Raw genomic sequence first — 71,871 nt, 5'->3', positions numbered from 1 at the left:
ATTGGAGGTGCCTTATGGCACCAGCTCTGGTGAACAGTTGCATGCTCCCTCAAAACTTGAGACATCTGTGGCATTGTTTTGTGTGACAAAACTGCACATATTAGTGACCTTTTCTTTTCCTCAGCACCAGGTGCATCTGTGTAATGATAATGCTGTTTAATCAGCTTCTTGATATTTCACCCCTGTCAGGTAGATGGATTATCTTGGCAAAGGAGAAATGCTCACTAACAGGGATGTTAAAACTTGTTAAGGATAGGGGGCAGTATTTCCCCTTTGGATGAATTACGTGCCCATATTGAACTGCATCAAAATCTGTCCTAAATTGCTAATATATGCATATTATTATTACACTCTGAAGCTTCTAAAACCGTTTGAATTATGAACTCACAGGGCAGGCAATCTTCCAAACTAGTTTTGGAATCCTGAAAGTTGGGGCAACTTTGACGTCATCGCCCCCTCCCTTCCCAACAAGTTATGGATCTGGAAACACTTCCTATGTCTTCCACTAGATGTCCTCATTCAGTAGAAAGTGTAATGGAGCATTTGCTGTGAACTTTGACCTAATGGGGAGGAAAGTGCGACAGTGTCGCAAAAGATTCATGTGCTTGAAGGCGCGTATGCGTTTGGAGTGCTTCATCTGTTCCAATCAGCCCGAGATGAACTAGGATTGCCCGGTTGGAATGCTATTCGTTTTGTACGTTTATAACATCCTGAAGATTGATTCTGCACTTAGTTTGACCAGTTTCGTCGACCTGTAATATGTAATTTGGAAGTTTTGATGCAAAATTATCCTGGACCAGAAGTCATTTTTTGGGCATTTGAGCTGAAAGTGGTAGCAGATGCAGCTACATGGACACTAGAATTGAACATTATGAAACAAAACGATTTATTGTTGAAGTAGGACTCCTTGCACTACATTCTGATCGAAGACCATCAAAGGTAAGGGAATATTTATGTTGTAATTTTGTATTTCTGTTGACTCCAACATAGCGGAGAAATATTGTTACGCCTGAGCGCCGTCTCAGATTATTGCATGGTAGGCTTTTTCCGTAACGTTAAAAAAAAATGTGACACAGCGGTTGCATTAAGAACCAGTGTATCTTTTTAATTATATGTAGAACATGCATCTTCAGTCAAAGTTTATGATGAGTATTTCTGTTATCTGGCGTAGCTTTCTATAATTCCCCCGGACATTTTGGAGAATTTTCTGAACATGGCGTCAATGTAAACCGAGATTTATGGATATAAAATGCATATTATTGAACAAAACAAATGTACTGTGTAACATGTCATATGACTCATCTGATGAAGATTTTCAAGAGGTTAGTGAATGATTTTTTTTTTTAAATCCTGCTTTTTGTCATTTTATCTTTTGTGTTACAAAATGGCTATGTTTTGTCTTTGTTTTGGTGGTGGTCTAACATAAATATGTGCTGTGTTTTCGCCGTAAAACATTTTAAAAATCTGACACGCTGGGTAGATGAACAAGGTGTTTATCTTTCATTTGAGGTATTGGACTTGTTAATGTGTGGAGGTTAAATATTTCTAAGAATATTTTTGCATTCCCTGCGCCACCGTTTCAGCTGAACGGGGGGGGGTGTAGTTCCTTAGGGGAACCCATAGGCTCAACAGGTAACAAATTTGTGCACAAAATTTGAGACAAATAATATTTTTGTGCGTATGGAATATTTCTGGGATCTTTTATTTCAGCTCATGAAACATGGGACCAACACTTTACATGTTGAGTTTATATTTTTGTTTAGTGTAATTTGGATATAGTGGTCGTGCTTGTGATTGTTATGTAAAATGTTTCTTGAATTAATTCCTGTATTTGTCTTTCCCTCATTCATTCAGCTCCATAGTAGCTCTCCTGCCTGTACATTCTCTCCTTCTCTTTGTGAACTCTCTAACCCCTGTGTGTGTGATCTCTGGTCTATCCAGTGAACAGCTATGGGGGTGATGATTAGTCCAGCTCGTCAGACAGTGATGAGGTGATTGTGAGGCAATTTGAGATCTCTGTCTCTCTCTCTCTCTCAGAGCTTCCACTCTACAGGGACCACTGAGATTGTAGCCCAGGCTACATTGGAAAAATGCTGCACGTTCACCCGCCTACTTTCTGACCAGGAGGAAGTCAGCACAGAGCCCTCAGACTGTGAAGGTACACACACACACACACACACATACATACATACATACATACATACATACATTCATTCTAAACATCTAATCCAGCAGCATGTAAATCAATCAACCCACTGCTCCAGTTCCCAAAAATAACATTTCATCACAGATTACTGTCTGTAAAGAGATCAGGCTAAGCTTGATTGGACCAATCTGTTGGGATCAATGCGGAGATAGTCAGATAGCGCTCTGTGTCCTTAGATTAATTAATTACTTGTTTGGACTCAAATGGTGGCAGGTGTCTTAGACACGCTATAAGAAGGATCTGTGTAAGTGGTCACAGCAGACTCTGGCATTATACAGATGTCATGGCCCTGCAAGATAAGGGGGGATTTTCCCGACCCAACCCCCTCTTTCACCACTAGTTATTGGTACAAAAAGAATACAGATAAAGCCTAAGTGGACATCAGAGCCCCTGTTAGATGCATTGGAGGCCCTTAGCATAATGAATCCCTGACTATGTCTCATTTTGTCAATGAATTCAATTGTTTTATTGAACAAAGAGGTTCACAACATAGAAGTAAAATGAATTGAACGGACGTCCCTATTCAAGTCAATGATGTCATAATGGGTGGACTGGCAGCCATTTTGAGTGTACCCATGCCAGGAAGTAAAATCAGGAAGTGTTCCCTTCAATCTGTGCTGTGATTTGTTGAGTAAATTTAACTGACATTACCACAGTTAGAATCATTTGAATGAACTTTCTATATTACCATGGCAATCCAGCATAAATTGATAGAACATTCCAAATGACCATGGAAATTATTGCATATTATTATACTATTATTGCATATAGTACATACTACCTCAATAAGCCTAACTAACAGGTGTCTGTATAAAGCCTTGCTACTCTTTTTTCAAATGTCTTTTTACTGTTTTATTTCTTTACTTACCTACACACACATACTTTTTTTTCTTTCGCACCATTGGTTAGAGCAAGTAAGCATTTCACTGTAAGGTTTACACCTGTTGTACTCGACGCTCGTGACAAATAAACTTTGATTTGATATTAATACCAGGTGGTCATTGCGAGTGTACCCATGAGTTTACCAGTCAAATTGCCAAGGTTAGAGCTTCCAATCCCGTTCTATTCATTATATTTATATGGTTCACAATGCCTCAGTGACCTTAATGACTACCTGGTTTCCTTTAGCACGTTTCCTTGTTCCAGCCAGCATGTGACTGGTGGGGTTATGATATAACTAGTGATCTGATCGAACCTGGAAACACACAATACACACTGATGAGTCATACTGTGGAGTTAATTGCCGTTGATCAGCTTATGGTACCGTCTGTACAAACTACCTTCATTCAAGGAATAGGTTTCTGACAAGTTATGTCATTTCAGTTCAAATAGGAATCTTGGGATTGCTTATGTTTTTAACATGCATTCAATGACTTTGTCATACACATAGTCATGGATGGCTTGTATCTTATATCCCAAGGATGTGTTTCATGATAATGTTTTATTATAGAACATAAGTCTGTCATGTTCTGTCGGATATTTTTTATTAAGTCTGTCCTGTTGCAGACTGCATACCACACAAAATATCTCAGTGTGAGTGTGTGTGGTGTGTTTCCATGTGATATTGTGTCTTCATGAGGCGCTGCTATGATCCTCCGCAGACGTGGATGGAGACATGAGCAGGCTGAGTTACCAGCACCCCCTGTCGTATGGGGATGAGAAGCGGGGCTCTCTGGAGTCCGAGGAAACGGCTGAGGGTCTGGACGGTCCACCATAGGAGGATTCGCTGGACATGGGGCAGCTCATGAGCCACCAGGCCACTGAGGAGAGTCTGGAGATTGCCGTGGACAACCAAGGTTATGACAACAACGACCCCATAGACAGCTCCTCCCCATGGAACCCAGAGGTACTGCAGCCAACGAGCTCCCGCTGTCACCTTGGGCCTGGTGAACCAATATTAAAGGCCCAGAGGTTTCCTGATCAGGTTATGGAAACACTCCTAGCCCTACCAATAGCATACAGTATCTTTGCTATACAGAGAATCAGAGTTTCTTATCAAGGGAAATGTTGGTTGACAGTAAGAGGCAGCAATGTCCATCATGCCATGGTACCAATACTGATGGGAAATCTGACAAGGAGAAGATGTTTTGCATTTGTCCCACAGTGTTTTCCTGTCAGATGAATTTGGGGGATACCAAAACAAGGCTGGCATGAGGCCCAGGAGCACATTGGCAGAAGTAAATAACTCCTTCCCTATGCCTCATAAATGTTCATTAAATATGTGGCACGACCTGTTGCTGTAAAGCGTTACTAAGTGTTGCTAATGGATACACGCGTGTTAGTGTGTTACTTTGCTAAACACTAATGTGTCATGATTGATTATGGCCTCAGTTGGGGTGAGGTGATAGCGAGTGATGCTGGCTATCAGTGCAGGCTTTCAGCCCATTTCACTGTCTGCCAAGACCCAGGCCCAGATGGACTTTTGCAAAAGCTTGTCGCTGTGTGTGTATGCGTGTCTGTCATGAATGTGCCTCTTAGCAACCAAATCATGCAGTGAAATGGGGAGCAATCTGTGCATGAGTATCCTACTCACCTCTTTCTCCTTTTATCCCACTCACTTTCTCACATAGAACATGGTATGTGGATGGTAGTGGGTTGTTACACTAATTCGGAGCCTTTTGAGAAGTGTAACTTTCTGTCATAGAGACCACATGTTCAACTTAATAAAAAAACTTGTTTTCCTGTCTCGAGGTTAAATTTAAAAAGTACTATAGTCATTGCCTATTAAGTGCCAAATAGATTAACAGGGTTGACCGTAACAGGGTTGACGATTTTATCCACAAATCCCCTCGTGACAGTGGGAAGGGAAGCTTGTGCGCAACAGGGAGTGGCAATTGAATGAAAGCTTCACACCAATAATTTGTTTTGCTGAAACATTTCTTGCTCGTCTATCTATGGGTAACAGTATTGATGTGTTATGCTCCACCTGCTCAGTTTTCCACCACAAAACATCAGAAAATGTTTTTAAAAATATTTTAAAAAAATAGTAGAACCAGCTCACCTGCTTTTACACTATGATTTGACTATTAGATGTTCAATGTTTCTTTCGTAAAAAACAAATATATAGTTTTGGCCTCCCAAGTGGTGCAGTGGTCTAAGGCACCGCATCACAGTGCTTGAGGCGTCTCTACAGACCCGGATTCGATCCCAGGTTGTGTCGCAGCCGGCCGCGATCTGGACACCCATGAGGCAGCGCACAATTGGCCCAGTGTCGTCCAGGTTAGGGGAGGGTTTGGTTGGCCGGGATGTCCTTGTCCTGTCGCGCTCTAGCGACTCCTTGTGGTGAGTTTGGTGCATGACTTCGGTCGCCAGTTGTACTGTGTTTCCTCTGACACATTGGTGCGGCTGGCTTCCGGGTTAAGTGAGCAATGTGTCAAGAAGCAGTGTGTCTAATGTAGCTAACTTATTTTTCCGGTTGTGCAGTCCCTCTACCACCATCTCTATGATGGTCAACACCTTCTCCTCCAGCTGGTCCACATGTATGGTCTCTCAGCTCCCTTCTTCTTAGCAGCCGGCTTGATGTAGGACCACTTCGTTTTTACGGTGTCACTGTCCCTTGCCATACACCTGACGGCAGAGACCGACTCGGCCACTCTCCCCTGTGGTAGAGGACAGAGTAGCCAGACTCGGCCACTCTCGCCCATCCTCTCTCTTTGGTCTCTGCAGTGAACCTGCAGTTATCAAGTCTCCCCAACAGCAACCTTTTTTTGGCTGCTATTTCCTCCACCATCACTTCAATCTCTTTTCTTGGTTATCAATTTTAGATTTTGATATAGCTAGTCTGATGGCCATAATGTGTGAAAAATAACCAAATCACACAGGCTTATTTACTGGTTTCAAGCACGTCACTAATGTCAATGCCACATAAGAAGATATTTACGAAGCTCCTAAGAACATTTTGAGGAATTGCATTTACGAACTATCTTATGAACTTCCATTTTTTTTTCCTTAAACGTTTCTTCATAAGTAATGTTTTGTGAATCCGGGCCCAGGTATGTTGGCTGTTCCACTAATTGTGCACACCTGATCTTAATGAGTGCTTGTTTCCTTTTTTTTATAGTATCTGTTTGAAAAGGCTAAAATGAACAGCTTTGTATAAGTAAAAAAAAAAAAGCCTAAGCAAATGCATTTCTATCTATGCGTGGAGTTCAAAAAAGTTAAACTAAGCTAGCAGTGTTGTTAAAAGTCTTATTGAAACATTCAGTGAATGTTTTAAGGAAGTTATTCAAAAATGTCAAAATAACCTTTACATTTTGTGTTCTTGGAACGTTATTTAATTATCTTCAAATAACCTATAATTTCCATTCTCGAAACATTAATAAAACCTCACAGGAAGACTTTCATGGAAACCATAAAACCTCCCTGCAACCTAAAAATGAACATTCCCAGAACATGCGATATTTTCACTTCCGTTATTAGAACATTAAAAAAACGTTCAGTTTTACTGGTTGGGAAACGTATGGCTTTGTTCCATTTGTGAATAGAACAGCACATGCAGATACACATGAACGGAAGGAAATTGTTAGCATAATTGTATATTGTTTTGGATCATTTGAGCTGTGGTTAACCTTGTGAGTCAGGTTGTCATGTCAGTGAATGTAGTGAGTATGGGGGAAGGACATGTCGTATGATCTGTGCAGTATATTGTAGCCGCCACTACAATGATCTTATCTGTGATCCGTGATTGTCGTGTCAACACCAATATTCAACCTGCTCTGTCAACATGGTGACACAATTGATGCTGTGCTTACTGACTGTTTGAAGCGCTGCTTGGCTGGGGTCAATTCTACCATTGCCTGATACACAGCAAAATACAGTATATTAATTTAAGTAATTTGAATTTTGACATTTGAGATCCCAAATTAATACACCCACTAGCATCAAAGAAACGTGTTTACGCAATGTGGCTGATGCAACAGATCAGAATGTTTAGCTTAAAATGTTGATAAACTATTAGGCTATTTCTTCACATTATAAGCGCAGCAATGCACACATAAGCGTAAATGTTCCATTGGCGAAAATACCATCGTCAAAAGTACATGCATAATTGCATTTGCGGTAAATGTTTTATTATAAAGGTGCATTTTTATAGGGAAAATTATCTTCCCCAAACTTCAAACTCACGCGCTGCTTACGTATACCAGTTAGGCTGGTATAGGCTCTTCACAGCTTGTAAATCGGATTAAGCTGCTTAATCGTTTGCAGTTATTTGGCCGCTTTAGTTGTGATACAAACCTTATCAAAACGTATAGGCCTATGGGCTAGGCTACATGAGGTGTGTGTGTCACGATCGTCCTAATGAGTGGACCAAGGCGCAGCGTGATTAAAGTTCCACATCTTTATTACCGTGAAACTTTAAACAAAAACAATAAAACGATAACGAAACGTGAAAGTAATGGTGCACATGCAAAAACATAAACCAATATCCCAACAACACAGGTGGAAAAATGGCTACCTAAATATGATCCCCAATTAGAGGTATCTCAGATTTGGCCACACTCCTGTGCTTTTCACATACAACAGTGTCTAGGGTTTACAGAGACTGGTGCGGCAAACCAAAAACATCCAGTCAGCGGCAGTCCTTTGAGGGCAAAAACAGCTTGTTGATGATAGAGGCGGACAGAGAATGGCAAGAATTGTGCAAGCTAACAGGTGGGCCACAAGCAGACAAATAACGGCTTAGTACAACAGTGTTGTGCAGAACGCACAACTCGTAGACCCTTGTCACGGATGGGCTATTGCAGCAGATGACCACACCCGGTTCCACTCTTATCAGCTAAAAACGGCTCCAGTTGGCACGCGATCACCTACACTAGACCATTGAGGAGTGGAAAAACATTGCCTGGAACATGACAGTGAGTTCAGTTTCTTTGAGTGGCCTGTACAGGCCCCAGACCTCAACACAATAGAGCATCTTTGGGATGAGATGGAACGGGCTGATCGCATCATGAATATACCGAAATAGGCGCAATAGGCGCCCTTATTATTTTCGGTTCCAACAGGTCTGGTTTGTGACTACGTCACACATTTTCATATCTGAGCGAGGGGCCCATCCTGCAGACAGGCTCATCCCCTCAAACCCCAGAGGCAAGAGACAGTCCTCTGACATGGGAGTCCAAATACCAAAGTACTTTCCCTCTTTGGTTTACTTTAATATCGTTCTTGATTTTTCGTTCATTTTTAGGTTCATGATAAGAAGGCAGACATGGTGCACAGGTTGAAGGGGAGTGGCAATCTTGATCCCAAATTCAGTTAATTTTGAGTTTATGTCAGAAATAAAAGACAAGTGGGTAGATTTATACTTGTTAAATGTAAAGTGGATAACAAGGAAGTTACCTTATTTAATGTATATGCACCCCCAGGGAGTGACATGATCTTCTGCGGGAAGGTGTTTGATTTATTTGCCACAGAAACCTCTGGCACTCTTATCTGTGGAGGGTATTTTAACACGATTTTAAATTCAAAATTGGACAGCACAAATCAAAATAGGAAAATGAGTCTAGTTGCTAAAAAGATCAATGGGATACTGCAGGATCTAGGACTGGTCGATGTATGGCGTGACACCCACATGACAGATAAGGAATATACTTTTTACTCAGCCCGCCACACTGAATACTCCAGGTTAGACTGCTTTTTACTCAGCCCGCCACACTGAATACTCCAGGTTAGACTACTTTTTACTCAGCCCGCCACACTGAATACTCCAGGTTAGACTACTTTTTACTCAGCCCGCCACACTGAATACTCCAGGTTAGACTACTTTTTACTCAGCCCGCCACACTGAATACTCCAGGTTAGACTACTTTTTACTCAGCCCGCCACACTGAATACTCCAGGTTAGACTACTTTTTACTCAGCCCGCCACACTGAATACTCCAGGTTAGACTACTTTTTACTCAGCCCGCCACACTGAATACTCCAGGTTAGACTACTTTTTACTCAGCCCGCCACACTGAATACTCCAGGTTAGACTACTTTTTACTCAGCCCGCCACACTGAATACTCCAGGTTAGACTACTTTTTCATATACAATGCAGATAGACACAGGCTTAAAGATCGTAGGATCGGGCAGAACAACTTATCAGACCATAATGAACTTGACCTTACTCTACACCTTGATAGCAAACCAAGAAATACTATATGGAGACTTAATACAAGCATGCTGAATGGTCCAGCATTCAAGGAATCAAAAAAGACAGAATTGAACATATATCTGGAGAATAATGGAGACCAAAAATGATAGACTTACTTTAGAAATATCCACCGAAGAAATTAATAAACAATATCTCAACTAAAAGTAAACAAGTCTCCAGGCACTGATGGCTTCCCAACAGAATGGTTCAAGACCTTCAGAGAACAACTAACACCTCCACTTAAGGCCCTGATGGCTTCCCTTCAGAATGGTTCAAGACCTTCAGAGAACAACTAACACCTCTACTTAAGGCCTGTTTTAACTGGACTCTGCGGGAGGGGTGTCTCCCACCATCGAGAGAGGCCATCGTATATGTAATCCCAAAAGAGGGTAAAGAAAAGAAGGAATGCAGTTCATATAGACCTATCGCAATTCTTAACACAGATTATAAACTATATGCATCAATAATAGCCAAAAGAATGGAGAACATAATCCCAGAATTGATTGATGGAGATCAAACTGGTTTCATACAAAATAGGCAGACACAGGACAATATAAGGAGAACACTACATGTCATGGACCTCAGAATAAGTGCAATATAAATAAGTCTAGATGAAGAAAAAGCATTTGATTCAGTGGGATGGGATTACCTATTTCAAGTTATGGAAAGATTTGGTTTCAACAAAGAAGTGATACAGTGCATCAAATCACTGTATTCATATCTGACTGCTAGAATAAAGATAAATGGACATTTGTCACAAACAATAAAATTAGAGCGAGGGACAAGACAAGGCTGTAGTCTTTCACCTACACTCTTCTCCTTGCACCTCCAACCATTAGCACAGGCAATGAGACAGGACCCAACTTTAGAGGGAATAACAATAAGAGGCAGTGAAAAAAAGACATGCATGTATGCTGATGACGTGCTGTTGTTCCTTAAAGACCCAGGCTCAAGTGTACCTAGATTGATGGATGTTTTACAAACATTTGGAACATATTCAGGTTATGTGCTTAACATACACAAGACCCAAGCCCTAGTATATACCCCACAGAAAGAACTGATGAGTAGGTAAAACTTCTACTGCATCTCTTCATCCATTAAATATCTTGGTGTAAATCTACCAAAAGATACAACCAAACATTATTGCATGAATCACGATCACATCAACAAGAAAATATATGATGACCTAGACAGGTGGAATTCACTTCTCTTAGATCTTAGTAGTATATTTGAAACAATTAAAATGAACATCCTGCCGAGGCTACTGTATTTGTTTCAATCACTGCCCATAGAAATCCAACCTAAACAGTTTAGGGATAAATGGATATCAAGGTTTATCTGGAACAGGAAGAGACCAACAATTAGATATACAACATTACAATTACCAAACAACTGTGGGGGTGTGGCCTCACCAAACCTAAAAGATTATTATGTGTCAGCCCAATTGAGACCTCTGGTGTGTTGGTGCAATTCAGAATATGAATCCAAATGGAAAGACATGGAGACTATTTTGACAGAGATACCCATACAGTCAGTTTTGGGAAATAAAGACATGGTAATATACATATGCAATAGATAAAATCTGTGGATTAATTTTTCTCTAAAGACATGGTTAAAGGTAGTTAAGCTAAATCATTTAGACAGAGAGATCAAACTGCTGAGTTGGCCCGCATACAACCCCAGCTTCATCCCTGCATTTCAGGATAGCAGATTTAAACAATGGACGCAGAAAGGCATCACATCATTCAGTACAATTATAAGGAATAACTAGATAACTTCCAGGACCTAAGTTAAAAACATGGCTTGGAAAAGCAAGATTTTTACAGATACCTACAAGTTCAACACTATTTCTTAAGGGAGATTAAAGTGATTTGACCCTCGAGCACCTCAAAAATTATTCCAAGTATTCACTTGGGGTAACAAAAAAACGATTTCAAATCTTTACTTGGGTATTCAACCTCAAAGAAACAAACTATATTAAAAAGAAATGGGAGGAGGAACTTAACATTGAAATGACTTATGAAACATGGTTGAACATATTAGAGACTCAACAAAGCTCCACCAACTCAAGGTCATGGAGAGAATTCTGTTGGAAGAATGTTATACGTTTCTTCATAACACCTAGACTGAAATCAAAACAGACTGGTTCACTACACCCTTGTTGGAGAGAATGCGGTCTATTGAGGGTGGATCACTCTCATATCTTTTGGACCTGCCCCACAATCTAAACTTACTGGGGAGAAATACGATCTAACATTGGAAAATAATGGGATTTGACATAGAACAAACATGAATTTCTTTGTACTTGGGTGAAATACCTGATAACTTACACAATAGAGACAAGTACCTGTTGAAGGTCCTACTGGCAGCCAGTAAAAAGGCTATCACTAGGACATGGCTACAAAAAGACCCTCCCACAGTGACACAATGGATAGATATTGTAGAAGAAATACACCACATGGAGCGTATGACCTTTGCTTTAAGAACTCAAGAGGAGAGAGGTCAGGAATACTGGGAAAAATGGGTTTCGTGTTTGAAAATGGTCTAATTCAAAGATGTCAATGTAACTAATATGATGAAGGTATGATAGGTTCTAATTGTTCAGAGTAAATAACTCACGGACACTAGAGAAGCTTAACCAAGTTGAATTCTTCCCAAAGGGTTGACACAGCTGTATTCAGACAAAAAAAAACATTTCACACAAGCACTGATATTTAACCATTTCTCCTAGGTTGAGTCTCCTCCTCTGCAACAGAACAGCCAATGCATCTCTGCTGCTAGACAGAACCTTAGTGATATCTGTTCTTCCTCACTTCGTCTAACCTGAACTCTACCCCAAAGTGCTCACTCCTCCCCAACTCAAGGCTGTCATGGTTATTGATACCAGATTGTCTCTCTTCCAGAGTATCCCTGATGGCCAACAATAACATATCCTGACATAATGTAAACGTTATACATTACCCTCTCTCCCTCAGTGACATTAGTTTTCAAGAACTCCACCCATCTCCCCTTCTCAATGCCTGCCGCATGTAATCGCTTCCCTGCACTCAACACATTCCAAGCTTAGTTGCACATACTATATACCTTCCTCCTATAACCCTTAACTTCTAGTGTAGACCCTCAACCTTAGCACTCCATCAGTGACATGAATAAGTATATTTTCATATTCTCCACATGGAGCGTATGACCTTTGCTTTAAGAACTCAAGAGGAGAGAGGTCAGGAATACTGGAAAAAATGGGTTTCGTGTTTGAAAATGGTCTAATTCAAAGATGTCAATGTAACTAATATGATGAAGGTATGATGTGCACTGTAACTGGCAGATCTTTTTTGTTGTTCTTTTACTTTACTTTATTTGTACTTTCTTTGTGTTCCTCAATAAAAACAAAGTATATAAAAAAAGAAGAGGTTATTGAGTGTTGGCGTCACATATATTTACTTTGTGTTACCACAGACAGCTAGATGAAGTTTGGTTGGTCATTTCTGTATATAGGCTATGTAGATGTCAGGAAATGTCTGAGAACACTTTCTCATTTACAGCAACGACCTGGGGAATAGTTACAGGGGAGAGGAGAGGGATGAATGAGCCAATTGTAAACTGGGGATTATTAGGTGACCGTGATGGTTTGAGGGCCAGATTGGGAATATAGCCAGGACACCAGGGTTAACACCCCTACGATAAATGCCATGGGATCTTTAATGACCTTAGAGAGTCAGGACACCCTTTTAACGTCCCATCCGAAAGACGGCACCCTTACACAGGGCAGTGTCCCCAATCACTGCCCTGGGGAATTGGGATATTTTTTTAGACCAGAGGAAAAAGTGCCTGCTACTGGCCCTCCAACACCACTTCCAGCAGCATCTGGTCTCCCATCCAGGAATTGACCAGGACCAACCCTGCGTAGCTTCAGAAGCAAGCCAGCAGTGGTATGCTGCTGGCATATGGTAGTTACAGTCCTTGGACTGTAAAGCGTGATGATGATAATGATGATGCTCATGCTCATGGCCAAGTCTGTCTTAACTTCATTGAATCCAATGGAAGTTGCTGCTTTTGGGTGATTACATTTTATTATTTAGCCAGTCGACCTACAACCCCTTAGGTAAAGTGCTTCTCACACCAAGGAGGATGGAAAATAATGTTTTATTTTCACTTTAGAGCAACTGTATTCCTACTTAGTGTAGCACACGGGGATGTGTGAAACTTACTCCTCAGCCTGAAGTGTCCCCACTTACGCCACCGACTAGCTAGCTTTTCGCATGGCGCCGACTGGTAAGATGCTTCAGGAGGGCGGTCACGTCTAATAGCAAGGCATAGCCGAATCAGGAGGAAGTGGTACTCGATGTACTTTACATTTGCATCTTTTGCAAAGCATCTCATCTCTTCTAGATAGCAGTTTACTGGCCTTCTGGTCCCCTGGTTTTCAATCTTACTGTACCTAGTTCCTCTCAGTCAGTATTTGTCTAGTAGAATCCTATGGGGCCTATGTCTGATGAACTCTTAGGAGACATTGATTGTTCAATTAAGTATTGAGGTGGAATGTAAATAAGCACTATGCTCTGCCCTCTGAGTTAATCATCCATGGCCAGTGGGATGTTTAGGAGTATTGAATCTGCAACCTTCACAACCACTCTGTTTTCCTGGATGGACAACAGGCTTAATTACTGTAGGTCCCTTTGTTTGCACAAGGGATGACAGAAGGAACCGACTCACTTAGAGAGCTGTGCTACAAATGAACATGTCCATTTCCTCCAAACTAATCACCCCTACATCACATTATGGAATTCTATCAATGAGTGCATAGATGGGACATTAGATTACATGGCTTTTCTTGGAACTGAATTGCTGTCTTGGAAATTCCCATGTTGGTTAAACGTTTGCATTTGTATCAAAGGTTAAAACCACTTTTTCCACTTATAGTGATAACATTGACTTAGTAAGTAATTGATTCAGGGAAGTGTACGGCACTGCGTTTGATGATGATAGGTTCTAATTGTTCAGAGTAAATAACTCACGGACACTAGAGAAGCTTAACCAAGTTGAATTCTTCCCAAAGGGTCGACACAGCTGTATTCAGACAAAAAAAAAACATTTCACACAAGCACTGATATTTAACCATTTCTCCTAGGTTGAGTCTCCTCCTCTGCAACAGAACAGCCAATGCATCTCTGTTGCTAGACAGAACCTTAGTGATATCTGTTCTTCCTCACTTCGTCTAACCTGAACTCTACCCCAAAGTGCTCACTCCTCCCCAACTCAAGGCTGTCATGGTTATTGATACCAGACTGTGTCTCTTCTCCCAGAGTATCCCTGATGGCCAACAATAACATATCCTGACATAATGTAAACGTTATACATTACCCTCTCTCCCTCAGTGACATTAGTTTTCAAGAACTCCACCCATCTCCCCTTCTCAATGCCTGCCACATGTAATTGCAACCCTGCGCTCAACACATTCCAAGCTTAGTTGCACACACTATATACCTTCCTCCTATAACCCTTAACTTCTAGTGTAGACCCTCAACCTTAGCACTCCATCAGTGACATGAATAAGTATATTTTCATATTCTCAGAACCCAACAATGATGAGCTTTTCATCACTAGATGACAAACTGTATGAATGAATGCCACAGTTGGAGAGATTGTCCTCTGCTCTGTGGATGAACTCTAACCTAATCTGATATGACAGGTATAGTTAATGTCATGTTTATAACACAGGTTTGTATTGTTAATGACTTGACCAATGATTCAGTTCACATGTATCCCCATAATTAGTATTTAATGGATAAGATGTGTTATTTACGGTACACGCTGCACCAATTACAATGTATTTTATGCATGTCAAGAGTTGCTGTACATAATCTCTCTTAGAAATGTTTAATGTTCGAGATGTCCTCTATGAAAAAAAAAATGAAAATGGATGCACTCACTGTAAGTCGCTCTGGATAAGATCTTCTGCTAAATGACTAAAATGTCAAGTGTAAATGTCCTCTGAAGTATATACAGTATGTTACAGCATGCTTGTTTTCAGCTTCCAAACAGTGAGATTCTTATAAAGTGCCTGTAGCGTAAAGGTAAAAGTTCATGCTTGTATGGGAAAAATGTATTATAATAATCAATGCATAATTTGAGCATGAGTGTATAGTCAACCATGTTTGACGTTCCTGTGAGATGAAGCTGTATGCATGGGCTGTTGATTTGTTCTCGTGCCTATACAGTGCCTGCACCATTCATGCAACGAATGACAATGACATAGAGTACTTCTGTACATATTATTTTTTGTTCTTGTTAAAGTAAAACTTGCTGCCATCTGGCTCTTGAGTGATATTTCTGAGCTGCGTGTTTGTTAAGACGCCTTAATTCTGAGAAGGACTGTGTCATAGTGTGAAAGGTTTTCCGTTGTTTGCCTTATACCTCCTTACCCAGAACACTACGGAAATCATCAAGCTCACAGAGGCAGGATTAGACAAGATTAAGAATATAATATTGTGGTTTTTGGATGAGATCAATGAAATCCAGCGGATGCTTGATTTAGTTAATTCCAGGGTTTAGGGGGGGGGGGAAGAGATCTATGTTTGGTACATAAGCCAAGTTTAATAGGCCACTACTGTTTATGTCTCATATCTGGGCTATAATAGCAGCCATAGGCTACAATAGAAAGGTTAGGCCTACTTTTAAATCAAACATCAAATAATTACTCATCCAGTCAATAGGTTGCCCATACACCCAGGGAGAGAGAGAGTGAGAAACCAAGAAGCACAATGCGAGAGTAATGGAGCCTGATGATGAAGCGTCATCATTGTCTAGTGAATCTCCTAGCAACAGAAACATCTGCTTTTGTGAGGACCAATGAGGTTGCAGAGGGTATGGTGTTGTTGCTTGTTTCACAGAAAATTATATTTTAAGATCCCAAGTGTTGGGTACTCTGAAGGGAGTATTAAAATGAAGCTACAGTGACTGCGTGTGAAGTGCAAACTTCAGGCAAAGCTTGTAGCTGGGATAATTGGGACAGACAGTAAATGTCGCAGCAACGGATGATCACACATTGGACAGATTCAGAAGAACTGATTACTTCATAGGCTGCCTACATCTGAAAGGACTGTGGATTTGCTGAAGTGCTTTATGAACTGTTGAAGATTCACATCATAAGGTAATTTTATAAATGAATGTAGGTTATATTTGATCAAATGTGTGGGTTATTCTCACAAATAGCTGAGATTCCAATAAGATAAACTGAATAAAATAATTAACATTAAAGACATGCATTATCAGTATCATCATCAGATCAGTCAGTCAAAAACACGTTTTTTGTCTCACATCCAATCAGGTGAATGCATTATTTGTGTTACAGATATATATATTTTGATATCTTGAATAGGAATACAATGTATTTTATAGCAGGTGTCATTCAGCTGAAAATTCACAAATTAGTGCAATATCCGAAACTCTCTCTGTTCTCTATCTCTCTTTGTCACACACACATACCACACACGCGCACACTGACTCCCTAAGCACATACTCAACCCAATTTCTTCATAAATAGCCTTGTGTGGGTTGATGGCAATGGCAATAAAAAATTCAGCTCTGCCTACAAAGCACATGCTGAAAAAAGTAATATTTTTAATCTGGCCATTACAAATAACCTATGCAGTGAAAATAAATATAAGAAAAGATAGCCCACATTTTAAAATGTTGCAGCTTATCTAGTCCATGTTTTACAGTTATGGAATACAGATACAAATAAATGTTCTGTGTGTGACTTTTTAATAAAACAGGTGTCTCTCTCCGGTCTCTATTCCTACCTCTCTCTCTAATTATCTCCTTATCTATCATTCTCCTCCACTAGAGGCCCCTGAAAGCAATGTGTGTGGCTCAGAGAGCAGCCCAAGCAATCAGGAGGATTTGTGGCTCTGGGCTGTTACTATCAGGTAATGTACCGTGGATATGACCACTCCTGCTGGGGCTGTTATATAATTCTGTGTCACTCCACTAACCACATAATCTGTCCTTGCCAATGTGTTGAAAGGTAGAGATGTATCAAGGTTGTAATTGCAATTTTCCTTATTGTGCTTCAAGCAGTCGATTCCCTCTAAGAGAGATTCAACTATTCAACAACGTCGAAAGTTGCCTACTTCAAAAGGAAATATGCGGAAGAGGAGGATTTACATGGAGACCTACATGGTTGTTTATCAAAAGTAGGAACTGCTTTGTTTGTGTTTACATGTTCAGACATCAATTTGTTGTCCTATGACGTGACACTTTAAATGTGACTTAGATTTCTGTCTCATAACCATGACCTCTGTTTCCTTAGCACCTGATACGTCAGGAGGACCGCAGCTGCATCCTCCAACTCTCATTGGAGAAGCTGAGATTCTTAGAGGACCCTGAAGCCTACCTGCGACGCTCAGTGCTCATCAACAACCTGCTGAGAAAGATCCACCATGAGGAGGAGGAGGGTGAGACGGGGGAGGAAGAAGAAGATGAAGAGAGGCAGGGGACCTGTGATAGGGGCCCAGGCAGCCAGCGGCTGCTCTACCCAGACAGGAAGCATGTGAAGGTGGTGGTGGCAGACTGCTGCTCTCAGTCCTTTGGACTGAAGGAGATACCCCACTACCACCTGGTGGCCTACCCCTCCTCCACATGCCTCTATGGACTGGGCACATGTCCCAGCATCTCCCCTTGCCACAGGGCACAAGTCCTGCTCTATAAACTGGATGATAATGGGTGACTCAGTGAATTGCTGCCAAAGTACGGGTAGAACTTGAGATGAACTATGCACATCAAAGTAATTGGCAGGGAGTAGTTTGGTGACAGAACCCCCTATTCAGTCAGAGCTGCATTCTGCATCTTGCTCTCTGATGCTATCTACATGCAAAATGGGAGACTACAGCTTCTTATGTGTGATTTCTGACAGGGTCAACGGAGCAAGAGTCCAAATCAGTGTCTGTGACAGCATGGGCAGCGCCATTTAGGCAATCTCCATTTTGAACAGTGGAGGTTGGAGGAGGACTGTTATAGGAGGACTGTCTCATTGTAATGGCTGGAATGGAATATGGAACAGAGTCAAACGTGGTTTCCATACGTTTGATGTGCTTGATATAGTTCCGTTTATTCCATTCCGGGCATTACAATGAACCTGTCCTTCTCTCAACCAGCTTCTTCTCTCATGCCGACAAAGGGTGGCTACTTTGAAGAATCTCAAATATCATATATTTTGATTTGTTTTTGGTTACTACAGTACATGATTTCCTATGTGTTATTTCATAGTGTTGATGTCTTTACTACTATTCTACAATGTAGAACATAGTAAAAATAAAGAAAAACCCTTGAATGAGTAGGTGTGTCTAAACTTTTGACTGTTACTATATATATATATATATATATATATATATATATATATATATATATACACAGTGGGGCAAAAAAGTATTTAGTCAGCCACCAATTGTGCAAGTTCTCCCACTTAAAAAGATGAGGCCTGTAATTTTCATCATAGGTACACTTCAACTATGACAGACAAAATGAGGAAAAATAATCCAGAAAATCACATTGTAGGATTTTTAATGAATTTATTTGCAAATTATGGTGGAAAATAACACCCCCACCCTGAAAATAAAGCACCATTCTGCACTAACTGTAATTTTTATTCAGACATTTGGAATAACACAAATAAATTATCATAACATTTAAAAATATGTAAATATAAAAATATAAACAAAAATAAGACTCAAAAATATAAAAAATAAGTAACAAAGACAAAAAATGTCAAATGTGTGTCGATTTGGCACCCGAGCATCAATACATTACCAATCCCACAACACTGTCAACCAAGAATCAAGACTAAACCAATTCACCTTGGTGGTGTGCAGACTGGTTTTATATTATTCTTATGATTTCGCACAAACCAGAAAAAATGCAACAATATGTCTGTGAAACTATATATTCACAGTATTATGAATGAATTATGGTTTATTTGGAAGCATTTAGTAGTGTGACTGATTTTACTAATTGCATTAGTACTGTACAAAGTTAGAGATGCGCTATTTGATAGATTCCCCCACTCCCCCTACCTCGGGCTTCCAGTGGGGAGACCTGAGGTCAACCTATCCCCGCCCCCTCCCCATCTCATACTTCTGAGTGGGAGACCTTCCCAGAGAGTAGCCTGCCTAGTTCACAAACTAGAATCAGGGCGCCCACTCCGACAAGGTTAATTGACCCACAGTTCCACACGGTGACATGATATCATTGACGTGACGTGCAAATGAGCAATAGAAAACCGATCACGCAAATGTCACCATTCCATTTTTTTTGCTGCGGGCACCCCGTGCCACCCCAGCGAGATGCCGCCCTGGGCGGCTGCACATGTCGCCTATACCTAAATCCGCCACTGCCTCTATATATTTCAGGCACGGCCATACCCTTCTCACTGTTCCTGTTGACCTACAGCTGTTGGGAGGTAACATTAAGTGTTTTTCAGACGACCAGCGGAATATCGCAGAGTATCTCGCCAAGTACACCACTTGTCCCTCTAGAACGTATGAAACATAAATTATTAATGATTTGGGCTCCCTAGTGGCGCAACGGTCTAAGGCACTGCATCTCAGTGCCAGAGGCATCACTACAGACACTACAGAAAACAATTATTTTTATTGTTAAAAGTGACTGTAAACCACAGGAGGTTGTTAACACCTTAATTGGGGAGGACCAGCTAGTGGTAATGGCTGGAGGGAATTAGTGGTGTAACGGTTTTCTTCCGTCAAAGGAGAGGAGGACCAAAATGCAGCGTGGTTAGAGTTCATGGTTTTTAATATGAGAAACTAAACATGAACACAATTACAAAACAACAAACGTGGCAAAACCCGAAACAGTCCTATCTGGTGCAGAGAACACAAAGACAGGAAACAACCACCCACAAACCCCAACACAAAACAAGCAACCTAAATATGGTTCCCAATCAGAGACAATGACTAACACCTGCCTCTGATTGAGAACCATATCAGGCCATACATAGAAACGGACAAATTAGACACACAACATAGAATGCCCACCAGCTCACGTCCTGACCAACACTAAAACAAGGAAAACACAAAAGAACTATGGTCAGAACGTGACAGTACCCCCACCCCCCCAAGGTGCGGACTCCGACCGCACAACCTAAACCTATAGGGGAGGGTCTGGGTGGGCATCTGTCCACGGTGGCGACTCTGGCGCTGGACGTGGACCCCACTCCACCATTGTCTTTGTCCACCTCCTTAGCTTCCTTTGAGTGGCGACCCTCGCCGCCGACCTTGGCCTAGGAACCCTAACAAAGGGTCCCACTGGACTGAGGAGCGCCTCTGGACTGAGGGGTACCTCATGACTGAGGAAACTCCTCCGGACTGAGGGACAGCTCCGGACTGAAGGGCAGCTCATGACTGAGAGGTAGCTCATGACCGAGGGGTAGCTCATGACCGAGGGGTAGCTCAGGACCAAGGGGTAGCTCAGGACCAAGGGGTAGCTCAGGACCGAGAGGTAGCTCAGGACTGAGAGATAGCTCAGGCTGGTTGATGGCTCTGGCAGCTTCTGGCTGACTGACGGCTCTGGCCGACTGACGGCTCTGGCGGATCCTGGCCGAGTCTAAAGGCCAGTTGTATTGGTTCAAAAATCAGTACAACAGTTTTCAGCTGTGCTAACATAATTGCAAAAGGGTTTTTTATTGATCCAAAGGCAATACATACGAGACACTGAGAAACACAAGGGGAACAGAGACAAAGATAGAGAGGAGAGAGAGAGAGAGAGAGAGAGAGGAAAGAAGAAAGAAAAAGAGAGAGAAAGAGAGAAGCTACTTTATGAGTGTAGATTAGACACAAAGTCAGGCCACACACATTCACATACAGTAGTAGCCTGCTGGCCTACTGCCTGGCACCCTAAACTGTCCTGAGGTCAGTGTGTCTGTTGGAGCAGAGAGCAACCACTAGTCTTGCGGTGGAAGAAAGCCCTCTCTGGCCTGCCATGTGTCAACACATGGACTTGAGATATCCTAGAGAGCTATGTAAGTGAGAGGTTCTTCGTAGCATGCAGCCAAGAGAAGGGAATTATAATTATTATATTCAGCCCAAGGGCACAACTGCCACTGGCCATTATAAAAGGCATGGATTTTTTAGGGGCATTATGGCCACACAAAGGGGATGCCTAAGGGAAATTTGAATTCAAATTGTGAATGAGAGACTGATGAAGTGTGTGCAGGCGGCGCAAAAAAACAAAGCAGAGCTTATGCCTTTCATGCAACTTTTTGAGTCGCATCATTCTGCCTTAAAATGTATAAAAAATTGTGTGGAAGGTGTGGAAGCCAGGAGATGCTAAATGTGCTAATGTTAATTAACGGTCAATTACCGTTAGATCTGCAGTTATTGTCTTGACAATCACCGGCTGACAAAATGTAATGACCGCCACACCCCTAGTGACTACCACGAACTTACTATGAAACTTCATGTTGACACCATTGTCCTCAACAGCTGCCAGTTCCATAAAAACACTGCCAAGTAGGGAAGCACTTTGATACTTCCTCATCCTAATTGAAAAAGCAAACAGCAACATGTGATTTACTGCCAGCCAATAACGCGGTATATAGGCGCTGTTCAGACAGAATTTGGCGGACTAGGTAGCCCCCTCATTTTCAAAGAAGCCTAGGCAGGGGTGCAAGATTTTCATTTTTACATTTTAGTCATTTAGCACAGGCTCTCATCCAGAGCGATTTAAAGTTAGCGCATGCATCTTAAGATAGCTATGTGGGTCAACCACATATCACAGTCATAGTAAGTACATTTTTCCTCAATAAATAGCTATTAGTTTAGGGTTTCAGATGTTTTCAGAAGATGGGCAGGGACTTTTCTGTCCTAGCTTCAGGGGGAAGCTGGTTCCACCATTGTGGTGCCAGGACAGAGAAAAGCTTGGACTGAGCTGAGTAGGAGCTGCCCTCTCATAGGTGTATGAGGGCCAAGAGACCAGCGGTGGCAGAACAGAATGCTTGGGTTGGGGTGTAGGGTTTGAGCATAGCCTGAAGGTAGGGAAGGCCAGATCCTCTTGTTGCTCTGTAGGCAAGTAACATGGTCTTGTATTGGATGTGAGCTTCGACTGGAAGCCAGTGGAGGTTGCAGAGAATTTGGGTATGTTGAACACCAGGTGGAGCGGTCAGCAGTGCTCATGCCCGTGGAAGCTGTTTATTTGAGGTGGAGAAAACAAGATTCTGCTCTTTTTTTCAATAGTTTGCAACTGCAGCTAGCCAACTACCGTTATCGCCCCGCCTCTTCTTCTGTGGGGTTTATCGGCGGTTGGCATCCAACGTTATGGTACATTACTGTCAACTACTGTACTGGAACGTCCCCGCCACCCGCCTGTGTAGAGTTGTAGCTTAACATGTTTCACGCTGGATTTATTAAGTACAAAAAGGTAAGAAGTATTTTTAAATCTGGTGCTGCTCTGCACAAAACAAGCTTGTTAGCTAAAGCTTGTTAGCTAGCTAGCTCAAAGGACATTCAAAGCAGCCGCTCCTCCTTCCGTAGGTATAATTCTGTGGACCTAATTCAGATAATGCATGTCATAACAAGATGCCCAGCGCTTCAAGCCACCTCCTGAACCCTCTCTAGCTCTCTTCCCACCCGCAAAATTTCCGTTGCATCTTGCGCCATAGGCTACACTTGTCTGTCCATCATGCATCTAAACAACTAGCTTGACTGCTCTATCTGCACTGATTGGTGAAGTAATTTAATTGGCTAAATGTAAAAAACTGTTGATTTCACAGGTTAAAAAAGGAACAGAAAGGAATGATATAAACCAGTACTTTTTTCCCGGTTCGAAACGATCAAGAACTTTATTTTGTTGGTCGGAACAGTCCAAACACACCAACACAGTCATGAAGAGAGCACGTCAACACCTCTTCACCCTCAAGAGGCTGAAAAGATTTGGCATGGGCCCTCAGATCGTCAACAAATTCTACAGCTGCACCATTGAGAGCATCTTGACTGGCTGGATCACCGCTTGATATGGCAACTGCTTGCTATCCGACCGCAAGGCACTAGAGAGGGTAGTGCATACGGCCCAGTACATCACTGGGGCCGAGCTCCCTGCCGTCCAGGACCTCTATATGAGGCGGTGTCAGAGAAAGGCCCTAAAAATGTTCAAAAGATTCTAGCCACCCAAGTCATAGACTGTTCTCTCTGCTACTGCATGGCATATGATGCACCAAGTCTGGAACCAACAGGACCCTGAACAGTTCCTACCCTGAAGCTATAATAATGCTAAATAGTTAGTCTGGGTAGCTATTTGGTTAACTATTTAACTATCTGCATTGACCCTTTTTGCACTAACTTTTTTGACTCATCACATACGCTGCTGCTACTGTTTACTATCTGTAACTTTATTCCTAGTTATACAGTGCATTCGGAAAGTATTCAGACACCTTGAGATTTTGTTACGTTACAGCCTTATTCTAAAATGTATTAAATTCCTTTTTCCCTCATCAATCTACACATAATATCCCATAATGACAAAGTAAAAACAGGTTTTTAGACATTTTACACAAGTATTCAGACGCTTTGATATGAGACTCAAAATTGATCTCAGGTCCACCCTGTTTCCATTGATGATCCTTGAGATGTTTCTACAACTTGATTGGAGTCCACCTGTGGTAAATTCAATTGATTGGACGTGATTTGGAAAGGCACACAACTGTCTATATAAGGTCCCACAGTTGACAGCGCATGTCAGAGCAAAAACCAAGCCATGAGGCCAAAGAAATTGTCCGTAGAGCACCGAGACAGGATTGTGTCGCGACACAGATCTGGGGAAGGGTACCAAAACATTTCTGAAGCATTGAAGCTCCCCAAGAACACAGTGGTCTCCATCATTCTTAAATGAAAAAGGTTTCGAACCACCAAGACTCTTCCTAGAGTTGGCCGCCCGGCCAAACTGAGCAATCAGGGGAGAAGGGCCTTAGTCAGGGAGGAGACGAATGGCTTTGACGGGGCTTTGAAAGAGGGTGTTGTTGGTAATAACTTACTCCTCCATGATCATAGGCATTATCACAAATCCCCCATAACAAGAAGCAAAAATAAATGTTAAATGGTGTTTAAATAAATGCATTGGAATTGAATCACTGGCTCACCTTGGGATTTGTATTCATGCACAGTTTATTAACATTGCTCCATTTTGCGTCATCTCCCACACAACCTGCTTGCCTCAGTTCCATGGGAATCCTTGCGGGAAATGAGAACATCACATAATTATATTTGCCTCTGTGAAGTGCCTTGAGGTATACAGTGCAGACCCATCCATCCTATAAGCAGCAATGCTGTCATCCCCACCACCGTGAAAGATGGTGTGAGAAGAGAGAATGCGACTTTAAGCCTGAAACGTTATTTGAAGAAGAAAGTAAAGGTCATTTCTAGTATTTTCTCTGTTTTGTAACAGACCACACTTCTCAGCTGTGGCAGGCAGGCAGCAGGCCCATCTGGAGAGTGAGACTAGTAGCGATGAGGCATGCTGACTGTCCTAATATGGACCTGCCTTTTGGCCTCCATTTCTACAACTGTGCACCAGAGAGACAGAACTGTACATGTTTGACTCTGCACCTGTTTGTGAGTGACAGAGTGTCTGTTTTTCAGAGCATGTGCGCTTGTTTCCACAATTCCCATTAAGTCCCACGTGGTAATTTATGTTGTCTCGCACTGGAATGATGTGATTGGCCTGGTTGGCTACAGTCTTGGGTTTGACTGTCGGTCGCCCGGGCAACTGCTGCTATGGTGATGCCTGTATCATGTCTCAGGGAGTTGACTGATGGAGTGACACAGAGCAGTCAACCAAACACAGGCAAGGGAGTTAGTAGATACCCAGCCCCAGGCAGTGATCCTGTGTAGCCTCTCTCTTCCTCCTGCTCCCCCTCCATAGGCTCACTGACCCCCTCCTGTACACCATTGATCTGTGGGGCTCCCAGGCTTGTTTCCAGCTCATATAACAATTAGCAGAGCTAATGCTGAAGGGGCTTAATGCTGTGTCTGGGAGACACTATATCAGTTGCTGTTTTCTGGGGGCTGCTGGAGTGTAGAACATCCATTTGTGGTCTCAGACCGCTGCCAGGCTTCAATGCTTAATGTGTTCTGTATCAGCTTAAAATCTCATCACGCTCAATGAAAACGCTTCCCCCTCTTTTTTTTTTTTTACACAGGAACGCTTTGAATTGTATCTAAAGGAGTTTGCGTAGATAGCCCAGCCTCATGATCTCTACCATCTGAGAGGCTAACAGTCTGATCCTCCAGTCCAGGCCTCTCTCATTAAGCTGGGAATATACAGTCATCATAACTAATGAGGCCTGATAGCTGATCCTGTTAAATCATTAATGGCAAAACAACAGACCAGGAAATGAACGTTAGGCCCTAAGGAGGACATGAAGTTGTCTATCCTCTATCCTCCTCCCATTCTTTCTGTAATGGCAGTCCATTTAATAGGGCCTATATCATAGTTTATTCTGTGGGTTGTATGCCACAGTTCTCAGTGTCTCTCTCTAATGGCTTTATGAGCCCTGGTTTGGTGGTAAGGGGTTAAAGTGAGTACTGATTATCACTAAATTATGCCAATGTAGCCATAGTACAAGCTACATTTTCAGGTTCTCTCGGTTAAGCCTAGTTGGACCAAGTGAGACAACAGTTGGGACAGACTAGCGATAGCAATCACAATGAGAGACTCTTAATGACTAAGAGAAAGGTGATAAAACATTACAAGGGCATTTAGCTCTTGGACTATCTCACCTCTGGAGCTCTGAAAATCCTTTTGATTGTAACATGTGGTCTTGCAGTGATCCTACTACATGATGCCACACTTGTGACCATGGCTTTGGTAGACATGTAGGCCAGGGTGGGTTAATGACTGACAGCATGAAGAGAGGTAGGGTGATCTCTGGCGTGTTGGAGTATAAACAGTTAACTGTCCTGGTTACTGAGCCGTAGATAGATGAGAGGTTTTTCACCATGGTGAAAGTGAAGATCAAACATTGATTTCTAGTTATTTTACCTAACTAGGCAAGTCAGTTAAGAACAAATTCTTATTTTCAATGACGGCCTAGGAACAGTGGATTAACTGCCTGTTCAGGGGCAGAATGACAAATTTGTACCTTGTCAGCTCGGGGATTTGAACTTGCAACCTTTCAGTTACTAGTCCAACACTCTAACCACTAGGCTACCCTGCTGTCAATAATACCACTGGCTCACTCAAATTTCCCTTGAAGCTAGAATCCTTAATTGAAACAGTAACAAAGCTTACTACCTGCCCCTGTTTCACTAAAAATCTTAAGGAATGGGGCTGGAGAAATGTAAACACTCTCAAATTCATAGAGAGAGCTATGGATGCATGGACGGATCATCCACAATATTAAATGTATAGTGTTAACCATGTTAAAAACATTGGAGTGAGTTAAACAAGCTTACATTTTGGGGTTCTGATGGGTACAACAGTTGAACTAAGCTCATGAGGCATTTATAAGTTATGTTCTTCAAATCAAATTGTATTTGTCACATGCGCCGAATACAACAGGTGTAGACCTTACGGTGAAATGCTTACTTACAAGCCCTTAACCAACAAGTTTTAAGAAAATACCTAAAAAAAAGTAAGAGATAAAAGTAACAAATAATTAAAGAGCAGCAGTAAAATAACAATAGCGGGGCTATGTACAGGGGGTACCGGTACAGGGTCAATATGCGGGGGCACAGGTGTCGAGGTAATATGTACATGTAGGTAGAGTTATTAAAGTGACTATGCATAGATAAATCAAATCAAATGTTATTGGTCACAAACACATAGTTAGCAGATGTTAATGCGAGTGTAGCGAAATGCTTGTGCTTCTAGTTTCGACAGTGTAGTAATATCTAACAAGTAATCTAACAATTCCCCAACAACTACCTAATACATACAAATCTAAAGGGGTGAATGAGAATATGTACATAAGTATATGGATGAGCAATGGGCGAGCGGCATAGGCAAGGTGCAGTAGATGGTATAGAACAGTATATACATGTGATACGAGTAATGTAAGATATGTACACATTTTTAAAGTGGCGTTGTTTAAAGTGACTAGTGATACATTTATTAGTTTCCAGTGATTGGGTCTCAATGTAGGCAACAGCCTCTCTGAGTTAGTGATTGCTGTATAGCAGTCTAATGGCCTTGAGATAGAAGCTGTTTTTCAATCTCTCAGTCCCAGCTTTGATGCACCTGTACTGGCCTCGCCTTCTGGATGACAGCAGTGTGAAAAGGCAGTGGCTCAGGTGGTTATTGTCCTTTTTGGCATTCCTGTGACATCGGGTGCTGTAGGTGTCATGGAGGGCAGGTAGTTTGCCCCCGGTGATACGTTGCGCAGACCTCACTACCCTCTGGAGAGCATTGCGGTTGAGGGAGTTGCAGTTGCCGTACCAGGCTGTGATACAGCTCGACAGGATGCTCACGATTGTGCATCTGTAAAAGTTTGTCAGGGTTTTGGGTGACAAGACACATTTCTTCCGCCTCCTGAGGTTGAAGAGGCGCTATTTCGCCTTCTTCACCACACTGTCTGTGTGGGTGGACCATTTCAGTTTGTATGTGATGTGTACGCCGAGGAACTTTCCATCTTCTCCATTGCTGTCCCTTCGATGTGGATAGGGGGTTGCTCCCTCTGCTGTTTCCTGAAGTCCACAATCATCACCTTTGTTTTATTGACTTTGAGTGAGAGTTTGTTTTCCTGACACCACTCTCAGAGTGCCCTCACCTCCTCCCTGTAGGCTGTCTCGTCGTTGTTGGTGATCAGGCCCACTACTGTCATGTCGTCTGCAAACTTGATGATTGAGTTGGAGGCGTGCATGGCCATGCAGTCGTGGGTGAACAGGGAGTACAGGAGAGGGCTTAGCACACACCATTGCGGGGCCTCCGTGTTGAGGGTCAGCGAAGTGGAGATGTTTTTTGCTACCTTCACCACCTGGGGGCAGAAAGTCCAGGACCCAGTTGCACAGGGAGGGGTTGAGACCCAGGGCCTCCAGCTTGATGATGAGCTTGGAGGGTACTATGGTGTTGAATGCTGAGCTGTAGTCAATGAACAGCATTCTTAAATACAGTAGGTATTATTTTTGTCCAGATGGGATAGGGCAGTGTGCAGTGTGATGGCTACAGAAAGTTCCTCATCTGTGGACCTCTTGGGGTAAAAGGTGGGCGGTATAGTGGTCTAGGGTGGCCGGTAAGGTGGAGGTGATATGGTCCTTGACTAGCCTCTCAAAGCTCTTCATTTTATTATATATATATATTTTTCTCAAAGCACTTCATGATAACTGAACTAAATGACTACCGCTTTGAGCACTTCATGATGACAGAAGTAAGTGCTACGGGGAAGTAGTCATTTAGTTCAGTTATCTTTGCCTTCTTGGGTGCAGGAACAATGGTAGCCATCTTGAAGCATGTGGGGACAACAGACTGGGATAGGGAGCGATTGAATATATCCGTAAACACACCAGCCAGCTGGTCTGTGCATGCTCTGAGGACGTGGCTAGGGATGCCGTCTGGGCCAGCAGCCTTGCGAGGGTTAACAAGTTTAAATGTTTTACTCACGTCAGCAGTGGAGAAGGAGAGGGGGGTGACGCAGTCTTTTTTAGCGAGCCGCGACGGTGGCACTGTATTATCCTCAAAGTGGGCAAAGAAGGTGTTTAGTTTGTCTGGAAGCGTGACGTCGGTGTCCGTGACATGACTGTTTTTGCTTTTGTAGTCCGTGATTTCCTGTAGACCCTGCCACATACGTCTTGTGCCTGAGCCGTTGAATTGCGACTCCACCTTGTCCTTGTACCGGCAAATCGCTTGTTTGATTGCCCTGTGGAGAGAATAACTACACTGTTTAAATTCAGTCAAATTTCTAGACCTCTTTCCATGGTTATATTAACAGAGAGTATCAGCAGCGTAGAAGGGGGAGAGCAATGCATTTTGTCAGGGTAGCCATTTGATTAGATGTTCAGGAGCCTTATGGCTTGGGGGTAGAAGCTGTTTAGAAGCCTCTTGGACCTAGACTTGGCGCTCCGGTACCGCTTGCCATGCAGTAGCGGAGAGAACAGTCTATGACTAGGGTGGCTGGAGTCTTGGACAATTCTTCATGAATCAAGGGGTATACAGTGCCTTCAGAAAATATTCAGACGCCTTGACTTTTTCCCTATTTTGTTAGGATACAGCCTTATTCTAAAAAATATATATATTTTTTATTCCCTCATCAATCTACAAAAAATACCCCATAATAACAAAGCAAAAATATCACAATTACATAAGTATTCAGACCATTTACTTAGTACTTTGTTGAAGCACCTTTGGCAGCGATTACAGCCTTGAGTCTACTTGGGTATGATGCTACAATCTTGGTACACCTGTATTTGGGGATTTTCTCCCATTATTCTCTGCAGATCGTCTCAAGCTCTGTAGGGTTGGATGGGGAGCGTTGCTGCATGGCTATTTTCAGGTCTCTTCAGAGATGTTCGATTGGGTTCAAGCCCGGGCTCTGGCTGGGCCACTCAAGTACATTCAAAGACTTTTCCTTAGTTGTGGAAAAAGTATCCAACTGTCATACTTGAGTAAAAGTAAAGATGCCTTCATAGAAAATGACTCAAGTAAAAGTCAGTCACCCAGTAAAATTCTACTTGAGTAAAAGTCTAAAAGTATTTGGTTTAAAATATACTTAAGTATCAAAAGTAAAAGTAAAATGCCTTATATTCAGTAAACTGGATGGCACCATTTTGTTGTTTTTTAAATTTACAGAAAGCCAGGGGCACACTCCAACATTCAGACATCATTTACAAACAAAGCATGTAAATTTAGTGAGTCCACCAGATCAGAGGCAGTAGGGATGACCAGGGATGTTCGGTTTATAAGTGAGTGAATTGGAACATTTGCCTGTCTTAAGCATTCACAATGTAACAAGTACTTTTTAGTGTCAAGGAAAATGTATGGAGTAGAAAGTACAATATGTAGTGAAGTAAAAGTAAAAGTAGTCAAAAATATAAATAGTAAAGTACAGTTACCCAAATAAATTACTTAAGTAGTACTTTAAATTATTTTAACGAAGTACTTTACACCAGTGCTTGTCCTGAAACCACTCCTGCGTTGTTTTGGCTGTGTGCTTAGGGTCATTGTCCTGTTGGAAGGTGAAACTTCACACCAGTCTTAGGTCCTGAGCGCTCTGGAGCAGGTTGTTGTGACTCTTAAAATCACATCCATATCTTAACAAAAGTATGGTTATCATTTATCATATTCTATGCACGACTAATTAGATGCAAACTTGACAGATAAATCCTTTCCAAGTTACAGTATTTGGTCCATACAGCTTTTAATAACATCACAAAATGAAAAGCAATATTACATTCATTTTCCATAGTTCCCCACTGACCATTTCTCACATAGAAATATTGTTCCATTATTCACTTTTTGGACATTAGAATTTTGGGCAGGCAAAGTGTCTGTGAACAAAGACATTCCTTTGGTTGATACCAAAGAGCAAGAGAGAGCCATCGCCGGCTTAATTTACAACCAAGTGTGAGCTGTCACCCCGGTGTTCCCTCCTCCCCCTTTAGTGGGTGGGAGAGGGTCTGGTTATTGTCAGCCATTGTCAAGCTGATCTGACCCATTGTGATCCTCACAGGACAGTGATGACAAGGTTTTCATCAATGATCTCTTTGTACTTTGCTCCATTCATCTTTGCCTCAATCCTGACTAATCTCCCAGTGCCTGCCGCTGAAATACATCCTCATAGCATGATGCTGCCACCACCATGCTTCACCGTAGGGATGGTGCCAGTTTTCCTCCAGACGTGACGCTTGACATTCAGGGCAACGAGTTCAATCTTGGTTTCATTAGACCAGAGAATCTTGTTTCTCATGGTCTGAGAGTCTTTAGGTGCCTTTTGGCAAATTCAAAGCGTGCGGTCACGAGCCTTTTACTGAGGAGTGGCTTCCGTCTGGCTACTCTACCATAAAGGCCTGATTGGTGGAGTGCTGCAGAGATGGTTGTCCTTCTAGAAGGTTATCCCATCTCCACAGAGGAACTCTATAGTTCTGTCAGAATGACCATCGGGTTCTTGGTCTCCTCCCTGATCAAGGCCCTTCTCCCCCGACTGTTCAGTTTCGCCGGGCGGCCGGCTCTCGGAAGACTCTTGGTGGTTCCAAACTTCTTCCATTTAAGAATGGAGGCCACTGTGTTCTTGGGGACATTTTTTGGTACCCTTCCCCAGATCTGTGCCTCGACACAATCATGTCTCGGAGCTTTACGGATAATTCCTTTGACCTCTGACATACACTGTCAACTGTTGGACATTATAGACAGGTGTGTGCCTTTCCAAATCATGTTCAATCAAGTTGTAGAAACATCTCAAGGATGATCAATGGAAACAGGTTGCACTTGAGCTCAATTTAGAGTCTCAAAGCAAAGGGTCTGATTACTTATGTAAATAAGTTATCTGTTTTTTATTTTTAATACATTTGCAAAAATGTCTAAAAACCTGTTTTAGCTCTGTCATTATGGGGTATTGTGTCTAGATTGCTGATAAAAAAAAGAAGTTTTAATCCATTTTAAAATAAGGCTCTAACATAACAAAATGTGAAAAAAAGGGGGGTCTGAATACAGGGTCTGAATACTTTCCGAAGGCACTATATATAATTAGTTTATCAGTCCAAAAATGGAAGAAGCAACTAAGAGTTCTATCTTTAACCAACATGTAGTTGGATTCTGCTCATACCGTTCTCATTCTTTCACAAGAAAATAATCACTGTAGAGAATGACCTGGGGTTTTATTGGACATGAGTCACACAAGGCTTGTTCTGTGGCCTCCAAGGAATTTCACACCAAATGGTGAAGTGATCTGGAACGTCACCCAAATATACATGAGCGCAGGACAGTATTTGTGTCATTTTTCTGCTTGTTAAATACTATAGCTTGCTTCATGACCCTTGGCCTGATTCTGCTCAGAGGCAAGAGCTCACTGTCCTGATGGGTTGTTCTCCTTAGCCAATTCTGTTTCTGCACATGTCACCCCACCACTTTCTGTCTACAAACTTGTTCCTCTATTATGAAATGAAAATCTGTCAACGGGATAAAAGTCTGTCTTACATTGCTCAAAAGATTAAAGTATTGTTAAGATCATATGAATGTATGTGGGAGTGCTGTCTGTATAACTTATTTGTTTCTAAGCTATTGTTGTTCCTAGGACATCATTGCTGGCTTCCTGTACAGCCACCTGATCCTGGTGGTGTTCCAGCCGGGAATTGAACCTGATCGACAACTTCAAGCTGATGTATCACTACGCCCCCCTCATCATCATCTCCCTGCACCTGAGCATGGTCCTCTTCTCCTTCACTCTGGACACCTGGAGCACTTCACAGGGAGACACCGCTCAGATCCTGGGCACCGGCGCTGGCGTGGCCCTGGCCTCCCACCTCAACCACCAACTGGGCCTGATGTCTGACCCCCCGCTGGACCTGCTGCCCCTGTCCCCATCGGCCCTCAGGACCTGCCTGCTGCCTGTGGCAATGCCGAGGTTCTGCCTATGCATGCTGGTGTTGCTGGCCACCAGGGCCCTCATGAAAGCCATCACCATTCCTCTGGCCTGCAGTATCTAAGGCATCCCAAGTAGAGACGTGAGGAAGGCCTGACAGCACATGGAGGTGGAGCTGCCTTACAGGTACATTGTGTACGACATGGTGGGCTTCAACACCCTCTTCCTGGTGCCACAGCTTTTATTAACCTTCCGGCAGCTGTCCTGATGGAGGAGTCCTGTGGATCTTCCAGTCCCCTGCCCTCGCCCTGCCCTGCTCATCCAAAACCAGGCCATAGGAACATGGGAAATTCACACCCTAGATGCGTGAATAACAAAAACATGAACACCACACAAGGGTTAATATAACAACATTAGCAGCTAATTAGCATTTCCTTTTTGGGGGTAAATGAAGCTTAATATATTGGTAAAAGTCACCTTGCCCTAGAGAGATTTACACATTTATCAAAACATCACGCAAGGGTCAGCCTACACTAAACACAGCCCTTATTTTAAGTGTTTCTAAAATCTCCCATGGGAAAAGTAAATGGTGGAAAACGATTGGAACCATTTCCCGGTTTGACCAGTGGGTTTTATGGGTATTATGACTCATGCTGTGGTACTCTATCATGACACCTCCATCGTGGAGGAAGTGAGGTGCCAAGATGGCGGCTTGAACAGACGCTTTTTTACCGAGCTCCGTACCAAAATTAAGAAAGATTGTGAGAAAAAAAACTAGTTTACAGTCATTACTATTACTGTTTTTATTTGTTCAAGATATAAGACATTTCCTGTGACTGGAATAATAATTTGATAATTTATTTTGGCATGTCCATGCAAAGTCGTGACATAAAAAGAAAGGAAGAAGTTCTATTGCCGTTCTATTGCTAATCAACAAGAGAGAAACGTGCTTTAGACACCTGCCATAACTACTCTTGGCCTATGGATAATAAAATGCTTTCGAATGCTGTTGAAGATGACGAATTCACCCTTTTTACCAGTTACTCTGTGCAAACCTCCACCCTCCAAAAAACCCAACATGAACTCTGACATCGTGGCTACCCTCTCCTTACTCATCAACTCCAGGTCTGACGCCATTGATAAAAATGGTAGGCGCGAACACCATGGTTATCGAAGGCTTGAAAAAGACTGTGGAGTTTGCATGTGGTGAAATCAAGGATGTGAAAATGAGTTGCAAAAGTTGAAAAAAGTGTGGAAAAGAATAACAATGTCTACCATAGACGTCTCACTGATCTGGAACAATACACAAGAAGATGGAACCTGAGACTCTACGGCTTGCCAGAGGTGGAGAATGAAGATGTACGAGGAGAGGATATCCGCATCTGCCAAGAAGTTATGCCAGCAGAGAAGAACAAAGTTGGTGATACAATCAACGTTGTGCAATGCCTTGGCAAGAAGCAACAGCAAAACGATTCAAGACCTAGGGGTATCATCATCCTCTTCACTGCCAGATTCTACAGGGATGCTGTCTGGAAAGCTGCTAGGAAGAACGCCTTCCTTCAGAGCCATGGTCTGCGTTTCGCTGAGCATCTCAGCCCGGAGGACATAGAAAGAAGGAACAAGTTGTGGCCAACGATCAAGATAGCACGAAATAAGGGAAAGGCTGCTTACTTCGTCGGAGGACGAGGCTTCATCAACGGTTCAGAAATCCACACTCCTCCCTAAAACCTCACCAGAAGGAACAGATTGATGGTTTCAGCCATGGTATTCTCATTTTCCTTATGTTGTTTACCTAACAGGCATCAGGTGACTATTTTTCAGGAATACTCAGGTAACTCAATTAATTTGTTTGTTCTTGTATGACCAGAAGACCTATTTTGTTTACAAACTTACGAAGAAGACTGAAAGCTGGATTTATTTTTTATGTATACAGTAACTAAGATACTGTTTTAAAGGGCATACAGGTCTGCTCTGACTTTACACAGGTATTGTTCTATTTAGTTATTAATACTTATTTCCAAGTGAAAAAGGTCTTAGGAACATGTATATGTAAAACATTTTTTATTCAAATTTTTTATGATCAGTTTTCATATGCACTTAAAATAGTAGGTACCCTTTTGTTTAAATTATTATTTTGTATTTTATTTTTCAGAATAGTTCCTGATTACACTAAAGAGGGTTTTTAGTCTCTCTTACTACAAGAACCCTTGGTTTGGTCTTGAACATAATTTTCAGTTGAGTTGAATTTCAAAGCTGGATAACGTCTAGCTCAAAGTTTATGGAATAAGCTATTTTCACTTTAAATTGACTTAAATGGTGCAGATCTCGGTTCCTTATCGTTTACGTTCACTGCTCCTACGTCTTTGACTCATCCTACTAACGTTTATACTTTTATATAATCTTTGTTGTTTTGTCTTTGTCTATAGTTTCTCTTAATGCTACGGGGTTACGAAACAATATGAAACGCAAGGCCTTATTTTTATTGCAAAACAATTTCGAACAGATTTTTGCTTTTTTTCAAGAGTCTCACTCAATTTCAGCTGATGCCAACTTCTGGAGGTCGTAGTGGGACAACGATATTTGGCTTTCTCATGGATCTGAACGCTCCGCTGGTGTCACTACAATGAAAAATACCTTTGGTGGTAATATTTTACACTCGGAATGTGACCCCTTTGGTCACATTATTTGTCTTGTGATCAGTTACAATGACATTATGCTCATTACTGTAAACCTATATGGGTACAAAACCAAACATGTGAATGATGAGTTGCTTGAATCTATAGAGAAACATATACTTCATTGGTTATCTAAATTTCCCAATTCGTTATTATTGATAGAAGGGGACTTTAGCATTACTATAGATAATTCAACTGATAGATGGCCCCCAGGTAGGCCAACCAATCAGAATTTGGGTTGAATACCTTTTATGGAAAAGTTTGATCTTACTGATATATGGAGAGAGAGGTTTCCGGCCGACAGATCATTCACTTGGTGTAACAAAACAGGTTCCAGACCATCCAGAATAGGTTTTTGGCTTATATCCAAATGTATTGATAGTGAGTGTGTTACTACAAATATTTGTACTACTCCCCTCACAGACCATAAGGCCATTTACATTGATATCAAAATATTTACCCCTGATACTAACCTTGGTAGAGCATCCTACTGGAAGCTAAATAGCTCATTATTAAATCATGATATAGTTAAATTTGAGGTTAAAGATCTGCTCTCACACTTTTGGGAAAGGGCTTGTGAAGAAAAATCTTATTGCAAGAACTGGGAGCTCTTTAAATTTGAGGTGTCCAAATACCTTAGAAAATATGGTAGTAATCTTGCTAAGACCAGAAGAGCTGAGGAGGAAAAGGTGATCATTAAGATGACTTCCCTTTCTCAGAGCTCCCCAGCCGGCATCTCGGGGGAGGAGAAGATGGAACTAATTGAGTTACAAAATAAACTGGATAATATATATATATATATATGTATATATATATATATATATATACACTGCTCAAAAAAATATAGGGAACACTAAAATAACACATCCTAGATCTGAATGAATTAAATCTTCTTATTAAATACTTTTTTCTTTACATAGTTGAATGTGCTGACAACAAAATCACACAAAAATTATGAATGGAAATCAAATTTATCAACCCATGGAGGTCTGGATTTGGAGTCACACTCAAAATTAAAGTGGAAAACCACACTACAGGCTGATCCAACTTTGCTGTAATGTCCCTAAAACAAGTCAAAATGAGGCTCAGTAGTGTGTGTGGCCTCCACGTGCCTGTATGACCTGCCTACAACGCCTGGGCATGCTCCTGATGAGGTGGCGGATGGTCTCCTGAGGGATCTCCTCCCAGACCTGGACTAAAGCATCCGCCAACTCCTGGACAGTCTGTGGTGCAACGTGGCGTTGGTGGATGGAGCGAGACATGATGTCCCAGATGTGCTCAATTGGATTCAGGTCTGGGGAACGGGCGGGCCAGTCCATAGCATCAATGCCTTCCTCTTGCAGGAACTGCTGACACACTCCAGCCACATGAGGTCTAGCATTGTCTTGCATTAGGAGGAACCCAGGGCCAACCGCACCAGCATATGGTCTCACAAGGGGTCTGAGGATCTCATCTCGGTACCTAATGGCAGTCAGGCTACCTCTGGCGAGCACATGGAGGGCTGTGCGGCCCCCCAAAGAAATGCCACCCCCACACCATGACTGACCCACCGCCAAACCGGTCATGCTGGAGGATGTTGCAGGCAGCAGAACGTTCTCCACGCCGTCTCCAGACTCTGTCATGTCTGTCACGTGCTCAGTGTGAACCTGCTTTCATCTGTGAAGAGCACAGGGCGCCAGTGGCGAATTTGCCAATCTTGGTATTCTCATGCAAATGCCAAACGTCCTACACGGCGTTGGGCTGTAAGCACAACCCCCACCTGTGGACGTCGGGCCCTCATACCACTCTCATGGAGTCTGTTTCTGACCGTTTGAGCAGACACATGCACAATTTGTGTCCTGCTGGAGGTCATTTTGCAGGGCTCTGGCAGTGCTCCTCCTGCTCCTCCTTGCACAAAGGCGGAGGTAGCGGTCCTGCTGCTGGGTTGTTGCCCTCCTACGCCCTCCTCCACGTCCCCTGATGTGTCTCCTGGTAGCACCTCCATGCTCTGGACACTACACTGACAGACACAGCAAACCTTCTTGCCACAGCTCGCATTGATGTGCCATCCTGGATGAGCTGCACTACCTGAGCCACTTGTGTGGGTTGTAGACTCCGTTTGATGCTACCACTAGAGTGAAAGCACCGCCAGCATTCAAAAGTGACCAAAACATCAGCCAGGAAGCATAGGAACTGAGAAGTGGTCTGTGGTTGCGACCTGCAGAACCACTCCTTTATTGGGGGTGTCTTGCTAATTGCCTATAATTTCCACCTGGTATCTATTCCATTTGCACAACAGCATGTTAAATTTATTGTCAATCAGTGTTTCCTCCTAAGTGGACAGTTTGATTTCACAGAAGTGGGATTGACTTGGAGTTACATTGTGTTGTTTAAGTGTTCTCTTTATTTTTTTGAGCAGTGTATATATATATAGATTAAAAGCAGAAGGAGCATTTATTAGATCTAGGGAAATCTATGGATTGAGGAGGGAGAACAGAATTCATCCTATTTCTTTAGACTTGAGAAATTTCACTCTAAAAATAACACTATCCATAAGTTAAACATTGATGGTGTCATTACAGATGACCAAAAATTGATCGCTAAATACTGTAGCAATTTTTACAGAGAATTGTATAGCTCTACGTACTGTCAGTGTCACGTTCATTATAAGGATTGGACCAAGGCGCAGCGTGGTATGCGTACATTCTTATTTATTAAAAGAATAAAACACTGAACAAACGAAACGTGAAGCTATACAAACGAGTGCTGACAGGCAACTACACAGAGACAAGATCCCACAAACATCAAAGGGAAATGGCTACCTAAATATGATCCCCAATCAGAGACAACGATAAACAGCTGTCTCTGATTGGGAACCATATCAGGCCAATATAAAATTACAAAAACCCCTAGACCTACAAAAATCTAGACATACAAAAACCCTAGACATACAAAACCCCTAGACATTACAAAAACCCTAGACATTACAAAAACCCTAGACAATACAAAACTAGCGTACCCACCCTAGTCACACCCTGACCTAACCAAAATATAAAGAAAACTGAGATATCTCAGGTCAGGGCATGACAGTCAGGAACCTAGAGATATGTTTTTTAACTCACTGAATAATGTTCACTCTATCAGTGAAATAGAATCTAAACAGTGTGATGAACTCATCAAAGTTGAAGAGATTATAGAGTCTATCAAATATCTAAAGAACAATAAATCACAAAGTGTTGATGGAATTACCTCAGAATTTTACAAATTATTTTCTGAACAAGTAGCTCCCTTCCTATTTGAAGTCTTTTTTTAGAGAGTATTAAAAACAATGTTCTCCCTCCTACAATGAGTCAGGGGTTAATAACACTGATAGCTAAGCCTAAAAAATAAGTGCTGGTCATCGATAACTGGCATCCAATTTGTCTTCTTAATAATGACATAAGATTACTTACTACTTGCAAAAAGAATTAAAGAAGTCCTGGATGCAATCATTGATGAAACACAGTCTGGCTTCATGAGGAACAGACATACTTCTAACAATGTCAGACTAGTATTAGACCTAACAACCAAGGATAGATTCATCTTATTTTTTAGATTTTTATAAAGCATTTGACACAGTAGAGCATCAGTTCCTCTTCCACTCCCTTGAGAGACTTGGCTTTGGGGATTTTTTCTGTAAGGCTATTAAGACTCTATGCAAATGGTAACAGCTCTATCAAATTGAAATATGGCACCTCACCTAGATTTGAGTTAAAGAGAGGAATTAGGCAAGGTTGTCCTATCTCTCCGTATCTATTTTTTATTAATCACCCAACTTCTTGCAAATTCTTTAATTAATATTCCTGTACAAGGTATTTCCATAGCTGTTAAAGAAATTAATATAAGCCAGCCAGCTGGCTGACGATACTACACTTTTTCTGAAAGACGCTAACCAAATTCTCATATCGATCAATGTGATACAATCCTTTTCTAAAGCATCTGGTCTATATCTTAACATTAATAAATGTGAACTCATGGCTCTCAAAGATTGTGTGACAACTTCATATTATGGTATTCCAGTAAAATAACTTACATATTTAGGCATAACCATTACAAAGGATCAGAAGTCTAGAGGCTTACTAAATTTTAACCCACTTATTAAAAAAACCCAGAAGAAGCCATATCAATGGCTACAGAGGGACTTAGCTTTAAAAGATAGAGTCCTAATAACCAAGGCTGAAGCTATCTCTAAACTAACATATTACGCTCTATCTTTATATCTTGACAGTAAAATAAACAAGGAGATAGACCAGATGCTTTTCAACTTTCTGTGGAGAAACCGTACCCATTACATTAGGAAACTGTTGTAATTAACACTTGTGAGAATGGTGGGCTGAATTTTCTGGACTTTACTACCTTAAATAAAACTTTTAAGATCAATTGGATAAAATAATTCCTAAGAAGACCCACTTCTAACTGGAATTTTATTCCTCATGATGTCTTCTCTACTTTTGGTGGCCTTAACTTCATGCTGTTCTGCAGTGAAACTTTCTGCTTTTCATCGGCAGGTTTTCTTGTCATGGTCCTTAATTTATAAACACAATTTTTCTCCACACAGATATTATATATGGAATAATCGGGATATATTGTATAAAAATACTTCTTTGTTTTTAGAATATTGGTTCCGAAATAATATCCTATTGGTGAGCCAACTGGTAAATGCGGAGGGTATTTTACTCAGTTATAAGGAATTCTTATCACTTTACAAGGTCACTGTGACACCTAAAGATTTTGCAATTGTTTTAGATGTCATTCCCTCAGGTGTTGCTCTATTATTCAGGAACGTGTCAAGACCTGACCCTCAAAGGCTACCTTCTGTTGACCCTGTTGACTCATCAGTAGGAAAGATTTGTTTCTCTTTTGGTCCATTTAACAACAGAGCAATATGAACCTTGTTTCAGCAGGATGTCATGCCTTATTGGAATGGATTTATTGATAATATCTGTTGGAAACAAGTTTGGATGTTGCCACACATACCTACTTGTTAACAAAATTACGGAAGTTTCCTTTAAAATTATTCATAAATATTATCCTGCCAACCACTATATGAAGAAGTTTAAGGAAAACATCAACTCAAATGGCTCCTTTTGTAATGACCACCCAGAAACAGTGTTGCATCTTTTTTGGGCATTGTATTCATCTAAGACAACTGTGGCAAGACATCAGTAGATTTATAATTGAACACTTTTATGAAGATCTTACACTATTGTGGAGAGATGTACTGCTTGGATTCTTTACCTAGGATAGGAATAAACTGAAACATTTTTATGTAATTAATTTCATTATTCTTTCCCCCAAATTTCATATTCACAAATGTAAATTTACAAACAAAAAAACAAATTGTCTTACCCTACAAAAAGAAATTGAACTGTATTTTAAGACAATTAAATACTCTACTAACAAAAAAGCTGTTAGAATTATAAGTGTATGTATGTTCCTTAAGGTCTTTGTGTAATGTGATATTGTACCCCCTAGCTCTTTTGTCCATTGTATATAAACATTATATACACACTTGTGTTCCCTCATGTACTCTCTGTATTGATTTGTTGTTAATCATTTTTATTTTTTTTAAAACCTCCACCGTGGGGCTCTATAGAACGGAGGATGGAGGCGATTTATCCATTCTTCAATGTAGTTTCATGTTAAATTTATCTAAACTTGTACAGATTTATAACATTTTTTTTTACATCATCAGAAATAGTATTCATTGGTTGATTTGATTGTATCAAAACTGCTTCACAGCAGAGGCAACCAGATTGCAGGCGTCTACTCCCACATAGTGGCCAAGTTCATGAAGATCACCAGTCACTAGAGGGCCACAAGTGGAATACTAACAGCTGGAGCACGTGCTGTATTTGTCGTTCATTTAGGGGGTATGGCTTTATATATACAGTCATTGGGGTATGGTTAGCGACGTGTTAAGGTTAGTAGTGGTTAAGGTACCCAGTTAGCAATGAGTACTCGGGAAGCTGGCGTCCCTCCAAGGTGGTCGCGTCTCGCGCGTCGTGAGACTTTTTTTTGTACATCGCCTCATTCCGGCCGTCACACAGCACATCCGCCTTCACCTTCCCTTTTCCCGACCCACGTCAAGACCGCTGCCAGTCTATGACAAAAGAAAATGGGGTGAAAACATGTATTTTTCACCTCACAGAAGTAGTGCACTGGGCGTTTGCTAGTCCTATATTAGCAGACCGATACAGACCGTAGCGCTGGCAAAAACAACAAAACATTCTGCATCTGCTTTGGCAAAAAAGGTATGCTAGTTGTAAAATTAAGAACAGTATCTTGCAAGATTCAATGGATGGAATTGTAAGACTTGTTGCCCTGTCCCTTTCTCTGTGATCATCATTCTAAAGGAATCCAGAAAGAACCACACCCTGTCCTCAAACATTTACATCAAAAGGTGCAAAGTTATGGGCAAAGACCCAACACATCCACATCAAATGTAATATTTTTCTTGATCAAGTAACATGGACAACCACTTTTTGTGCAGTATTAATTTACCATCCTTACAAACCACTTAATGTAAATGTACATTACTGTATTGTACATAAGCTGGTCATCTAGGTTTGTACCCATCACCATTAAGAAAAACAATTGCACAATGCAGTAATTATTGGTTCCGTTGGTAAAGCATGGCATCTGCAACACTAGGGTTGTGGGTTTGAATCGCATGGGGCACCAGTAGAGGGACCAGTAAAAAATGTAGGACCAGTACGCAAATGTATGCACTTACTACTTACTGTAAGTTGCTTTGGATAAGAGCTTCTACTAAAATGTAAAAGGAATGAATGAACCGTTTCAGTTTTCACATAGAAATAAGTTGCATTGCAAAGTATCTCAAGAAACTGGAAAACATATCAAATATGGTTATATTCCACAAGTATTATCAGATTAACAGTTTTATACAGATAATTATCAGACTCAAGTCACAAATGCTGGCAAATACATTGAGTTTACATTTTTTCACAAAAGTGGTCCTGTATTAGCGGACCAATATAGACGTCTGTAGCCCAGGCATTTTTTTCTTTCTGCATCGTCGCCCAAATAAAAGGTTCCTGGTGTATCCAGGGGTTCTTGAAATTGAAACTGTGGGGGTAGCCCCTTTAATGGATCCCTAGACAACCTTTTGGGGTACATTTTTTAACTACCCCCTCTGTTATTATTCATATTATTAATAGTATGCATAATAATAACACAGTTTTAGTTGTCAGTGTTCATTATGATTTAATACCAAAGCATAATAAAATATCAAAATATGAGGTAAACTCCCAGCAGAGCACCAAGTCCAATGAATTTATCCTCTGGCATGTTGATGTTCTCCGTATCCATAGCAGAATGATTTTACAGTGCATGGTGATCGAACAGGTTTCCTGTTACAGTCATCAGAGGTGTAGGAAGGGTGAATCCCTTTTCACCTTGGTTTTTGTGTTTATTTATTTATTATTTCACCTTTATTTAACTAGGTAGGCCACTTGAAAACAAGTTCTCATTTACAACTGCGACCTGGCCAAGATAAAGCAAAGCAGTGCGACAAAAACAAAACAAAGTTACACATCGGATAAACAATCGTACAGTCAATAACACAATAAAAAAATCTGTATACAGTGTGTGCAAATTAAGTAGGTAAGGCAATAAATAGGCCTATAGTGGCAAAGTAATTACAATTTAGCAATTTACACTGGAGTGATAGATGTGCAGATGGGGCCACAGTGTCTCCTGACCCAGCCTCCAGTATTTATACTGCAGTAGTTTGTGTCGGGGGGCTAGGGTCAGTCTGTTATATCTGGAGTATTTCTCCTGTCTTATCCGGTGTCCTGTGTGAATTTAAGTATGCTCTCTCTAATTCTCTTTCTCAGAGGACCTGAGCCCTAGGACCATGCCTCAGGACTACCTGGCATGATGACTCCTTGCTGTCCCCAGTCCATCTGGCCGTGCTGCTGCTCCAGTTTCAACTGTTTTGCCTGTGGCTATGGAACCCTGACCTGTTCACCAGACGTGCTACCTGTCCCAGACCTGCTGTTTTCAACTGGCACAGGACGTGCAAGGCTAGGTAGGTACAGGTAGAGATTAGAGGTCGACCGATTAATCGGAATGGCCGATTAGGGCCGATTTCAAGTTTTCATAACAATCGGAAATCTGTATTTTTGGGTGCCAATTTGTAATTAATTATTTTTTTAAATATATTTTATTACACCTTTATTTAACTAGGCAAGTCAGTTAAGAACACATTCTTATTTTCACCCGTTTAACGTCCCATCCGAAAGACAGCAGCCTACACAGGCCAGTGTCGCCAATCACTGCCCTGGGGCATTGGGATATTTTTTTAGACCAGAGGAAAGAGTGTCTCCTACTGGCCCTCCAACACCACTTCCAGCAGCATCTGGTCTCCATTCCAGGAACTGACCAGGACCAAACCTGCTTAGCTTCAGAAGCAAGCCAGCAGTGGTATGCAGGGTGGTATGCAGCTGGCCTAAAGGGTGGTATGCTGCTAGCCTGTTGAGTCTACCGATAAGAATACGTTGATTGACAGTTGAAAGCCTTGGCCAGGTTGATGAAGACGGCTGCACAGTACTGTCTTTTATCAATGGCACAGTACTGTCTTTTATCAATGGCGGTTATGATATCGTTTAGGACCTTGAGCGTGGCTGAGGTGCACCTATGACTAGCTCGGAAACCAAATTGCATAGCGGAGATCACTGAAATGGTCGGTGATCTGTTTTTTCACTTGGCTTTTGAAGACTTTAGAAGGGTAGGGAAGGATGGATATAGGTCTGTACAGTTTGGGTCTAGAGTGTCTCCCCCTTTGAAGAGGGGGATGACCGCGGCCGCTTTCCAATGTTTAGGAATCTCAGACGATACGAAAGAGAGGTTGAACAGGCTAGTAATAGCGGTTGCAACAATTTCAGTGGATAATTTTCAGAAGAGAGGGTCCAGATTGTCTAGCCCAGCTGATTTGTAGGGATCCAGATTTTGCAGCTCTATCAGAATGTCAGCTGTCTGGATTTTGGTGAAGGAGAAGCGGGGGAGGCTTGGGCAAGTTGCTGCTTCTTGAAATTCTCAATTATTGTGGATTTATCAGTGGTGACAGTGTTTCCTATTCTCAGTGCAGTGGGCAGCTGGGAGGAGGTACTCTCATTCTCCATGGACTTTACTGTGTCCCAAATCTTTTTGGAATTAGTGCTGCAGGATGCAAATTTCTTTTTGAAAAAGCTAGCCTTTGCTTTCCTAACTGACTGTGTGTACCCATCCTGCAACATCGAGAGCATCCTGACCGGTTGTATCACTGGCTGGTACGGCAATTGCTCGGCCTCTGACCGCACGGCACTTCAGAGGGTAGTGCGTACGGCCCAGTACATCACTGGGGCAAAGCTGCCTGCCATCCAGGACCTCTACACCAGGCGGTGTCAGAGGAAGGCCCTAAAATTGTCAAAGACCCCAGCCACCCCAGTCAGACTGTTCTCTCTACTACCGCATGGCAAGCGGTACCGGAGTACCAAGTCTAGGACAAAAAGGCTTCTCAACAGTTTTTACCCACAAGCTGTAAGACTCCTGAACAGGTAACCAAATGGTTACCCTGGACTATTTGCATTGTGTGCCCCCCAACTTTTACACTGCTGCTATTCTCTAGTTATCTTATATGCATAGTCACTTTACCTATACATTCATGTACATACTACCTCATTGGCCCGACCAACCAGTGCTCCCGCACATTGGCTAACCAGGCTATCTGCATTGTGTCCCGCCAACCCCTCTTTTTATGCTACTGCTACTCTGTTCTTCATATATGTAAAGTCACTTTAACCATACCTACTTTTACATACTACCTCAATAAGACTGACTAACTGGTGTCTGTATATAGCCTTGCTACGATTATTTTCAAATGTCTTTTTACTTTTGTTTTATTTCTTTACTTACCCACATACACACCTTTTCTTTAGCACTATTGGTTAGAGCCTGTAAGTAAGCATTTCACTGTAAGGTCTACACGTGTTGTATTCGGCGCACGTGACAAATAAACTTTGATTTTATTTTTTGGTTCCTGACTTCCCTAAAAAGTTGCATATTGCGGGGACTATTCGAAGCTAGTGCAGTACGCCACAGAGTGTTTTTGTGCTGGTCAAGGGCAGTCAAGTCTGGAGTGAACCAAGGGCTGTATCTGTTCTTAGTTCTACATTTTTTGAAAAGGGGCATGCTTATTTAAGATGGTGAGGAAAGCACTTTCTAGAACAACCAGGTATCCTCTACTGATGGGATGAGGTCAATATCCTTCCAGGATACCCGGGCCAAGTCGATTAGAAAGGCCTGCTCGCAGAAATGTTTTAGGGAGCTCTTGACAGTGATGAGGGGTGGTCGTTTGACCACAGACCCATAACGGACGCAGGGAATGAGGCAGTGATGGCTGAGATCCTGGTTGAAAATAGCAGATATGTATTTAGACTGCAAGTGGTCAGGATGATATCTATGAGGGTGGCCATGTTTACGGATTTAGGGTTGTACCTGGTAGGTTCCTTGATAATTTGTGTGAGACTGAGGGCATCTAGCTTAGATTGTAGGACGGCCGGGGTGTTAAGCATATCCCAAGTTAGGTCACCTAGCAGTACAAACTCTGACGATACAAGGGGTCAATCAGTTCACATATGGTGTCCAGGGCACAGCTAGGAGCTGAGGGGGGGGCTGTAACAGGCGGCAACAGTGAGGGACTTATTTCTGGAGAGATCTTTAAATGTAGAAGCTCGAACTGTTTGGGCATAGACCTGGATAGTATGACAGAACTCTGCAGGCTCTCTCTACAGTAGATTGAAATGCTGCCCCCTTTAGCAGTTCTGTCTTGACAGAAAATGTTGTAATTGGGGATGGAATTTCAGGGTTCCTAAGACAGGATTCAGACACGGCTAGCACATCAGGGTTGGCGGAGTGTGCTAAAGCAGTGAATAAAGCAGACTTAGGGGGAGGCTTCTGATGTTAACATGCATTAACCCAAGGCTTTTACAGTTGCAGAAGTGAACAAATGAGAGCGCCTGGGGACACACAGGGCCTGGGTTAACCTCCACATCACCAGAGGAACAGAGGAGGAATAGGATGAGGGTACGGCTAAAGGCTATAAGAACTGGTCGTCTAGTGCGTTGGGAACAGAATAAAAGGAGCAGATTTCTGGGCGTGGTAGGATAGATTCAGGGCATAGTGTATAGACAGGGTAAGGTAGGGTGCGAATACAGTGGGGGTAAACCTAGGCATTGAGTGACGATGAGATGATGACGATGACGATGAGATGCATCTCTGGAGGTGCCAGTTAAGCTGGGTGCAGTTTTCGCATGTGTGGGATGTGGGACAAAGGAGCTATCTGAGGCATGTTGAGCAGGACCAGGGGCTCCACAGTAAAATAAACAATGAGAGCTGCCCTAAACAACAGTATACAAGGCATATTGACATTAGAGAAAGGCATAAGCAATCACAGGTGTTGATTGGGAGAGCGAAGACAACAACAGTTGAGACAACGGGTAAACGGGTGAGACAACGGGTAAACAGTTAAGATGACAACAACGGGTATATGGCGATGAATGGGCAGAGAGGGTCAGTTAGCTACACACAGGGCCTGAGTTTGAGGCTGGGGCAGACAGATAAACACAATGAACTACCGTGTTAATGGACAGTCCAGCAGGCATTGGCTGTGTAGCCGAGTGATCATAGGGTCCAATGAGCAGCACTAGATGAAACACGGAACAGTTCGGTAGTCGATTACAATGTTGAGCGAGCGGGAGACACAGCGTTCAGGGAGCTAGCAGGCCGGGGCTAGCAGATGGATCATCACCAAACATCCATGACGCAGAGGCCGGTTGAGAGCACATCGGCCGAGTTACTTCAGCGGACCAGCAGACTAGTCGTGATGGATTGGTGGGGCTCTGTGTCGACAAAGGGTCCAGGCCAATTGGCAAGAGAAGTGTTGTAGTTGGTGTACTTCATTTGCTAGCCGGGAGATGGGCCTAGCTCAGGGCTAACTGGTGCATGCTTCTGGACAAGGGTGTTAGCCACAATAGCTCCTCATAGCAACTAGCTAGCTGCGAAGATCCAGTGTAATGGTCCAGAGCTTGCGGCAGGAATCCGGTGATGTAGTGGAAAAAAGCAGTCCGATATGCCCAGGGCTGGTATCGCGCTGTGCAGACTGGCAAGTATTATCCGTCTATCCAGGCTAAAGTGGCAGGAGTCCGAGCTAAAGGTAAAGACCTCTAGTAGAGGCTAACAATGACTAAATAGCTAGTAGTTAATTAGCTGTCTCGCTTCTGATGGAGGTTCCAGTTATAAGGTCTAAAAAAATAAATAGTTGATCCGTATCACATTGGGTGAGGCGGGTTGCAGGAATGTATATTTTTATGAAAATTGAGAAAAAAAAGAGTTTGAAATGTTTACAACAGGATGAAAACAAACATGTCTTACTGCTGCGCCATCTTGGATAATGTGAATGAAAATGTAGAGGTAAGGGAAGAGGATGGTACATGTGATCTGCATAACATACCAATACCAATTGACATACCTTTGTATGCCTCCTAGTCTGTATACTTAGACACAAAAGTGAGCAGCTCAGTCATCTGCACCAAATACAACTAGCTTTCAACATATTCTTATAGCATACATATTCTTAACGCCATTGAATTGTCTATTTTTTGTTTTACAAATATTTGCACAAATATGAAAAGATAGATGGTATTGTCTTGTTTTGCACCCTTTGTACAAAATAATAAAATGCAGTCCTAAAATATATTTCTTAACGTAGCTCTTTATTAGCTAGCTCCAACTGCATGTTCACTTATCTCCAACCATGATCAACTGCCCATGACCTAACCATCTGGGTGGTCTTAACCAATCATAGCACAGTATGATACGGTGGTAAAATGCATCCAATTATAATTCAGTATGTTTACACATATGAATATTACAGGTATCATCATAAAACAATATACATTTAGATCATATAAGGGACAAACCTTACCTTAACTGAAACATTTAAAGATCTCAATTTAAGTGCCTGCACCTACTGTCCTTTAAAATTAAAATCCAAATGTAACAGTTGGGCAGTTAGGTTCCTGCAAGAACCCTCACCAACTAAGGAGGTTCCTCGATGAACCCCACCTCCTATGGGGTTCTTGGAAGAACCTTTTGTGGGCAATTTCCAATGCCAATAACCCTAAGGTTCTTCCAAAGACTTTGAGGATTTTGAATCCCTAATATTTAGAGAGTATTGAAGCTAGTGGTTTAAAGTACTTAAGTAAAAATACGTTAAAGTACAATTTAAGTCGTTTTTGGTGGTATCTGTACTTTACTTCACTATTGATATTTTTTGACAACGTTGACTTTTACCTCACTACCTTATGTTTGAATCGCACATAGTATTACACATGAGTTTAAGAATGTAGTTTTCGATTTTCAGACCATTTAGGATGTTGCACACCCTTGGCTGAACTCGATGTGCCACATCCTAAATTGTCAGAAAATACGAAAATGGTGTTTCAAAAATAAAGTATGCATATTTCCCATTTTTCTGTAAACATACGCGGTACCATGGAAATATGACCATGTGGGTATAGTAACCCTATTAAGGTGTATATCAATTTACCTTTCGTTTTGAAAGATATGATACGAAAGATAATGTTCGTATGCTTCCAATACCGTACCGTAAGCGACGCGCGTTCATGTTCAGATTGAGTGTCCGGGCTCAAAACTCATACAGAAGACATATTCGTCCAATGACTATTCGTCCAATGACTGTATAATGTAATGACAATGAGAATCATGGTCAAGGGCTAAGGTTAGACAGGTGCCATTACTTCTGTCCACTCCAGCATGGCCATTGATGACCCGCTCCCTATCGTGCCGGATGATACGCATATGAATGTTAATAAATTATTTCACCGATAAAAAAAGTCAGTGTCTTTATCGACATTGGTATTGCCTGTACTGTAGCACAGAGTTTCTAATTCCAGACGCGCAACATCGTGAGACTTCCGGGAACGCTTGCGAAACAGACCAAACGGACCAAACCGATTTGTTTGTTTTTTTATATATCGAAGGAGTGCCTTTGACGACATGCGCAGTTTGGCGCGAGAGAACCGTGAGACCCGTCGTCTAACGCGGACGTGTTTCTGCGTATGTGTTTACTTGGCTAACGTTGCCATGACATCCCCTACAAGTTTGGTCGGTGATTTCTATTGGAGAGGCAGTTTCTGCCTATCTTCATTACTGTACTGTCTATGACTGTAATGTTGCTCTGAAATTCAACAGCGGAACTCATGCATTGAGGAAATTGGTCCATCAACGGGCAGTAAATACAGTGACACCGTGTCACAACGTGCTCATGAAAATCAGATACCGTCTATTTTGCCAGGTAAGTGAGTCGTTTACAAGGTTACATATATTACATGTTTTTTTTTGTATTTGTGGTTCATACTGGGCATTGAATACAAATGTTACTGGACTGTTAACGTACTTTCTTTGGTCCTTCAATAAGTGAACCCTTCAAGAACTTTCCACTTGCAAGCTAGCAAACGTTTAGCTAGCTAATTTAGCGAGTGTTTTTAGCTAGCTAAATTAGTCACTTTATTTGCTACTACTATAGTGACTTCATACTCGCCACCTTCATTGGTGACTAATATTGGCTAGGTAGGTATCAGCTTTTTAGTTATCAATCCAGACAACCGCTATAAGTTAAATCTGTTTGGCAGTAACATAATACTAACAGAGGATAGTATTCACTGTTAGATTTAGTTAGAAACACTAGCCAACTATCACACACAGTGAGCTACTAACTTTAGAGATAACTTACACCAACAGTAATGACAGGCCGAGTGAGTGCAACAAGCCTCACAAATCACAGTGGACTCTATGGGAACAAAGTCCCTTGGTTCTTTCTTGTGTTAATTTAACCATTACCAGACCCACATTTTGAGTTAAGTGAGTAAGTAGGTGTGTGTATGTTTTGTGATTAGATGGAGTTTCTTCCATATTACACATCTATATTCTGCACATCCTCTCTATCCAGCTGGGTGTAGTTGCAGGAAGTTGCCATGGAGAGTCTGGGGGAGAAGTTCAAAGCTCTGTCAATCACTCGGCGTGTCCAGCCAGATGAGCCCACCTACCTGCTGGACCTGTCCCACCAGCCTGTCTCGGGCCCAGGGTTGGTGGCCGTATGCTGCTCCAACCTCTCCATCCGTTTGCACAGTGAGGACAGCCTCAGCCTGCTCAGGGAGTACCAGGGACATAGTGGTGCAATCTGTGGGGTGTGCTTTGCCCACACCTCCCCTGACCTGCTCTTCTCAGGTTCTGCTGATGGGACAGTGAGGACGTGGGATGTCCGCTGCCCAGGTTCAGAGGCAGCACAGGTGTTCAGGAGTGACTCCTCCCACCACTTCTGCAGCTTTGATGTGAGCTGCAGCGATGTGGTCCTATGTGCAGGCACTGAGCAGGTCGATGAAGATGATAGCTTCTTGGTTTTCTGGGATGCCCGCATGGCAAAGGAGAAGGGAGGGGTTCTGGGTGTGTACTCTGAGTCCCACAGTGATGATATCACGCAGGTGCGTTTCCACCCCCGGAATGCCGACCACTTGGCGTCTGGCTCCACTGATGGCCTGGTGAATGTGTTTGACCTGAGCCTTGGTGCAGAGGAGGAGGCCCTGCTGGCCACCTGTAACTGTGGCTCCTCTGCTAGCTCAGTGTGCTGGGCAGGGAAGGACTTCAACCAGCTGCTGTGCCTCAGCCACGACGAGGGCCTCCATCTGTGGGACCTGGGTCAGTTGGACACAGACAAGCCCCTCACACTCTTCAGTGCCGCTGACGCCCGCAGCCTGACCCCTCTCTCTAATGAAGTGGCCCTGGATTACTTTGTTGGCGGGACTTGGCTGGAGGAGGCAGGGCGCTTACTAGTGCTAGGTGGGACAAACAATGGAGACATCCACCTTCTGGAGTGCAGTGAGGAAGGCCTGTGTCTGCTGAGGTCCCTCCAAGGGGGCCACTCTTCCACAGTGCGCTGCTTCCTCTGGGATCCCGCAGGGGAGGCCCTGCTCACGGGAGGGGAGGATGCACAGCTGCTCTTGTGGAAGCCAGGGGCGGAGGAATTCACCTCAGGGAAGAGGGACACCCTGAAGAGTGCCTCTGCATTAAAACTCAAATCTAGATCACACAAGAAGCATGGCTCCAAGAGGGATAAGAAGCTAGAAGTGTGAGTCGGATGCAATAGAGGGTTCTCAAAGAAGGGCAAGACTGCAGTCCCTATTTAATCAATCAATATTCCTCTTGCACTCACAGTACTCATTTGGATTCATGAAATCAACACAATTATATTTTTTCTTTCTTGAAAGTAGTATTATACTTATCCCAGAAACGGATTAATAATCTCTTTAACCGCTAGGGCTTAAAATGAGATTGAATCGCAGTATTGTTTTTCAAATGTTTCTCCCAACTTGTTTGGTATTTTGTTTAGCTAAAACCAACTGGTATTTCTTTAGAAATATAATTCTAGTTGATCTAATGGATGCTCTCCTGTAATTTAACTAACATACTCAGTGGGTCACAAAGGCCAGGGTTCAGAACCAGAGCATTCAGTACTTCATCATACTCATCATACTTATTTAGAGGAGCAGCTTTAATTCCACTCAAATGGCACAGAGTGGAATAACATGACAGTTGCAATGCAGGGACTCTGCTGCATATGTCAACCTGGTCTAAGAGCATTTCACATAATTCTGTATGTAAATCTAAGACACCATTTACTACGATTATGCTAAGTTTCGTATGATATGTATTCATTTGTGCATGTCCATCACCCATTTTGTATGATATGTTACGAATATGCTGAACGTACAATATTTGACAAATTTGCAAAACAAATGCTATGTTACAAATTCTAGCTAGGTGTTTAACAGAAACTAGCTGGCTAATGTTCGCAAGACTAGGGGTTAAGGTTCAAAATCAAATCTAATTTTATTTGTCACATGCTGAATAGAACAGGTGTAGGCCTTACAGTGAAATGCTTACTTATAAGCCCTTAACCAACAATGCAGTTGGTTAAAAATACCAAAAGAAATAAAATACCAAAAGAAATAAAAGTAACAAATAATTAAAGAACAGCAGTAAAATAACAAGGTTAAGAGCCCATGAAACGGCAGCCATCCTCTCCGGCACCATCCTCTCTGGTTAGTTAAGATTTGGAGTTAGGTTGACCCTCTAAGGTCGATGTCTGGGCCCCACGGAAATCAAATTAGCATAATGAACACCCCCCCCCAAAAAAAATCTGTCAGTTTCAGCTAGAGAATGCATCTGCTTCTGTCGCACTTCCGCATCTGCTGTGACAGAGCTAGAGCGGTGTTTATCAGACCATGAGACAACCTGAAAATCGTCTGTAGGGTCCGAAAGGTTTGGCCTACATACTATTATGACCCCTCTATGGAAAGATAAGACTCTCACAAACACGTACATTGTTTTGCTCTAGGACGCGTTGTTTGCCCACAGGCCTCACAAGACTCGTCAGAAGGTCCCCCGGTACAAGTTGAAAAAATGAATGGAGACTGTTTTAGTGCCAAAAAATAAGGGGTTCAATACATGTTAAAATAAAAAATTCCTGATATTTTTTTTTTTATACTGTACCTCTCAGATATAGGACAGAAACTTCAGAACAAAATTCCTTTAGATTTTTTTTTTTTGGGGGGGGGCTATCTGTTCCATGTAGTGAATCTGTTATTCTATTAACATCAACAGTGAAGAGATGACTCTGGGATGCTGGCCTTCTAGGCAGAGTTCCTCTGTCCAGTGTCTGTTCTTTTGCCCATCTTAATATTTCATTTTTTTTGCCAGTCTGAGATATGGATTTTTCTTTGCAACTCTGACTAGAAGGCCAGCATCCCAGAGTCATCGCTTCACTGTTGATGTTAATACTGGAGTTTTGCAAGTACTATTTAATGAAGCTGCCAGTCGAGGACTTGTTAGACATCTGTTTCTCACACTAGACAGTCTAATGTACTTGACCTCTTGCTCAGTTGTGCACCAGTGCCTCCCACTCTTTCTATTCTGGTTAGCGCCAATTTGTGCTGTTCTGTGAAGGGAGTAGTACACAGCGTTGTAGGAGATCTTCAGTTTCTTGGCATTTCTTGCATGGAATAGCCTTCATTTCTCAGATCAAGAATAAACTGACAAGTTTCAGAAGAAAGTTCTTTGTTTCTGGCCATTTTGAGCCTATAATCGAACCCATAAATGCTGATGCTCCAGATAGCTACTCAACTAGTCTAAAGGCCAGTTGTATTGGTTCTATAATCAGTACAACAGTTTTCAGCTGTGCTAACATAATTGCAATTTTTTTTTTTTTTAATGATCAATTAGCCTTTAAAATTATAAACTTGGATTAGCTAACACAACGTGCCATTGGAACACAGGAGTGAGGGTTTCTGATAATGGGCCTCTGTTTGCCTATGTAGATATTCCATAAAACAATCAGCCATTTCTACCTACAATAGTCATTTACAACATTAACAATGTCTACACTGCATTTCTGATCAATTTGATGTTATTTTAATGGACTACAAAATGTGCTTTTCTTTCAATAAGGGCTTTCTAAGTGACCCCAAACTTTTGAATGGTAGTGTATATTTGTTTTACAAATATTTTCTTGATGCTTCAAGGGATCTTAACTCTAAAATAGCTAAATTATCTCTGGTATGACCTTCTTAAATCAATTCCATAATGTTTAGTAGAACCCCTTTCCCTGGCTTTGACTGTTTAGTGTGAGGGGTTAAATACATGTACATAAAAAGTAACATCTTTCTTATACTGTATCTCTCATATATAGGAAAGACACTTCAGAACACACTTCATTTAGATTTTTTTTTTTTTTTTTGGGGGGGGGACTGTTTTTCCATGTAGTGAATCTGTTTGTATGGTCTAATAGCAGGAAGGCTGAATAAAACATGTTCATCAAATATATTTTTTGATACTTCGATGGTTCTTTTAAAATTCAAACACAAATAGTAAAATGATCCTTGGTATGACCTTAAAACAATTCCATATATCTTAGTAGAACCCCCTCCCTCAGTTTAGACAGGGCTTAGACTCTTACGGGTTAAGGTTAGGGGAATGATTAGCTGAAAAGGTTTGGGGAAGAGTTGGCTAACATGCTAATTAGTTGAAAAGTTGCTAAAATGCTAAAGTTGTCCATGATGAAATTCGATCTCGCAACCTTTAGGTTATACGCCCACCCATCCCAACCAACCACCCCACTCTTGGTTTTGCCTTAAGACCGATGGTTACGTTAAGGCTTTTGTAACCATACCAAATGTAACATATCATACCAATTTGTGATCCCGGATTTACATTTACTATGTTATGTCTCGTCTATGAGACCAGGCTGCGTATGTCCCCTCACATGTGGACCTGAGACAAATTGAGTGTTAATTCCTTTAACACTCAATTTAAACATTGTATCCGTGAGTTCATCTGACTGGGGAAATAGATAAAGGGCTTCATTGCCAACATTCTGAAGTGTCCCTTTTTAATATGGGTTCAGTTTCAAAGTCTTCAGGGGAGAAACTGGCTCCCATTCCGTAGGTTTACTGTGCCAGCTGCTTCCTGTGGTGTGCTAAAGTTTCTATTTAATTGATTTTCCTTACTTTCACCCTGAGTTAGAAATTCAAGGTAAAGTAATATGTTAGTGTTATACTTATCAGTCAGCTAATATCAGTTTTATCTTAAGTATCCCATTTAAATTAGATTAGCAGTCTAGTATACTTGACAGACACCCCCCACTCACATGCTTTATGCAATGATTTAATAATGTTTAATCTTGTCATTTAATGTATTTTTCATTACTAAACAAAAAAATGCAGTATGGGGCTGAACAGTTTCAATATTACCAAAACTGAAGGGGAAAGAATTGTAAAACAATATGGACTTGTTTTGATATCGTTTAGCTATTTTAATACTATGTCAGTATAGCTACAGTATGTCACTGTTGAAACTCAACTTCAATAACAAATGCTTGTATATTTTGAAATTGTTTTTTTGATTTCCATCCATCCTTTTTATTCTTATCCATCATTTTGGTGTATTGTAAAATTCGATGTTGGTGTACTTGCTAAGAAATGATCAGTGCCACTCTGGCTCCTGAGTGGCGCAGGGGTCTAAGGCACTGCATCTCAGTGCAAGAGGCGTTACTACAGACCCTGGTTCGAATCCAGGCTGTATCACATCAGGTGATTGGGAGTCCCATAGGGCGGTGCACAATTGGCCCAGCGTCGTCCGGGGTAGGCCGTCATTGTGAATAAGAATTTGTTCTTAACTGACTTCCCTAACTTAATTTATTTTTAACCTTTATTTGAGACAGCTGTTGTAAATCCTCTCTTCCTATCCGTAATGTTGATGTGCTCTTTAAATAATATAACTAATGGGAAACCAAGAGAAGTAGTTGGTCCTTGCCCGTTCAAGACCGTCCTTCAGTGTGAATGAACGGTAAATCAGGGTTGGGCCTTAACAGGTTTAGCTTCATGTCATAAGGGGAGGATTCCCCACCCACTTGCCAGGGCTGCCCAACCCTCTTCCTGGAGATCTACTGTCCTGTAAATTTTCAGTCCAAATCTAATTTAGCATATCTGATTCAGCTACTTAAGGTCTTGTTGAGCAGCTAATTAGTAGAATTAGGTGTTAAATTAGGGTTGGACTGAATCCACAGGACGGAAGATCTCCAGGAAGAGGGTTAGGCAGCGACTAAAGTATAAAATTCCACCTCGTCTTTAACACAATATCCTTCCTAGTACCATACACCTCAACCTACCTTCTTAAAAATTCATCTCTAGGAGCGACTCTGTTAGCGGCATGATGGACGTTATCTAAATGTACAACCCCATCCATTACGTGCTTCGAACAAACCAATCACCATCGTCTATAGTGTCAAACCGAGCATCAGGGTTGGTTGTATCTCTTATGTGTGCCATGGACTCTGCCCAGTAATATTGACAAAAGAGTGAATAGAGATGTCCCCAAATTAAACACTGTCTACAGAAATATAACACACAAAAAAGGTGTGGTGTAAACAAGTTATAATTTTTTCTTCTCATAAATAGGGAATGTGATTGACTCCACTTAATCTTTTTATACGTCTATTTTGTTATTAATGGGACTCGGAGGATTATTTCGTTAGAAGGTAAATAGGCACTCGTTGGTTTGTCTGTCTAAAAAAAAAAAAAAAAAGCCAAAATAGCCTTCCTTCTGGTTTGCCGCTACTTGGAGAGGCTACTCTTACATGATTGGAAGCATTTTAGTTTAATATTGTATAATAGAGGATAACAACTTGCCACCGTATTCGTTCCGGACAACAGAGGATCAAGGTAACACGTTACGGCTCATTGTCGTTAATCTGCAGATAGCTTGTTTCTGGGTACCTATGTGTGATTCTAGCCAGTTAGCAATAGTAGCTAGCTTGCTTCCACATCAAGAGATATGGGATTAATTTTCAGCTCCTTTACACAGCTTGACGTCAGAATAAATATATATTTTTGCAAAGTGAAATACTTGTTGCAACGTTAACTAGCTAGTTATAAATCCATTTTACACACACTGAGTATTCCTGTAACATTTCCGTAACTCGATAACATTACCTAGCTAGCCTCTGACTGGCTGACTAACTAGCTAGGAAGCTATAACATTAGCATGCGAACGACCCAGGCAGCATCACAGCTAACCGTTAAAGAGTTAACTTTCTGTCGTTACTTGCCATTAACGACCCTTTTATATTTTGGCAATATAACGACCTACGTTACCAGTATGAAATATTATTCCAAGATAAACAGTATTGCAAATAGAGCTAGATGACGATAAACACACTGAAGAGGACTTGTTTTTGGTGGAAATATCGGATGGCTACTGTACTAGCTAGCTAACTCGTTAGCCAGCTAGTGCACCAGTTACTGTGGTCGTATCTGATGTGCATTCACTAGCTACTTGACGTGTTTGCTAATCATAATGTCAAACTAAATGGAGAACTAATTTGCTAGGCCCAGCAACAACTAGATGCTAGTCACTACACCAATATTAGCTAGTTAACATTGGCATTGACATTGTATAGGTGTTGACAGAATGTCCCAACAAAGTCAAATGTCGGTAGGTAGAAGCAAGGTTAGGTAGCTATCTTTGAGATGTATAATTAATGGACTAGCATATGTTTTCACGATCAGACTAGACGAAATTTACACTGCTAACCTGGTTTTAATATACGTCTGTGGGCTAACCAACGGTTTCATAGTTTGTTTAATCCGTTTGTTCTTGTGGAGGCTGGCCCAGAATGTCAGGTTCAGAGTCACTCATCATCATACCTACATTGGTCCTGTTTGGCTGGGGAGTACTGTGACACTTCTGAGTCTTTCTGTTTGGAATGAAGATGTTGATCACCAGTGTGTACTGTTAGTCTTGTTCTTATTTACCATTGCACTGTCCTATAGGTGTACATGATTCTGTCATCTAAGCATTCTGCCAATCTTGTTGGAGTGGAAGCGCAAGATGTGTGCCATTGTGTGAGTGTGCCTTTGTACACACTTAAGTCTCACCTGTACATTCTCAAGGGTTTGAATGTCACAATGAGCAAGGTAAGAGTCACGTCCCAGTCAAGATACCCTGGCATCCAAAGTCCCCTGTATTTATGATGGGAATGAGGGCCCATGTGCCTATAATATAGCCCAAGTTACTGTTCCCCACCTTATTAGCCTTCTCTGGGTGCCTGTCAGCATGGGCTTGGTGCATTGTTTTATGATGTGCCTGAGCTCTACAATTGCTATAGACTATCCAGAACTGACAGGGTCATCTATTGTCACCTGTAAGTTCTCATGATTCAGAATGTATTTGCTACTAGGAAAAGTTGAAGGCACATCCAGATTACTGATTATAAAGTAGTAGGCTAACACATCTTCAGATTCAATGCAGCATGACGATTAAACAATTTTAGTAATTTTGAATGGCAAGCTATAAAAATGGTTTTCTGGGGAAAGAGGTTTGTGCTTTCTAGATTTTGGTTTTGTTTGCCATTCTGACAGACCTGTGAGGCTATGCAGGTAAGTAGGTCTGACCCATGATGAGAGGATGGTGCATAAGGAGTTTGCAGTATGGCACATCAGCTTGATCCTCTCATCACTTCTGTCCATCTTTTCCCTCCTGTGTTGCACGCTCTCTCTCTACCTCTGTAGCTCTCTCTTTCTCTCCCCCTCTCTGTAGCTCTCTCTCCCCCTCTAGCGCTCTCTCTCTCCCTCTAGCGCTCTCTCTCTCCCTCTAGCTCTCTCTCTCTCCCTCTAGCTCTCTCTATCCTCTATGCTCTCTCTCTCTCCCTCTAGCTCTAATCTCTCCCTCTAGCTCTCTCTCCCTCTCTCTCCCTCTCCCTCTGGCTCTCTCTCTCTCCCTCTAGCTCTCTCTCTCTCTCTCCCTCTGGCTCTCTCTCTCTCCCTAGCTCTCTCTCTCTCTCCCTCTAGCTCTCTCTCTCTCTCCCTCTAGCTCTCCCTCTCGCTCTCGCTCTCGCTCTCGCTCTCGCTCTCGCTCTCCCTCTAGCTCTAGCTCTAGCTCTCGCTCTCGCTCTAGCTCTCGCTCTAGCTCTCGCTCTCGCTCTCGCTCTCCCTCTAGCTCTCTCTCTCTCCCTCTAGCTCTCTCTCTCTCCCTCTAGCTCTCTCTCTCCCTCTAGCTCTCTCTCTCTCCCTCTAGCTCTCTCTCTCTCCCTCTAGCTCTCTCTCTCTCCCTCTAGCTCTCTCTCTCTCCCCTCTAGCTCTCTCTCTCTCTCCCTCTAGCTCTCTCTCTCTCTCTCCCTCTAGCTCTCTCTCTCTCTCTCCCTCTAGCTCTCTCTCTCTCTCCCTCTAGCTCTCTCTCTCTCTCTCCCCCTCTCTCTCTCTCTCTCTCTCTCCCTCTAGCTCTCTCTCTCTCTCTCCCCTCTAGCTCTCTCTCTCTCTCTCCTCTAGCTCTCTCTCTCTCTCTCCCTCTAGCTCTCTCTCTCTCTCTCCCTCTAGCTCTCTCTCTCTCCCTCTAGCTCTCTCTCTCGCTCTCTAGCTCTCGCTCTCCCTCTAGCTCTCTCTCTCTCTCTCTAGCTCTCTCTCTCTCCCTCTAGCTCTCTCTCTCTCCCTCTAGCTCTCTCTCTCTCCCTCTAGCTCTCTCTCTCTCCCTCTAGCTCTCTCTCTCTCCCTCTAGCTCTCTCTCTCTCCCCTCTAGCTCTCTCTCTCTCCCCTCTAGCTCTCTCTCTCTCTCTCTAAAAATAGCTCTCTCTCTCTCTCCCCTCTAGCTCTAATCTCTCTCTCTCCCTCTCTAGCTCTCTCTCTCTCTCCCTCTAGCTCTCTCTATCTCTCTCCCCTCTAGCTCTCTCTCTCTCTCTCCCTCTAGCTCTCTCTCTCTCTCCCTCTAGCTCTCTCTCTCTCTCCCTCTAGCTCTCTCTCTCTCTCCCTCTAGCTCTCTCTCTCTCTCTCTCCCTCTAGCTCTCTCTCTCTCTCTCCCTCTAGCTCTCTCTCTCTCCCTCTAGCTCTCTCTCTCTCCTCCCTCTAGCTCTCTCTCTCTCTCCTCTCGCTCTCCTCTCGCTCTCGCTCTCGCTCTAGCTCTCGCTCTCATCTAGCTCTCCTCTCGCTCTCCCTCTAGCTCTCTCGCACTCCTCTAGCTCTAGCTCTGGCTCTCGCTCTCCCTCTCTAGCTCTCGCTCTCCTCTTGCTCTCGCTCTCCTCTAGCTCTCGCTCTCCCTCTAGCTCCTCGCTCTCCCTCTAGCTCTCGCTCTCCCCTCTCGCTCTCGCTCTAGCTCTAGCTCTCGCTCTCCCTCTGGCTCTGGCTCTCGCTCTCCCTCTAGCTCTCGCTCTCCCTCTCGCTCTCCCTCTAGCTCTCCCTCTAGCTCTCGCTCTCCCTCTCGCTCTCCCTCTAGCTCTCGCTCTAGCTCTCGCTCTCCCTCTAGCTCTCGCTCTCGCTCTCCCTCTAGCTCTCGCTCTCCCTCTAGCTCTCGCTCTCGCTCTCCCTCTCGCTCTCGCTCTCGCTCTCCCTCTAGCTCTCGCTCTCTCTAGCGCTCTCGCTCTCTCTAGCGCTCTCGCTCTCTCTAGCGCTCTCGCTCTCTCTAGCGCTCTCGCTCTCTCTAGCGCTCTCGCTCTCTCTAGCGCTCTCGCTCTCTCTAGCGCTCTCGCTCTCTCTAGCGCTCGCTCGCTCTCTCTCCCTCTGTAGCTCGCTCGCTCTCTCTCCCCCTCTGTAGCTCGCTCGCTCGCTCTCCCCCTCTGTAGCTCGCTCGCTCGCTCTCCCCCTCTGTAGCTCGCTCTCTCTCTCCCCCCTCTGTGGCTCGTTTCACTCTCTCTCCCCTCTGTGGCGCGCAGCTCTCTCTCCCCCTCTCTGTGGCTCGCACGCTCTCTCTCCCCCTCTGTGGCTAAGCTCGCTCTCTCTCCCCCTCTGTGGCTCGCTCGCTCTCTCTCCCCCTCTGTGGCTCGCTCGCTCTCTCTCCCCTCTGTGGCTCGCTCGCTCTCTCTCCCCCTCTGTGGCTCGCTCGCTCTCTCTCCCCCTCTGTGGCTCGCTGGCTCTCTCTCCCCCTCTGTGGCTCGCTCGCTCTCTCTCTCCCCTCTGTGGCTCGCTCGCTCTCTCTCCCCCTCTGTGGCTCGCTCGCTCTCTCTCCCCCTCTGTGGCTCGCTCGCTCTCTCTCCCCTCTGTGGCTCGCTCGCTCTCTCTCCCCCTCTGTGGCTCGCTCGCTCTCTCTCCCCCTCTGTGGCTCGCTCGCTCTCTCTCCCTCTGTGGCTCGCTCGCTCTCTCTCCCCTCTGTGGCTCGCTCGCTCTCCCTCCCCTCTGGACTCGCTCGCTCGCTCTCCCTCCCCCTCTGGAGCTCGCTCGCTCGCTCTCCCTCCTCTGGACTCGCTCGCTCAGCTCTCCCTCCCCTCTGGAGCTCGCTCGCTCGCTCTCCCTCCCCTCTGGACTCGCTCGCTCGCTCTCCTCCCCCTCTGGGCTCGCTCGCTCGCTCTCCCTCCCCCTCTGGGCTCGCTCGCTCGCTCTCCCTCCCCCTCTGGGCTCAGCTCGCTCGCTCTCCCTCCCCCTCTGGAGCTCGCTCGCTCGCTCTCCCTCCCCTCTGGGCTCGCTCGCTCGCTCTCCCTCCCCTCTGGACTCGCTCGCTCGCTCTCCCTCCCCTCTGGAGCTCGCTCGCTCGCTCTCCCTCCCCTCTGGAGCTCGCTCGCTCGCTCTCCCTCTGGAGCTCGCTCGCTCGCTCTCCCTCTGGAGCTCGCTCGCTCGCACTCCCTCTGGAGCTCGCTCGCTCGCTCTCCCTCTGGAGCTCGCTCGCTCGCTCTCCCTCTGGAGCTCGCTCGCTCTCTCTCCCTCTGGAGCTCGCTCGCTCTCTCTCCCTCTGGAGCTCGCTCGCTCTCCCTCCCTCTGGAGCTCGCTCGCCCTCCCCCTCTGGAGCTCGCTCGCCCTCCCCCTCTGGGCTCGCTCGCCCTCCCCCTCTGGAGCTCTCTCTCCCTCCCCCTCTGGAGCTCTCTCTCCCTCCCCCCTCTGGAGCTCTCTCTCCCTCCCCTCTGGAGCTCTCTCTCCCTCCCCCTCTGGACTCGCTCTCTCCCTCCCCCCTCTGGACTCGCTCGCTCTCTCTCCCTCCCCCTCTGGGCTCGCTCGCTCTCTCTCCCTCTAGGCTCGCTCGCCCTCCCCTCTGGAGCTCGCTCGCCCTCCCCCTCTGGGCTCGCTCGCCCTCCCCCTCTGGAGCTCGCTCGCCCTCCCCCTCTGGACTGCTCGCTCCCTCCCCTCTGGGCTCGCTCAGCCCTCCCCCTCTGGACTCAGCTCAAACTCGCTCTCTCTCCCCTCTGTGGCTCGCTCGCTCGCTCTCTCTCTCTCCCCCCTCTGGAGCTCGCTCGCTCTCTCTCCCCCTCTGGGCTCGCTCTGCTCTCTCTCTCTCCCCCTCTGTGGCTCTCTCGCTCGCTCTCTCTCCCCCTCTGTGGCTCTCTCGCTCTCTCTCCCCCCTCTGTGGCTCTCTCGCTCTCTCCTCCTCTGGACTCAAGCTTGCTCTCTCTCCTCCCCCTCTGGAGCTCGCTCGCTCTCTCTCCCTCCCCCTCTGGACTCGCTCGCTCTCTCTCCCTCCCCCTCTGGACTCGCTCCCTCTCTCTCCCTCCCCCTCTGGGCTCGCTCGCTCTCTCCCTCCCCTCTGGGCTCGCTCGCTCTCTCTCCCTCTGGGCTCGCTCGCTCGCCCTCCCCCTCTGGAGCTCGCTCGCTCTCCCCCTCTGGAGCTCGCTCGCCGCCCCCCCTCTGGGCTCGCTCGCCCTCCCCCTCTGGAGCTCGCTCGCCCTCCCCCCTCTGGACTCGCTCGCCCTCCCCCCTCTGGGCTCGCTCGCCCTCCCCCTCTGGAGCTCGCTCGCCCTCCCCCTCTGGGCTCGCTCGCCCTCCCCCTCTGGAGCTCGCTCGCCCTCCCCCTCTGGGCTCGCTCGCCCCTCCCCCTCTGGAGCTCTCTCTCCCTCCCCTCTGGAGCTCGCTCGCTCTCTCTCCCTCCCCTCTGGGCTCGCTCAATATCTCTCTCCCTCCTCTGTGCTCGCTCGCTCTCTCTCCCCCTCTGTGGCTGCTCGCTCTCTCTCCCCCTCTGTGGCTCGGCTCTCTCTCTCCCCCCTCTGTGGCTCAACGCTCTCTCTCCCCCTCTGTGGCTCGCTCGCTCTCTCTCCCCTCTGTGGCTCGCTCGGCTCTCTCTCCCCCTCTGTGGCTCGCTCGCTCTCTCTCCCCCTCTGTGGCTCGCTCATCTCCCTCCCCTCTGGGCTCGCTCGCTCGCTCTCCCTCCCCCTCTGGACTCAGCTCGCTCGCTCTCCTCCCCTCTGGAGCTCGCTCGCTCGCTCTCCCTCCACCTCTGGAGCTCGCTCGCTCGCTCTCCTCCCCTCTGGAGCTCGCTCGCTCGCTCTCCCTCCCCTCTGGAGCTCGCTCGCTCGCTCCTCCCTCCCCTCTGGGCTCGCTCGCTCGCTCTCCCTCCCCTCTGGAGCTCGCTCGCTCGCTCTCCCTCCCCTCTGGGCTCACTCGCTCGCTCGCTCTCCCTCCCCCCTCTGGAGCTCGCTCGCTCGCTCTCCCCCCCTCTGGACTCGCTCGCTCGCTCTCCCTCTGGAGCTCGCTCGCTCGCTCTCCCTCTGGGCTCGCTCGCTCGCTCTCCTCTGGACTCGCTCGCTCTCTCTCCCTCTGGAGCTCGCTCGCTCTCTCTCCCTCTGGAGCTCGCTCGCTCTCTCCCTCTGGAGCTCGCTCGCTCTCTCTCCCTCTGGGCTCGCTCGCTCTCTCTCCCTCTGGAGCTCGCTCGCTCTCCCTCCCTCTGGAGCTCGCTCGCCCCTCCCCCTCTGGGCTCGCTCGCCCTCCCCTCTGGAGCTCGCTCGCCCTCCCCCTCTGGGCTCGCTCGCCCTCCCCCTCTGGAGCTCGCTCGCCCTCCCCCTCTGGGCTCTCTCTCCCTCCCCTCTGGAGCTCTCTCTCCCTCCCCTCTGGAGCTCGCTCTCTCCTCCCCTCTGGAGCTCGCTCGCTCTCTCTCCCTCCCCTCTGGGCTCGCTCGCTCTCTCTCCCCTCTGGGCTCGCTCGCCCTCCCCCTCTGGGCTCGCTCGCCCTCCCCCTCTGGAGCTCGCTCGCCCTCCCCTCTGGACTCGCTCAGCCCTCCCCCTCTGGACAGACTCAGCTCATCCCCCTCTGGACTCGCTCTCGCTCTCTCTCTCTCCCCCTCTGTAGCTCGCTCTTGCAAACAGAATATCTCTCTCTCTCCCCTCTGGACTCGCAGCTCTCTCTCCCCCTCTGTGGCTCGCAGCTCTCGGCTCTCCTCTCTGTGGCTCTCTCGCTCTCTCTCTCCCCCTCTGTGGCTCTCTCGCTCGCTCTCTCTCCCCCTCTGTGGCTCTCTCGCTCGCTCTCCCTCCCCCTCTGGAGCTCGCTCGCTCTCTCTCCCTCCCCCTCTGGGCTCGCTCGCTCTCTCTCCCTCCCCCTCTGGACTCGCTCGCTCTCTCTCCCTCCCCTCTGGAGCTCGCTCGCTCTCTCCCTCCCCCTCTGGGCTCGCTCGCTCTCTCTCCCTCCCCCTCTGGAGCTCGCTCGCTCTCTCTCCCTCCCCCTCTGGAGCTCGCTCTCTCTCTCCCTCTGGACTCGCTCGCTCGCCCTCCCCTCTGGACTCGCTCGCCCTCCCCCTCTGGGCTCGCTCGCCCTCCCCCTCTGGGCTCGCTCGCCCTCCCCCTCTGGAGCTCGCTCGCCCTCCCCCTCTGGACTCGCTCGCCCTCCCCCTCTGGAGCTCTCTCTCCCTCCCCCTCTGGAGCTCTCTCTCCCTCCCCCTCTGGAGCTCGCTCGCTCTCTCTCCCTCCCCTCTGGAGCTCGCTCGCTCTCTCCCTCCCCTCTGGGCTCGCTCGCTCTCTCCCCTTCCCCTCTGGACTCGCTCGCTCTCTCTCCCTCCCCCTCTGGAGCTCGCTCGCTCTCTCTCCCTCCCCTCTGGGCTCGCTCGCTCTCTCTCTCCCTCCCCTCTGGAGCTCGCTCGCTCTCTCTCCCTCCCCCTCTGGGCTCGCTCGCTCTCTCTCCCTCCCCCTCTGGAGCTCGCTCGCTCTCTCTCCCTCTGGGCTCGCTCGCCCTCCCCCTCTGGAGCTCGCTGCCCTCCCCTCTGGACTCGCTCGCCCTCCCCCTCTGGAGCTCGCTCGCCCTCCCCTCTGGGCTCGCTCGCCCTCCCCCCTCTGGAGCTCGCTCGCCCTCCCCCTCTGGGCTCGCTCGCCCTCCCCCTCTGGAGCTCGCTCGCCCTCCCCCTCTGGAGCTCGCTCGCCCTCCCCCTCTGGAGCTCGCTCGCCCTCCCCCTCTGGACTCGCTCGCCCTCCCCCTCTGGGCTCGCTCGCCCTCCCCTCTGGAGCTCGCTCGCCCTCCCCCTCTGGGCTCGCTCGCCCTCCCCCCTCTGCCCTCCCCTCCCCCTCTGGAGCTCGCTCGCCCTCCCCTCTGGAGCTCGCTCGCCCCTCCCCTCTGGAGCTCGCTCGCTCTCTCCCCTCCCCTCTGGAGCTCGCTCGCTCTCTCTCTCTCCCCCTCTGGAGCTCGCTCCGCTCTCTCTCTCTCTCTCCCCCTCTGGGCTCGCTCGCTCTCTCTCTCTCCCCTCTGGGCTCGCTCGCTCTGCTCTCTCTCCCCCTCTGTGGCTCTCTCGCTCGCTCTCTCTCTCCCCCTCTGTAGCTCTCTCGCTCGCTCTCTCTCCCCCTCTGTGGCTCTCTCGCTCGCTCTCTCTCCCCCCTCTGTAGCTCGCTCGCTCTCTCCCCCCTCTGTGGCTCGCTGGCTCGCTCCTCCCTCTGGAGCTCGCTCGCTCTCTCTCCCTCCCCCTCGGGAGCTCGCTCGCTCTCTCTCCCCTCTCTCCCCCTCTGTGGCTCGCTCGCTCTCGCTCTCTCTCCCCCTCTGTCCCCTCTCCTCCCCTCTGTGGCTCGCTCGCTCTCGCTCTCTCTCCCCCCTCTGGAGCTCCGCTCCTCGCTCTCTCTCTGTCTGTAGCTCGCTCGCTCTCGCTCTCTCTCCCCTCTGTGGCTCGCTCGCTCGCTCTCTCTCTCTCCCCCTCTGTAGCTCGCTCGCTCTCGCTCTCTCTCCCCTCTGGAGCTCGCTCGCTCGCTCTCTCTCTCTCCCCCTCTGGAGCTCGCTCGCTCGCTCTCTCTCTCTCCCCCTCTGGAGCTCGCTCGCTCGCTCTCTCCCCACTCTGGACTCGCTCATCTCGCTCTCTCTCCCCCTCTGTGGCTCGCTCGCTCTCGCTCTCTCTCCCCTCTGTGGCTACTCGCTCTCGCTCTCTCTCCCTCTGTGGCTCGCTCGCTCTCCTCTCTCTCCCCTCTGTGGCTCGTGGGCTCTCGCTCTCTCTCTCCCCTCTGTGGCTCGCTCGCTCTGCTCTCTCTCCCCTCTGTGGCTCGCTCGCTCGCTCTCTCTCCCCCTCTGTACCTCGCTCGCTCGCTCTCTCTCCCTCCCCTCTGTGGCTCGCTCTCTCTCTCCCTCTGTAGCTGCTCTCTCTCCTCTGTAGCTCGCTCTCTCTCCCTCCCCCTCTGTGGCTCGCTCTCTCTCCTCCCCCCCTCTGTGGCTCGCTCGCTCTCTCTCCCTCCCCTCTGTGGCTCGCTCGCTCTCTCTCCCCCCTCTGTGGCTCGCTCGCTCTCTCTCCCTCCCCTCTGTGGCTCGCTCGCTCGCTCTCCCTCCCCTCTGTGGCTCGCTGCGCTCTCTCTCCCCCCTCTGTGGCTCGCTCGCTCTCTCTCCCCCCTCTGTGGCTCGCTCGCTCTCTCTCTCCCCTCTGTGGCTCGCTCGCTCTCTCTCCCCCTCTGTGGCTCGCTCGCTCTCTCTCCCCCTCTGTGGCTCGCTCGCTCTCTCTCCCCCTCTGTGGCTCGCTCGCTCTCTCTCCCCCCCTCTGTGGCTCGCTCGCTCTCTCTCCCCACCCTCTGTGGCTCTTCGCTCTCTCTCCCCCTCTGTGGCTCGCTCGCTCTCCCTCACCCTCTGGCTCGCTGCTCTCTCTCCCCCTCTGTGGCTCGCTCTCTCTCCTCCCCCTCTGTGCTCGCTCGCTCTCCATCCCCCTCTGTGGCTCGCTCGCTCGCAATCGCTCTCTCTCCTCCTCTGTGGCTCGCTCGCTCGCTCTCTCTCCTCCCCCTCGGGAGCCTCAAGCTCTCTCTCCCCCTCTCTCCCCTCTGTGGCTCGCTCGCTCTCGCTCTCTCTCCCCCTCTGTGGCTCGCTCGCTCGCTCTCTCTCTCCCCTCTCTGTGGCTGCTCGCTCTCTCTCTCCCCCCTCTGGGCTCGCTCGCTCTCTCTCCCCCCCTCTGGGCTCGCTCGCTCTCTCTCCCTCCCCCTCTGGAGCTCGCTCGCTCGCTCTCTCTCCCCTCTGGAACGCAAACAAACTCTCCCTCTGGAGCCCTCCTCTCTCTCCCCCTCTGGAGCTCGCTCGCTCTCTCTCTCTCCCCCCTCTGTCGCTCGCTCGCCCTCTGTGGCTCGCTCTCTCCCCCTCTCCCCTCTGCTCGCTCGCTCGCTCTCTCCCCCCTCTGTGCTCGCTCGCTCGCTCTCTCTCCCCCTCTGTGGCTCGCTCGCTCGCTCTCTCTCCCCTCTGCTCGCTCGCTCGCTCGCTCGCTCTCCCCCTCTGGGCTCGCTCGCTCGCTCTCTCCCTCCCCCTCTGTAGCTCGCTCTCTCTCCCTCTGTAGCTCGCTCTCTCCCCTCTGTAGCTCGCTCTCTCTCCCTCTCTCTATGTCCCTCGCTCTCTCTCTCCCTCTGTAGCTCTCTCTCTCCCTCTGTAGCTCTCTCTCTCTCCCCCCCCTCTGGCTCGCTCTCTCTCCCTCCCCCTCTGTGGCTCGCTCTCTCTCTCCCTCCCCTCTGTGGCTCGCTGCGCTCTCTCCCTCCCCCTCTGGGCTCGCTCGCTCGCTCTCTCTCCCTCCTCTGGAGCTCGCTCGCTCTCTCTCCCTCCTCTGGAGCTCGCTCTCTCTCTCCCCTCTGTGGCTCGCTCGCTCTCTCTCCCTCCCCTCTGGGCTCGCTCGCTCGCTCTCCTCCCCTCTGGAGCTCGCTCGCTCTCTCTCCCTCCCCCTCTGGGCTCATCCCGCTCTCTCTCCCTCCCCTCTGGACTCGCTCGCTCTCTCTCCCTCCCCCTCTGGGCTGTTTGGCTCTCTCTCTCTCCCCCTCTGGAGCTCGCTCGCTCTCTCTCCCTCCCCTCTGGATGCTCGCTCGCTCTCTCTCCTCCCCCTCTGGGCTCGCTCGCTCTCTCTCCCTCCCCCTCTGGGCTCGCTCTCTCTCTCCCTCCCCCTCTGGAGCTCGCTCGCTCTCTCTCCCCCTCCCCCCTCTCCCCCTCTGGAGCTTTCCCCCTCTCTCTCTCCCCTCTCCCCCCTCTGGAGCTCGCTTTGCTCTCTCTCCCCCTCTCCCCCTCTGGGCTCGCTCGCTCTCTCCCCCTCCCCCTCTCCCCCTCTGGAGCTCGCTCTCTCTCTCTCCCCCCTCTGGAGCTCGCTCGCTCTCTCTCTCTCCCTCTGGAGCTCGCTCTCTCTCTCCTCTCTGGCCCTCGCTCGCTCGCTCGCTCGTCTCCTCGCTCGCTCGCTCGCTCGCTCGCTCGCTCGCTCTGCTCGCTCGCTCGCTCGCTCGCTCGCTCGCTCGCTCGCTCGCTCGCTCGCTCGCTCGCTCGCTCGCTCTCGCTCGCTCGCTCGCTCGCTCGCTCGCTCGCTCGCTCGCTCTCGCTCGCTCGCTCGCTCGCTCGCTCGCTCGCTCGCTCGCTCGCTCGCTCGCTCGCTCGCTCGCTCCTCGCTCGCTCGCTCGCTCGCTCGCTCTCGCTCCCCTCGCTCGCTCGCTCGCTCGCTCGCTCGCTCTGGAGCTCGCTCGCTCGCTCTCGCTCGCTCGCCCTCGCTCGCTCGCTCGCTCGCTCTCGCTCGCTCGCTCGCTCGCTCGCTCGCTCGCTCGCTCGCCCTCTGGCTCGCTCGCTCGCTCGCTCGCCCTCCCCTCTGCTCGCTCGCTCGCTCGCTCGCCGCTCCCTCGCTCGCTCGCTCGCTCGCTCGCTCGCTCTGCTCCGCTCGCTCGCTCGCTCGCTCGCTCGCTCCCCTCTGCTCGCTCGCTCGCTCGCTCGCTCGCTCGCTCTGGAGCTCGCTCGCTCGCTCGCTCTCCCTCCCCTCTGGAGCTCGCTCGCTCTCGCTCTCTCTCCCTCCCCTCTGGGCTCGCTCGCTCGCTCTCTCTCCCTCCCCTCTGGGCTCGCTCGCTCGCTCTCTCTCCTCTCCCCTCTGGAGCTCGCTCGCTCGCTCTCTCCCCCCCTCTGGGCTCGCTCGCTCTCGCTCTCTCCCCCCCCTCTGGAGCTCGCTCGCTCTCTCTCTCCCCTCTGGAGATCGCTCGCTCTCTCTCTCCCCTCTGGGCTCGCTCGCTCTCTCTCTCTCCCCCTCTCTGGGCTCGCTCGCTCTCTCTCTCTCTCCCCTCTGGGCTCGCTCGCTCTCTCTCTCTCTCCCCTCTGGAGCTCGCTCGCTCTCTCTCTCTCCCCTCTGGAGCTCGCTCGCTCTCTCTCTCTCCCCTCTGGACTCGCTCGCTCTCTCTCTCCCCCTCTGGAGCTCGCTCGCTCTCTCTCTCTCCCCCCTCTGGAGCTCGCTCGCTCTCTCTCCCCCTCTGGGCTCGCTCTCTCTCTCTCCCCCCTCTGGGCTCGCTCGCTCTCTCTCTCCCCCTCTGGAGCTCGCTCGCTCTCTCTCTCCCCTCTGGAGCTCGCTCGCTCTCTCTCTCTCCCCTCTGGGCTGCTCGCTCTCTCTCTCTCTCCCCTCTGGGCTCGCTGGCTCTCTCTCTCCCCCCCTCTGGGCTCGCTCGCTCTCTCTCTCTCCCCCTCTGGAGCTCGCTCGCTCTCTCTCCCCTCTGGGCTCGCTCGCTCTCTCTCCCTCCCCCTCTGGGCTAAGCTCTCTCTCTCCCCCTCTGGAGCTCGCTCGCTCTCTCTCCCTCCCCCTCTGGAGCTCGCTCGCTCTCTCTCTCCCCCCCCTCTGGAGCTCGCTCGCTCGCTCTCTCTCCCTCCCCCTCTGGAGCTCGCTCGCTCTCTCTCCCTCCCCCTCTGGAGCTCGCTCGCTCGCTCTCTCTCCCTCCCTCTCTGGGCTCGCTCGCTCGCTCTCTCTCCTCCTCCTCTGGGCTCGCTCATTCGCTCTCTCTCCCTCCCCCTCTGGACTCGCTCGCTCGCTCTCTCTCCCTCCCCCTCTGGAGCTCGCTCGCTCGCTCTCTCCCTCCCCCTCTGGAGCTCGCTCGCTCTCGCTCTCTCCCCCTCTGTAGCTCGCTCGCTCTCGCTCTCTCCCCCTCTGTAGCTCGCTCGCTCTCGCTCTCTCTCCCCCTCTGTAGCTCGCTCGCTCTCGCTCTCTCTCCCCCTCTGGAGCTCGCTCGCTCTCTCTCTCTCCCCCTCTGGAGCTCGCTCGCTCTCTCTCTCTCCCCCTCTGGAGCTCGCTCGCTCTCTCTCTCTCCCCCTCTGGAGCTCGCTCGCTCTCTCTCTCCCTCTGGGCTCGCTGCGCTCTCTCTCCCCCCTCTGGGCTCGCTCGCTCTCTCTCTCCCCCTCTGGAGCTCGCTCGCTCTCTCTCTCTCTCCCCTCTGGAGCTCGCTCGCTCTCTCTCTCTCCCCCTCTGGGCTCGCTGCTCTCTCTCTCCCCTCTGGGCTCGCTCGCTCTCTCTCCCCTCTGGAGCTCGCTGGCTCTCTCTCTCCCCCTCTGGACTCGCTCGCTCTCTCTCCCCCTCTGGAGCTCGCTCGCTCTCTCTCTCCCCCCCTCTGGGCTCGCTCGCTCTCTCTCTCCCCCCTCGGAGCTCGCTCGCTCTCTCTCTCCCCCTCTGGAGCTCGCTCTCTCTCTCTCTCTCTCCCCTCTGGGCTCGCTCTCTCTCTCCCCCTCTGTAGCTCGCTCGCTCTCGCTCTCTCTCCCCCTCTGTAGCTCGCTCTCTCTCTCTCCCCCCTCTGGACTCGCTCGCTCTCTCTCTCTCCCCCCTCTGGAGCTCGCTCTCTCTCTCTCTCTCCCCTCTGGAGCTGGCTCGCTCTCTCTCTCCCCCTCTGGGCTCGCTCGCTCTCTCTCTCCCCCTCTGGGCTCGCTTCGCTCTCTCTCTCTCCCCCTCTGGGCTCGCTCGCTCTCTCTCTCTCCCCTCTGGGCTCGCTCGCTCTCTCCCTCCTCTGTAGCTCGCTCGCTCGCTCTCTCCCCCTCCCCCTCTGGGCTCGCTCGCTCGCTCTCTCCCTCCCCTCTGGGCTCGCTCGCTCTCTCTCCCTCCCCCTCTGGAGCTCGCTCTCGCTCTCTCCCTCCCCTCTGGACTCGCTCGCTCGCTCTCTCTCCCCCCCCTCTGGGCTCGCTCGCTCTCTCCCTCCCCCTCTGGGCTCGCTCGCTCGCTCTCTCTCCCCCCCCTCTGGGCTCGCTCCTCTCTCTCCCCTCCCCCTCTGGAGCTCGCTCGCTCCCAGCTCTCTCTCCCTCCCCTCTGGACTCGCTAATAATAAATCGCTCGCTCCTCTCCCTCCCCCTCTGGGCTCGCTCGCTCGCTCTCTCTCCCTCCCCTCTGGATCTCCGCTCGCTCTCTCTCTCTCCCCCTCTGGAGCTCGCTCGCTCTCGCTCTCTCTCCCCCTCTGTAGCTCGCTCGCTCTCGCTCTCTCTCCCCCTCTGGAGCTCGCTCGCTCTCTCTCTCTCCCCCTCTGGAGCTCGCTCGCTCTCTCTCTCTCCCCCTCTGGAGCTCGCTCGCTCTCTCTCTCTCCCCCTCTGGAGCTCGCTCGCTCTCTCTCTCTCCCCCTCTGGAGCTCGCTCGCTCTCTCTCTCTCCCCTCTGGGCTCGCTCGCTCTCTCTCTCTCCCCCTCTGGGCTCGCTCGCTCTCTCTCTCTCCCCCTCTGGAGCTCGCTCGCTCTCTCTCCCCCCTCTGGACTCGCTCGCTCTCTCTCTCCCCCTCTGGAGCTCGCTCGCTCTCTCTCTCCCCCCTCTGGGCTCGCTCGCTCTCTCTCTC

At 46.4% G+C, this 71,871-nt stretch overlaps 1 protein-coding gene and 1 long non-coding RNA gene across 2 annotated transcripts; both read left to right on the top strand.

Moving 5' to 3' along the window:
* The first annotated feature begins 16,209 nt into the window (after positions 1-16,209).
* On the top strand, positions 16,210-18,514 carry LOC112257161. Its single transcript, XR_002954525.1, has 4 exons — positions 16,210-16,486; positions 17,183-17,264; positions 17,416-17,531; positions 17,648-18,514. It is a non-coding gene; the product is annotated as an uncharacterized LOC112257161 (long non-coding RNA).
* Positions 18,515-49,630: 31,116 nt separating this feature from the next.
* Positions 49,631-53,169, top strand: wdr89 (WD repeat domain 89). The gene is made up of 2 exons (XM_024412444.2): positions 49,631-49,921; positions 50,576-53,169. The coding sequence occupies exon 2, from the start codon at positions 50,601-50,603 to the stop codon at positions 51,753-51,755; it is 1,155 nt and encodes a 384-aa protein (XP_024268212.1). The 5' UTR covers positions 49,631-49,921; positions 50,576-50,600; the 3' UTR covers positions 51,756-53,169.
* The last annotated feature ends 18,702 nt before the right edge of the window (positions 53,170-71,871 follow it).

The sequence above is a fragment of the Oncorhynchus tshawytscha genome, linkage group LG08 (assembly GCF_018296145.1).
Source record: "Oncorhynchus tshawytscha isolate Ot180627B linkage group LG08, Otsh_v2.0, whole genome shotgun sequence".
Taxonomy (NCBI): Eukaryota; Metazoa; Chordata; class Actinopteri; order Salmoniformes; family Salmonidae; genus Oncorhynchus; species Oncorhynchus tshawytscha.
This window is presented reverse-complemented; position numbering and strand designations above follow the sequence as displayed.

Bases quoted from the DNA above. Each gene is read 5' to 3' on its own strand.
- wdr89 (XM_024412444.2), top strand. From the start codon at position 50,601: ATGGAGAGTCTGGGGGAGAAGTTCAAAGCTCTGTCAATCACTCGGCGT.